Genomic DNA, 60,948 nt, shown 5'->3' with positions numbered 1-60,948 from the left:
TTGTAAAGCTTTAATGATGTTATAAAAGGTGATCTTCTCAACTCTCTCAATCTCCTTTGCACTCTGGTATATTCTCCTTTGCACTCTCTCATATGTTTACTGTTTGTGCTTCTGCTTGTGCTTTCTCCTTCACGCCTTGCTCTCTGCTCTCACGCACGTCTGATACGTTGATGGAGAAGGCAGTGTCTATATTGCCAGCGCTGTGGCTGCCTCTGCCTTGGCCACTGCCAGCCTCGCTTTGCCCCCGTCGGCCTCTTCTCCAGCGGCTCCGGCCCGACAATCACCTCCTCCTTTGCTGCCGGCGTCTTTGCTACTTGCCCCGCTTAAAACCTTCAACAGAGATGCTCTGATGGCTGCTTGTTGAGCTAAAGAGGATAGCGTACGCTTCTTGAAGCTCTTGCTGCAGACGTTGAGATGCTGTGTTGTTGCGCTTGATGTTGCCTTTCCTTGGCTAATGCTGCATGTGTTGTGTTGGCTCTCTCAAAACTATACTAATTAGCAAAGCCTATTAACCTACACTCTGATTCCACTGTAGGAAAACGAGTCTGAGGAAGCCATGCTTAATTAAGAGATAATGACCATTTATTGAAAATTAGCAAGAGTAATTAACTCAACGTATAGAACTTATAATCTCACACAATAAGAATACAATAACAATATATATCATGTGATGGGTACAATATATAGGACTGGAGGTCCATCTACCTCATAGACCAACATTGAATGCACAGTTATCCACTTATAGGAGTGACTTTACACACACAAACACACTTACTCACATATAAAATGTTTCACACCTAGAAAGGTGTTCACACCTAATCGCATAAACACCTAGAAAGGTGTTCACACCTAATCGCATACACATTGGGGAACACACAAAGTGGACATAGGAGATTGACACACACACGTATGAGCTCCGAATACCCAACAACATTGTGGTGCATCAAATATCTAAACTTTTTTCAAGATTCACTTGATGAAAAGTGGTGAGTGTTAGACTTCTTTAGAAATCCAATCATACAAGAATGGTTGTAAATTCCTAAAAATAGGTAGCAACTTGTACATATGCCCCACCTTGATAGTGTATCAAAAATGGATGTGAAAACGAAGTTAATTGTGTGTATGTGAAGCCCGATGTTTGCTATCGGCATGTAAAAGGTGTAAGGAGCATGGCTTCACATCACTATTCCGTACAGGAGATCCATCGCTCGCTGAAGCTTCCCCTCCCCCCTGCTCGCGCTGCCACTTGCACGTTCGCTTCCCTCCCCGCCCTCGCGTCCCCCAGCCTGCCCTGTCCTCTCCGTCTGCTCCATAGTTACCGCGGAACGGCGTTTCGCCTTCCTGGAACGCCGGAACGCCGGTCCGAAGCTCAACGCGTGCCCGGAACGCGAAAACGGGAGCCGGAATGGCGCACTTGCCGGGGAACGTGGCAGAACGGCTGTCGGAACGCCGGAACGTAGGGCGGAACGCCCGTTCCGGGCATTCCGAAAAGTGTGCATTTTCGCGATGTCGGCGCGGCGGCGGTTTTTATCCAGCGTACGGTTTTATTTCGCTGCTGTGCCTGTTTTGTTGGCTGAGCCGGCTGCTTGAGTGCTCTCCCTACCACTCCACCCTTCCTCTTGGCTGTCCCCTTGGTTGCCCCACACTCTCCATTCCACCTACTACCCCACCCTTCCTCTTGGCTGCCCCACACTCTCCCTACCTTGAGCCTTGGCTGCCCCACACTCTCCCTACCTCCTCTTGGGCCTTGGCAAGTTGGCCCCTTCTTTTGCTCGGGTGGCACTCGAGTCTTGAGCAGGTAAGATTTAAAATTTGACGCAATGAACATTGGATTTTGGAGATTCTAGTTTGCTGCGTTTTTTTCTACTTTGTGGACACTTTACTTATGTCTCATGCAAGGGCATTTTGCATGTTTTTTTAATTTTCAGCCATTTATCAATTTCAATGGCACCTCCTCGTGGCATAGCTGCAGAAAACAGATCCCCTTGGTGGAATGAGGTGGATCTTGTGTCCAGATATGATAGTGCAAGAGGAGGAGGGTCATGCAAGTGGAAGTGCCACTTTTGTGGATCCATTAAGACTGGAGGCACGGATCATGTGCGAGCCCATTTGTTGGGGGTTAGAGGCAAAGGCATTTCTGTTTGCCCTACAGTGTCAGGAGCAGATATCATACGATTGCAGGCACTTGCAGATAGACTTGATGCAGCAGGGAGTCGGCCCTTTGTTCTTGATCCTCGAGGTACATCATCATCAACTACACCTGCAGGCGCGGCATCTTCAGCGAGTGCATCTACCCCATTATTTGGGGCTGCTCCACAGCCATCCGCACATGGAACAAATGCTTCCCAGACCCAGGCTTCACGAGGTCCAGTGCAGGCTAGTCTTGTGGCATCATGGCACCCTGGGAGGAGGGCACAAGTAGATGCATCAGTGGCACGGTTTTTTTATGCTGCAGATGTTCCTTTGGTAAAGGCCCACAACCCATACTTTGCAGATATGGTGAAGGAGATTGCTTCTTTCGGACCTGGCTATGCTCCACCCTCATCCGAGGCATTGCGCACTACACTTCTAGCCACAGAGAGGACGGCTATAGAGGATGCCTTGGGACCCATTCAGGATGTATGGCGTAGATGTGGCATCACTATCATGGGTGATGGTTGGAGTGACACTAGGAGCCGCTCCATTCAGGGTATCCTTGCGTACTCCAGAGGATGTAGCTTTTTTATTAAAGCTATTGACAATTCAGAGGCGGGCAAAACTGCAGAGATTGGCAAATATTTGGAGTGAAGCCATTGATTACGTGGGTCCCAATAATGTCATCCAGTTTGTTTCTGATGGAGAGAACTCAAACACGGCAGCAGGGAGGATAATTGAGGATAGGTACCCACATATTTGCTTCACTGCTTGCATGTCACATGGGCTCAACAATCTCCTCAAAGATATTGGTAAGATGCAGTGGGTAGAGCCTTTTATTGAAATGGGTAATCACATTGTTTCATTTATCACTTGCCACCACTACAGAAAGAGCCCCTCTCTCCCCCCTATTGTTTTCTCATCTCCCACGATTGAGATTGGGTCATTTACTTAACCGATTCAATGTATTTTTGGGAACTAACGAAAGGATCTTTTCTTGAAAAAGCATGGCTTAGGTTCAAGACATGAGGCACAAGGGAGGGTAATCTATTCAAGCCATAAGCTTGGAAATAGACCCTGACATATGCCAAGTGCCAAGGAATTCAATCACTAGGAGGGATTGTTACAAATGCGATGTGCGACTTATTTGACTTAGGTTTTTGCATGATTGATTATTTTGTGACGTGTAAGAAGGCTAAAGAAGAATGAGAAAGCATAGCAATGGATCATGTAGTGGGTAACAGGGAGACACATAAGGTGTGCTATTCACATGCTTGATGTGGTGGTTGGGCTGATGATCTTACTGAAGAGAGTAACTGGGCCCTTCTGAAACCCTAGAGATATGCGTACCATATGGAAACAGTGGAGATCTTAAAGCAGGGTGGGCCAGCAAGTTAGCTTATCCCTGGAGACTGCAAGAAGGAGAGCAAAGCAGGTATGAGGTGGCATCCGTGTCAGCAAAGTAACAGGGCACATTAGCAGTTATCTAAGGCTGGGCTCCCGAGGGCAATCCAAATTTTGGTCCATCTGACAAGAACCGTGCTTTAGATTCATTTTTTTCTTCGACATTTTTAAATGGGATGTCCATTTTTTCCCTGCTTTTTTTTTTGTTGGTTTTTTCCCTGCTGTTTTTTTTGGGCGCGGGGGAGGGGGGGGGGGGGGGGGGGGGGGGTTGAGACCAGCAGCTGCGGAGCCTGACCTTAATTTCTTTGTTACGTATTGATTCTCTTTTGTGTCAACATCCTTCATCAATTAGACTCGTATGCAAGGCTACTAGGGCTTTTAATTACCTTGGCTATAAAAATAAAGACGCTGGTCATTATGTGACCGAAGAAGGAAACTGTCAAATTTAAATCTGTGAGAAGAATATTAACTTTCTTGTTTAGATACATGAATGATAGAGACAGTCAACTGCTCTCTTCAACTACACTAGTGATGAACTGTGTGGAAGTTCAGTATACATGCTGTGTGCACCAAGGTTACATTTACAATTCTTAAGAGTATCATACAGACCGGCTCTTTCCTATTTGCAAAGTTTCTTTTTGGCATCTATGTAGACCAGCTAAATCAAGAAGTATCAAAGGAAAGACTCGTCTCAGCAGCAGCAGCAGTAGATCAAAGCTTTGTACAAATATTATTACAGTACACATCTACCATTGGGAGGGAGTGCCTCCCAACCCATATGCTTAATACCTAGCTGAAACCGAAACAGACTGGCTCAGTGGCTCTGATTCAGCAGAATCTGCTGAATCTTCGTCACGTCCGTGTACCTCATCATCATCTTCATCTTCTTCTTCCTCTTCCTCTGTATGGTCTTCAGAGTCGGGAGCAGTTTCCATGACTGTGCCCAACCCATGAAGACGACTAAATTCCGGGGCAACTATGTCAAGCATCACGTTCAAGTCCCTGCGTTCCTTGTCATGCTGGGCAGTGGTTCTTGGAGAGAACAAACCATGACTGTTCTCCAGCAGCCTTCCCTTTTCCTGAGGTGGATGCACTCCTTTTAAACCACATCCCACCAGATGGGCATCATTTGGGCCGCTTTCTGGTCCTCCCACCCTTACCTCACTCTGAGAATATCCACCATCATCACAATGTACAGAAGCAGGAGTACTGTAGGCCCAACTGCCTGCCACCTCAGAGGTTATCAACTCAACAGTGGTCGCTGGAACATTCCTTCCTAAACCTACATCCTGGTTCGCAGCCTCACTGCCTTGCACACCATGTTCACTAGCCGACTCTATAGAAACTCCTTGTTTATCAGGAGGTCTTGCTTGCGCAGATTCATGAATTATGCCACTCATCTTTGTTTCTTGATTCTCCAATTGGGTCTGCACCCTTATTCTAGATTCTCCCAGCTCTCTATCATTTTCATCTTCTAGAAGCAGGGTGTCTCCACCTGGACCCCCAGCCTGTTCATCAGAATCCCTAAATTTGGTGTTTCCACCTCCATCCTTACGACCTTTGATCCAGATATTCTCATCTCTTCCATTACCTAACAGCTGAGTTTCATTCAGATACTTTTCAGATCCCGACTTACTCTGAGTGTCCAGCAATTGAGTGTATCCAGCAAAGACCTTGGTCTGAACACCCTCATTCATCCCATTGCCCAAAAGTTGGGTAGCATTCAGGTGCCGATAGTTACTTTCAATTTCAAGCACCTGTGTATATCCAGCCTCCGCCCCCATAGGCACTGAAGGCTCGCTTCCCTTCTGTTCATCTTCAGGAAACAAAACTGCCTGGGCATCTCTGGAAGTATCAACAAATTCATTAGAATCATCCATTTGAGTGTCACCATCTCCATACTCCTCGATGACAACTTTGTTTGGCTCTGCATGTGCACTAGAGTTACTTGCAGTGGTCTGACTATCCGCATCACCTGCATCTTCTTTTTCCTCATCATTGTTAACTGTATCATTGTCCATTCTCTGTTCATTCTCCTGCATGGCATCATTGTCTTCCCCCCTGGTTTGAGTGTCGACCTCTACCCTGGTCTGGGTAGTCACATTCCCATTACAATGATTACCAGCATGTACATGACATTCATCCTCTCCATCTTCTAGCACTCGCATCATTTCCTTCAGCTGCTCTTGCTGTTTCTGCTGGAGCATAGCAACTTCTTCAGCAGTAGAATGGAATGCACGCAACTGGGTCTCCCTGTCAAACAGTAGTAAAGAAAATTTCCAGTAAACATCCAGTAAAAAATTCTGCTGTAGCTTCTAACTAATACTCAATACCTCAACACAATACGTTCTCGGGCACCCTGTAAGCGTTGCTGCTCCACTGATAGGTCATGAATTGCAGTTTCCATTGCAACTTCCACAGTGGAAAGCCGGGCGAAAGCTTCTTCCTTTGCAGCCTGCAAGGTGGGGCCTCTGTAAGGATAAACCTTGACGACGATGACCAGCATCACTTGATAAGGCAATCAAACCTAGCAATAACAGACAAAAACTCTCCACCCCTTCCCATGGTGGTGGAAGTGGGTTGTCAGGGCTGGCGCTTGTTGTGGGGGGTTACGCTGCCCGCCGACCAGATGGACGGCGGGTAATCTTTCCCATCAAACCCCCCCACCCGCGGCCTGGACAGGGAATGCTAAGCTTCGTAGTGCCAGTACAAGGCAATACTTTGACTAATGTACCATCCATTGATCGCATAGAAACAGAATGCTGAATAAAAAGGTAAGAGAGAGCATGCACACGAGATACACACACACAGCGAGAGAGAGAGAGAGAGAGAGAGAGAGAGAGAGAGAGAGAGAGAGCTAGCCTTCTCATTCTGCATTTCTTTGTTAGCACACTGCAACTCCTGCTCTTTTTCAGTTATTCTCTTCAGATCACAATACAAAATAAGGTCCATGTTCAGAACTCATCACCTCTAACACAACATTCAAAGAAAGTATTCTCCTCTCAAAATCTGAAGCGTTGAGTACCTTTCTAGCTATTGCTAAGGATGCTTCTTCATCCTGAAGCCGCAACTCCAGGCTACGACTGGTTCGCTCTGCTTTCACTAAGCTTTCCCTACTGTCCTCCTGGTTTCCAAGCACAAGGAAACAGCTGCCCCTTTCAATCCCAATTTCATACGAAGATACAGAATCTTATGGATTCACCAATTTAACCATACCAGCTTAGAACGCAAAGCTTCAATGAGAGAACGATTTTCTCTGTCTCCTTCCTGAAGCTTGTTTATCATTTCCAAGTGCTCTCTTAGCTGCTGTGTAGAAGACTCTGACTGGCGTTTCAGCTCCTCTGAGGCTTCAGAGCGAACTCTCTCTAGTGCTGCTTTCAAGTCTGCTTCAGCTTTCCCCCTCTCACTCCTGCGTTGACGGCGTTCGTCTTCCAACTGCTCTTTGAGTTCCACTATGTTCAGCTTCTGACTGCAACAGAACATAGCATCATCCATCACAACTTCAGAATCAACTGCTATGCCCAAAATTGGGGCCCCTAGATCTTGGAAAATCAAATATAATTAATTAGTTCAGAGAAAGAGGAGAGGGGGGGTAGGGTTGCTTGGGTCACAAATTGTTTTCTTATAAACACCTCTTGTTTTTGAAAAATCATATCAAATAATGAGTTTGAGAGGGAGAAGAGATCTAGTATATAGCCCAAGGTTATTAACATTAATCTTCGTTCTATGACGAGATACCGGAGGCATGTGCTCTAGGAACTGGCGGCCTAGATACATGTGGCCTTCCTGCCTTGGGGGGGGGTGGGTGTGGGTGTGGGTGTGGGTGTTATAAACACTCCTTTATGGTTCACAAGGGACTTGTAGCATAGTAGTTTAGTGTCTACTTATGGGACTTCGACCTTTATCCTAAGTATAGACCTTAGATTCATTAAGCAGGCCTTGCCAATCTCAATTTGTCAAATATGTCATAAAGCATAAGACAGCAAAGCTTAAGTGTTGCTAATCCTTAGCACACACCTCTTCATTACTTCATCTGCATCTTTTCGGGACTGGATCGCAGCTGCTAGGCTTCGGTTACAATCTTCAAGTTGGCTTTGCTGTTGGGCACACAAGGAGGTAGAACTATCTAACTCCTTTTCCTTCTTCCCAAGTTCAGTGCGGAGGTCCTCTATCTGGTCCAGGAAAGTGGCTGAAAGGGTCTCCCTTAACTCTTTAATCTCCTGCAAAACATGATGTAAAACCCCCATCAAAGCCATTCAAATACATTTGATTGTGAGCAATGTGCACAGAAAAAGTGCTGAGAACCCACAGCATCATGCCGTGCTGCAGCAGCGCGGGACTCAGCACGCAACTTCTCGATGGTCAATAGATGTGCTTCCAGCTGGTTTCGTAGGTCCTGCTTCTCTTCAAATATAAGTCATTTCTCTCCACAGCAAGTTTCATACACATATTGTTTCCATGCATAACCTCAACTTAGTAAAAACAAATTCCATCAGCCCTTTCAAGTTTTAAAAACAAAATCAAAACTCAAATAGACAAATCACCTCATTCGACCGCTGCAATCGCCTTACATCATCCAATGATACCGGGCCATCTGGTCCTCCAATTCCTAATCCCTTGACACGCTTACTATCGCCTGAGTTGGATTCCCCGACAATTTCACCATCTGCAAAAAAATATAAAAAACTGCACTCTTCCTCAAAGGTCTTTTTGGTGACCATAGTGAGCTTTATGTCAAGATTTGAATTCAAGGGCAACAATTAAGGTTTCCTTGATTAAGTTTTTTATTAAGCGTGGTTGCAATGATGTGAATGGAGGAGGGAGAATTTCTTCGTTGAAGGCTTTGTGACAATCCTAGTAACGCTCAAGCAGGTTTCCTAACTATTATTGTGCAAGGCAATGATAAAACTCTCTAATCAAGATCTTCAAAAAATAATGCTACCTTGCATTAAAGCCTGCAAATGACTCGATTTAGAGCTATTAGAGGCTGCATTCTTTGTCATCGATGCACTCCTACAAAACTTACCATATAGAGACTTCCTCTTCAAAGCACTGGACGCTGATCCATTGGGCTGACGTGCGGACACAGTTGGATCATTTGGTTTAATTTCCTGGTACAAAAATGCAAAAGCATTCTCTGCATGAAAAACACCAAGGACTTATCAGCTTCAGTTGAGCAACTTTGTCAAAAAACGACACTGTCAGCCCAAAGTTTGCTAGCCATTGCACTGTTTCAGTCCAAACCATTATAGCAAAAGAAGGTGCCCCCATAGCTCCTCTCCTCACACACGCAATCATTTGCATCGATCCGTTGCAAGCATTTACTAAAGAAACTAAATTGCTCACCGTGTTCAGGAGAATTCACCAATGAAATGATGTCCCCATCCTTAATCCGTGCCTCCGGGCTGTCTCGTTTCAACTTCTGGCAATTGATAAAGGTCCCATTGGAGCTGCATATAAAGATTTCCGGACTCAGGAGCATCATTGTAGAAAAAAAAAAAGTTTGTAAGGTTCAAAACTGCACTGTCAAACAAACCTATGACAAAGCAGACCTTGAATCCTTGATGTAAACAAGCCAGCGGTCCCCAGACACAAGCTCAGCGCCATGCAGAGGGATAAAGCTTTCTGTCTTGAATCTCTTTCGGAATATTGTGCAATGCTTGGCACTCACATTCAAAGAATCAAACTGGCAAGACGGGTCTTTCACTAAGCGGCCCAAAACATGCTCACTATTGTGCAACAAAATCTGAGAGCCCTGCAATACACAGCCCCCAATACAAGGTTAGTATGATAAATAAATAAATAATCGCTTACAAGAAGAGTTAATAAGAATATGACCATAAAATGAATGCCTTCTACATTGCTCTCCAAAAACACCTCACAACCCTACATACCCCATTAGTACTTACCGAGTTCAAGTCACTTCTTCTCGCCACATGCACTTCATGATAAGATAGATGCTTTGCTGAGGCTACCATGGAATGTGCTTAGATGCACAACTGAACCCCTCCAAAGGCCCAAAATAAGTGTCATGTGCAAGACATGTGCAGGCTGATCCCAAAGCTGACCCTTGAGGGGCAACACATAAAAGACATGATTAGAACCAGATTTTGGAGCATATGTTCCTGGTGTGGGCAGGGAAAGACTGGTGGAGGACAAAGGAGGCTGTCAGCCAGCGCATGAAAGGGAACAAGACCAGTCAGCTGCAGCAAAGTGGCATGATTTTGTCCAGGACCTGGCTGACTGTCCACTAGGAAATTCCAAAGCCTATTTAAGGCATGTTTGCTCATCGTTTTTCATCATTCAGCCATTCCACAGGCTGGGTCATAGATTTAGGATTAGATTAGGTACTTTCTACCTTTTCAAGGAAGCCTATGGCTGCAAGATTTGTACATCCTTTTTGTGCAATAGAATATACTGAATACTCAGTTCTCTCTCTCTCTCTCTTCTCTATCTTCTGTATGCATTTTGCATCAAGCATGTTCCAAGATGGTGTTTAGGGCTGAAAGAAGATTCCGAGAGATTCCGCATGTGACATTGATATTAGATGACAGAGCATCAAGCTCAGCAAGGCTAAACACTGATTCAGTCCCAGATGCAAGTGCATAATCCAAAGAAAGGAACACAAGACATGGAAGCAGTTCCCAGGAAGTCGGTTGGTGGTGTTCCACAAGAGGATGACAGGTTTGGGACTCCGTGAATAGACAATGGGATGATGACAGTCATCCATACATTTTGGCCCCACGTACTTCTCAATCGAATAAGGAGCTCGAATCATTAAGAAATACTGATCTGAGCCCTTGGAAACTAGGAATATCTAAAACGGGTGGCCAACCTCCCAGGAAAGGCGGTGTACATGGACTAGGAGAGTGAGGGTGCGGCTGAAAGCGTTTTCTCAGCTTCGCTCTTCCGACTTCGGGATAAACACCCATCCGAACGTTTTCATTCTGGACAAACTGCCATGAATACAAAAGACTGATATGAGAGAATGTAAGAGCACCTTTAAACAAGCATAGAATTTGGAATCCCGTCATCAAGTTTAGTAGTGTCACCATTTGGCCACCCAATTGGTCCACCCGTGCTTTCTTATCATGTATGTACATTGGACTAGTGTCCATGGTAGTTGTATATGCCGGGGATTGATGCCACTCATGTGATACTGTGGACTTGGCTTTCTATTGGGACTTGTACCTCCGTGTACATGCCCGGAAATGCTTGGTGGATTGGTGTTCCATTGGGTCTGGTACCTCGTGTACTTGCCTAGAGCACGTCTATTTTGGTATAGTCTCATGAATGGGGATTGTCCATACCAATGCTGCATTGCATAGCATCTTTATGTGCTTGCTTGCAATTGAAATTGTATGCTGTTTTCATGCTTGCTTGATCAATGTGTAGTTCCGGGTAAGGGGACGCCTACCTGCGAACTGTGCGTGTGAAACTATCTGTTGACATGGTTATGTGGCATGTGACAGGTGGTAAGTATTGGTCATAAACCTAGCCTTACGAGTTAGCACTAATTTATAAGTGAGTGTGTACAGACTTCATTAAGTTTTGGGCGACCAAAACTCACTTATAAATTATGACCAGCCCAGTGTTCACACACACTGATGTCCCGAGGTGGACATAACCCAATATCCACCGCCCAGACCTTATCCCCTTTGTACAAAGGAAGTAACCAGCCATGTGTTCACTCTAGCTTGCTCCACAAAGCACCTGCCTGCCACCTACACTGGACAACTCACCACGTCACTCCTCCTCCTCTCTCTAGAGATGGGCGCCTCCTTCATGAGGACTGTTGGGTTGCATTTTCTACACTTTCTCCTTCACAACTCCATTTCCAAGCTTGCTAAGGTGTTTCTCAAGCTTCCAAGAGTGTTTTCGGATGCTAATCACTCTCCTACACACTCCCAATGACTGAAATTCAGTAAAACAGCTCTCTTTATTGCTGTAATTTCTGGTCTTTTTGCTGAAAACCCTAATTTCAGCCCTCCTTTCTCAAGTTGAACCATAGGGGAAGCTTTCCCAAGGTTCCCTTCATCCTCTTGAAGACTTGTGTCGCGAAGAAATGCGACAAATCGAAGATCTCTTCACTCCAAGGATTTCCATCGCGAAGACTTCCGCTGTCACCGACTCTACTTGCAATTGGTAAGCTTTAATGCTTAAATATGAAAGCAAGTAGCAGGAGGGAGGAACCGGATTACAAGATCACATACCCTGTGTAGTGTTCTCTTGTCCTACGTGCTCTCTTGCATATTGTTGCTACCATGTGTTGGTGGAACAATAGAGAGCAGATGGTAGGGAACGTGGGCGGTAGTGTGGATTGCAAGTCTACATCAACAACCACTTGTTTGCAATACTGTATTCATAAGCCTTGGTATGGAAATCTGGTCAAAAATGCCCATGACACTATGTACTTGATTCTCCCAAGATCAATATACTTTATTTGAGGGAGAGGTCGGCCGTTCCGGCTCATTGTGTCTCTTGTCAATTCAGCAATTTACTTCTTGTATTTGAGCAAGTGTCCATCAAATCTTAGTGTATTTAAGTGTATTGATTAGCATTGTGTTCAACCAAGTTACATTGGTATCAGAGCATATGGTTCTCTTTCACTTCTATCGTGAGAGACGATCATCGTGAACACCAGCTATCTCTACACTTAGAACATTATGGACAGCCATACAATGAATGTTGGAGATGCTAATACAAGAGGCACGGAAAATGAAATGCATGCCTCCAATGCTTTACAGGATGAGCAAACTCATGTGGTGCACAATAGGGAACACGAATATGTGGGATAGCCGTCCCGTGGCAAAGAGAAGATGCAGGAAGAAGAGTCCATAGTCTTGAGGACTGAACTTACTCGTATGCAGGCTCTTCTCCATGCACAACAAGAAGAATTGAATCTCTACCGCCGCGAGGACCCATTGGTACATGACCGTTTTAAGGCCAAGAAAGCTGAATCTTATATGGATCATGCAATGGCAATGATTGCTCAAGAGCTGCACATGCAACCGAGGGATGCAGCACGTGCATACTTGGCTCGTACCGAGGATGCCTATGCAGAAAAGGCAACCATCCCACCTGTCTTTCAAAGCCGGAGACAAATCTGTGAAGTTTGACACATATCATGGGAAATATGATGTATCAAAGACACTTGCTTTTATTGCCCAGTTTGATATTGCTTTCAGTGATGAGGATTTCACTCAGAAATCCATGATCCTGCATGTAAGCATGTTCATGAAAGGCACTGTTGCCCATTGGTGGCTCACGGAGAAGCTCTCACCGAATCCTATTAGATCATGGGAAGAGTTCAAGGAGAGGTTCTATGCTCAATTCTTGCCTCCCAATGCATTGAATGAGATAACAATGAAGTGGGATTGGATGAAGCAAAATGAGAGGGAATCGGTAAATGCATATGTACAAAAGTTTTGGAAAGTGCTTTTGGAGGTGTCTCCATTTATGCATGTCACCGAGGCGGAAAGGAAGAGAAGGTTTCAATCGGGATTGCAATCCATGTACAAAGCGGGACTACAAATGTATCCTGGTCATACCTTACACCAACTAATCGCAGCCGCCACCGCCACCGAGCAATTGGAACTCAAATTGAGTCGATCCAATAAGGCTAAACCCTCATTTCAAGGCAAAGAGAAGGCTGTTCAAAACCTGCAAAATGATGGACAGCCACCTAAAAAGGACCAAAACCAAGATAAAAATGGTCCAAAGGCTGAAAATAACACTACCAAGAAGCGTCCCTTCAAACTGAGAGACTATGGTCTTACTCCGGAGCAGAAAAAGCAATATATGAGCGAGGGTAAATGCTTTACTTGTGGTAGCACCGAGCATATTGCAAAGACATGCCCAAACAAGAAGCGTGATAATGCAAATGCATCAAAGCCTAATGTGCATATGGTTCCGGATGTGCAGGGCAACAGTTTACATGATAGCAAAGACAGGGTTGTATGTAAAGCTTGGGGACAGCTCAAGGATCAGCCCGCTTTGTTAATGTTTGATGATTGTGCATCTGAAAATTTCATATCCATACAGATGGCAGCTACTTTGGGTATTAAAGTGGAGGACATGGATCCTCAAATTGAAGCAGGCACTACCTTTGTTGGTAGAGAAGTGCAGGTCATGCCTATTTTTGGCAAGTTGCGCATACACATTCAGACTATGTGGATCATGAGGATTTTCTTGTGGCACCTTTGAATGGCTGTGATGTATTACTTGGAAAGCCTTGGCATACACGTATTGATCCGTGCAAGGCTTACAAGACCAACAGGATCACCTTCATGCATAAAGGCCAAGAGCATGTAATTGATGCTGGTGAAGAGGGTGATACCATTCCCCTTGTATCTTATGTACAAATTAAGAAAGTAATGAAAAAGAGTGTTTTTGCGTACTTGATTTTTGTACGAGATCATGTTGAGGAAAATAATGTACATGTAAACACTCTTAGTAATGATAGGCTGAAATTTTTACAAGAGCACAATGATTGTTTTGCTGATGAGTTACCAAATGAGTAGCCACCCGTACAACCGGAAGATCATCGCATTGATCATGTGCCGGGTAACTCACCACCTAATAAGCCACCCTATCGTGTAAGTGCATCCCAAAAAGAGGAGATCATGAAGCAGGTGAATGAGCTTCTTGAGAAGGGTTTGGTTCAGCCAAGCTCTTCCCCATATTGTTCACCCGTCCTCTTGGTTCAAAAGAAGGATGGATCCTTTCGTATATGTGTGGATTATAGAGCTTTGAATAAGCTTACCATCAAGAATCAGTTTCCGATTCCACGCATAGACGACATCCTTGACAAGTTGGATGGATCGGCAATTGATCTCAAGAGTGGGTATCATCAAGTGCGTGTAGTGCCTGAGGATGTACACAAAACTGCTTTCAAGACAGCATTTGGGCTTTATGAGTATCTTGTTATGCCTTTTGGTCTTACAAATGCCCCGGCTACATTCAATAGAATGATGGATTGCATATTTCGTGGGTACAAGAAATTTACAAGTGTCTTCTTTGATAACATCCTAGTCTTCTCGAAGACCAAAGAAAAGCATAGAGCTCATTTGGCCATCGTCTTTGAAGAGCTCCGTAAGCATAAACTCTTCATAAATGCAAAGAAGAGTGAGTTCTTATCAGAGATACATTATATTGGGCATATTGTGTCCAAAGATGGAGTGCGGATGGATCCTGCAGAGATTGATGCAATTCAGAATTGGCCCGAATTGAGTTCGGTGCATGAGATCCGTAGTTTTCTTGGATTATGCTCTTACTACCACAGGTTCATTCGGCACTTTACATGGATTGCTTCTCCTTTGCATGATTTGACAAAGAAGAAGGCCGTGTTCAAATGGACTAATGTAGAGAGGGATGCATTCCTCAAATTGAAAGGTGCAACTACTCATGGTCCAGTGTTGATCATTCCGGATTTGCAAAAGCCTTTTTGTGTGGAATGTGATGCATCTGGAAATTGCATAGGAGCTATCCTTAATCAAGAGAGACATGCCGTGGCTTATGAGAGCCGTAGATTGCATGATGCAGAGCTATCTCTTGGCATTTATGAGAAAGAGCTCTTGGCTGTAATTCATGCACTTACTATATGGAAACATTACCTTCTTGGGACTGATCACTACAGTTTGAGGTATTTTCTTACCCAAACTAAGTTGTCAAAGAAGCATATGAGGATGGCCAATTTCCTCTCTATGTTTCATTTTCAGATCTTGCACACCCCGGGAAAGAAGAATGTAGTGGCCAATGCATTGTCTTTTGGTTGATGGGTCAATGCCTAGATTTAACATAATTGAGGCGAAGATCACCGCTTCAAGCGAAAGCCATATGTAGCAGCTATCTCGGTTGCCTCTCATGGGGACTTGTCTACCATGCGTGATTTGTATCATACGGATACTGATTTAGCCACTATTTGGGCTGATTTGATGGCTGGTCATGCACATGCCTCATATGTGATCAAAGAGGGTTATCTCATGAAAGATAATTGCCTATGTGTGGTGTCTGACATGAGGCAAAAGGTTTTGGATGAGTGCCATGCTCCTCCATATGCTGGTCATAGAGGCATAATGCCTATTACGCACATGATTGAGTGGTATTTCTTTTGGCCAGGTATGCGGAAGGACATAGAGGCACATGTATGTGCATGTATCACCTATCAAAAGGTCAAATTTGATAGGCAAAAGGCACCAGGTTTGCTTCAGCCATTGCCTATTCCCACGCAGCCATGGGAAAGTATTACAATGGATTTCATTATGGACTTGCCACGGACCCAACAGGGTAATGATGCAATTTGGACAATTGTGGTTAGCAAGCAAGCTCATTTCTTGCCGGTCAAAAATTGAGGATCCACCACAAGTGGATGAGCTTGAGAGATCTTGCAGCCAGAGCAGATTGTGTATCACAAGGAACGCAACCTTGCTGCATGCAAAGTTGTCAGGCGTTACCTTGTGAAGTTTAAGAACTATCTTCCCATTGATGCTAAATGGGTAGCTGAAGAGTTCTTCAGAGATTGCCCGCATGTGCTTCAGACATATTTGGATGGTTTTCAATTGCAGACAACTGTTTAGAAGCCGGGAGGGATGTCACAATTTGGCCACCCAATTGGTCCACCCGTGCTTTCTTATCATGTATGTGAATTGGACTGGTGTCCATGGCAGTTGTATATGCCGGGGATTGATGTCACTCATGTGATACTGTGGAATTGACTTTTCGTTGGGACTTGTGCCTCCGTGTACATGCCCGGAAATGCTTGGTGGATTGGTGTTCCATTGGGTCTGGTATCTCGTGTACTTGCCTGGAGCACGTCTATTTTGGTATCGTCTCATGAACGGGGATTGTCCATACCAATGCTACATTGCATAGCATCTTTATGTGCTTGCTTGCAATTGAAATTGCATGCTGTTTTCATGCTTGCTTGATCAATGTGTAGTTCCGGGTAAGGGGACGCCCGGCCGCGAACCGTGCGTGTGAAACTGTTTGCTGACAAGGTTATGTGGCATGTGACAGGTGGTAAGTATTGGTCATAAACCTAGCCTTAGGAGTTAGCACTAATTTATAAGTGAGTGTGTACACACTTCATTAAGTTTTGGGCGACCAAAACTCACTTGTAAATTATGACCAGCCCGGTGTTCACACACGCTGATGCCCCGAGGTGGACATAACCCAATATCCACCGCCCAGACCTTATCCCCTTTGTACAAAGGGAGTAACCAGCCATGTGTCCACTCTAGCTTGCTCCACAAAGCACCTGCCTGCCACCTACACTGGACAACTCACCACCTCACTCCTCCTCTCTCTAGAGATGGGTGCCTCCTTCATGAGGGCTGTTGGGCTGCATTTTCTGCACTTTCTCCTTCCCAACTCCATTTCCAAGCTTGCTAAGGTGTTTCTCAAGCTTCCAAGAGTGTTTCCGGATGCTAATCACTCTCCTACACACTCCCAATGACTGAAATTCAGCAAAACAGCTCTCTTTATTACTGTAATTTCTGGTCTTTTTGCTGAAAACCCTAATTTCAGTCCTCCTTTCTCAAGTTGAACCATAGGGAAAGCTTTCCCAAGGTTCCCTTCATCCTCTTGAAGACTTGTGTCGTGAAGAAATGCGACAAATCGAAGATCACTGCACTCCAAGGACTTCCATCGCGAAGACTTCCGCTGTCATCGACTCTACTTGCAATTGGTAAGCTTTAATGCTTAAATATGGAAGCAAGTAGCAAGAGGGAGGAACCGGATTACAAGATCACATACCCTGTGTAGTGTTCTCTTGTCCTACGTGCTCTCTTGCAGATTGTTGCTACCATGTGTTGGTGGAACAATAGAGAGTAGATGGTAGGGAACATGGGCACTTGAGAGGGTAGTTTGAATTGCAAGTCTACATCAACAACCACTTGTTTGCAATACAATATTCATATGCATTGATATGGAAATCTGGTCATAAATGCCCATGACACTATGTACTTGATTCTCCCAAGATCAATATACTTTATTTGAGGGAGGGGTCGGCCGTTTCGGCTCATTGTGTGTCTCTTGTCAATTCAGCAATTTACTTCTTGTATTTGAGCAAGTGTCCATCAAATCTTAGTGTATTTAAGTGTATTGATTAGCATTGTGTTCAACCAAGTTACAAGTAGAGGGGGATGTCATGTGCAAGACATGTGCAGGCTGATCGCATAGCTGACCCTTGAGGGGCAACAGATAAAAGACAGGATTAGAACCAGATTTTGGAGCACATGTTGCTGGTGTGGGTAGGGAAGGATTGGTGGAGGACAAAGGAGGTTGCCGACCAACGCATGAAAGGGAACAAGACCAATTGGCTGCACCAAAGTGGCATGATTTTGTCCAGGACCCAACCGACACAGCAGTCGGAAATTCCGAAGGCTGGGTCATAGATTTTTTTATTTTTTATTTTTGGAAAAAAGATCCTTCAATTAGTTAAAGAAAAAATAGCCACAAAGGGTTATATACAACCACAAAGGGCTAAATACAAACTCGCCTCATTTAAGGGCGGGAATCAAATGATCATAAGGGGAAGAGACGCTTCTCCTTTGGTTGGCCGCTCTGTAAGGAGAAGGCTATCTCATACAGGGGGAAGGGAGGGAAACAACCACACAGGTGGTCTGTAATGCCAAATGGGATCAACGCCTCTATCTGTGAGGAAAGGGCCAGGCCTCCAAAGTCTCAAGAAAGCTTCCCGCCGCTTCCGCATGCAGTCAGATTCTCCCTATAACTTCCCACACTGACCGCGGAGGGTGTGAATGATATCAAGCCATATGCTCCTGATGGTCTCCGCTAGCGGAGTGTGGGTACCCTCGATGGCCTCGCTGCATCTAGCACGCCAAATGTGCCACACTGCTGCAAATCTCCCATCTCTGGCATGAGCCTGGCCGCTAGTCGCCTATAGATGGGGTTGTGACTGGTACTACTGCAATACGATGGTGAGAGACCTGAAGGCCTAGCCCACCCTCATCCTCCTCATAAGCCCTGACCACTCCAGCCTTTGTGGCCCAAGTGACGGTGCCCCATGTGATGATCCGAGTTGATGCCCTGTCCATAGCAAAGATGCGGAGAATCTGTTGCCAAATCTGCTAAGCCTTCGAGGCAATGTCTCTGAGTCTCTTGGGGGTGGCCGCACCGCGGGCAAGCCGTTGGTCGACCACCAACTGCCAACCAAGTACCGACCGCCAAACTCCTATGTGCCATCAACCAAAGAAAGAGGGTGATCTTTCTTGGCTGAAAGCTGTCCCACAATCTCTTCTAGAAATCTTGAAGAAAATGCTGTGAGAGACCTTGAGACTGCCAATGTGCTGCTGCTGCCAGTGTGCCATCTATCTCGGGCATTTTGGATCCTGCAGCCTAGCCGCGCAGTATATGCAAAGAAGGGGGCATCCAAATTCTCCTCCCGATCCGCTGGATCATGCCAAGTCCACTCTCTCGGGTCCCATTGAAGGCGCGTGAGAGGTCGGCACTCCCATATCCATAGCTGCCACACCTTGGCCGGTGCTGGATCAATATGACATTCCGGTGCTCGAAAACCAATCACCCTCACGCTCTGCAAGGTGCAGCCACTAAAATCCTCCAAGGGAAGCTCAGATCTCTCTAGTCTGCCACATAGTAGTTAGGGGGTTGTTTGAAACGGGTTTCCTAAAAGTTTCAAACACGTTTCAAATGGGTTTCGTAAAATCAGCTCGAAGTTTTCTACCTACAGGTTTTTGCATGAACAAAAGTTCCAATATATACTGTATAAAATATGTAAAAATAACACTAAATGCATAGAATACATGGAAACATCAATTTGAAGCCAATAGTCTTCGAATCACAAATAACAAAAACCATATAATCATCCATCATCAATGTCAAACCATACATGACACTACATAGGTTAAAACTTATAAGTTTGAAGTGTTCATGTCACATCATACATGAATCATGATAAATCAATAGTCATGGCCCAATGCCCATAAACAATACATAATAAATCATGATAAGCCACATGGCTCATCGACAATGGCTCAGGCTCTCGAGTCTCAGCCTAGCTAGTAGCTAGTCCTGCAAGTCCTCAATCTCCTCGTCCTCATCATCGTCAAACTCAGACTCACTATGAGAATCTAAATCGGATGTGGAGGAAGACTCAGCTATAGCACTCGCCTCCGTTGTTGCTGCACTAGTACTAGCACCTGCTGCTGTAGATAAATGTGCACGACTAACACGTGTAGGTGGTGTGATCTCCTCATATAGCAAGGCATAAATGTCATGCTCCTCTCGAGGAATCTCTAGGACTTCTTTCACTTTCTCAATGTCAATTTTATCGACATTGACTTGGTGAGGCTCGATGGGATTGCCTACCTGCTCAATTAGGCGGAGGTTGCAATGACAAAATACCAACCACTCTAATTGAACAGTGGCTATCCTGTGATATGACTCGAATGGCAAGGGATTTATGTCATAATTCATGCAACAAAAGAAGTTGAAGCCCTTGTTATTAGTAATAACTTATAAGTATACTACAAGTGGATTCTTATGCAAGATTCAAGAACCAAGAGTCAAGACTCACCAAGTGAGGGGTATTGATGCCATATTTCTCCCACCATGACTCTGGCTGTAGCTGTGTCTCCCGCATTTTGGTCGTCACTGAACCAAATTTAAAGCTCTCATTTCGGAAAATAAGTAGCTCATCCTCCAGCTGCCTTAGCAGGTCCACATCCCCTCCTGTGTATCTCTGGATGTACTGCTGCCATCCATCCTCAAAGCTCCTCATTTCTCCAAAGAGGATGCAATATGTGAGCAACTGCATGGATTGGTCTATGAAACCAATCCCATCGTGTGTTCCACACGGCTCGGATGTCTTGAACCCTTAAAAAACAGCCATGAAATGTATACAGTATAATGCCATAAACTTGATATTATACAAGATTGAAGAATCAAAGAGACTAAGAGACTAAGAGTGCATGCATAATGCAGCATGGCGGTTCAAAGCTTCACCAATTCTATCCATGAACTCGTACAAGAGTCGCAAAGTGCTGCCCTCCATGTTCATGATGCGAAGAACACTATAAATAGGCTAAATGGCCTTTATGAGAGCTTCAGCCTCTTGCCACCAAGTGTCTCTCATGACAACACGTACAAATGCAACGGCCTTGGGACCATCACGATCATCCCAAGCAATCCACACCCTGGAAACCATTGTGCATAGGAGTCCATGGCGGACTCTCACCAACCTCTCAACCACAATGAATGTGTGTGCAAATCTAGTGGTAGAAGGTTTGAGAAGCTCTTTGTCACTGTGTGCCCAATAGATAGAAGCACCTTCAGCCTCTTTGTCACAAACTTTACCATCATGCGAGAGGTCTCAAAGATGTCTGACACCCAACCTATCTTTGCCACATCCTCGATGAGGAGGTCCAAGCTATGAGCAGCACATGGAGTCCAAAGAATGGCAGGAAACTCCTCCTCAAGCATCCTTCCCATGGAGACAGTTTGAGCCATTATTAGTGATCACCTGCACTATATTCTGTGGCACAATCTCCATGACAGCATCTCGAATGTGTCACCAAATGTACTCACTTGTCACCATTGTGCCTGCCATGGATGCATCTATGGCACGCAAGAACATTGTGCCCTTATATGATGAGACGAGGATGTTATAAACATTCCTCTTTCTGACATCCGACCATCCATCACATAGAAGAGTGCATCCCCATGTTTCCTTGAGAGGCTCTACCTCCTTCTCCACAGCTTCTCTCTCCCTTCTGAGCTCCCGTGTGCGCAAGGCCGCATAAGAGGGCCCCTCCCACTCACATCCTATGCGGCTGATTGCCCTGCCTACATCTGTAGACTGGCTTTGATGCTCCTTCTTTGCAAGGCCTTGGCAATGGGGATGGGAGTCCTTTGTGCCTGTGGTGCAAAGCTACCTTCTGAAACCTTTTGTTTCTTAGATACACTTGTACTACCTGTAGCTGACACATCCACATCTTCCTCCTCATCTTCACTCCTCTTCTTTTCTGTCGGTAACTTCATTTGGCCTAATAATTTGGCTCTCTTCCACTCTTGTAAGGATGCCTTGATAGCATCCGGCACAAGTGGACAAGAGCTAACTCCCTTCCCCGCTAAACCTGTGAAATGGGCCTTCACCCAGTCTATGCTGCCGCCGGACTGCAAACCACAATACTTGCACTGCCATTTGGAAGCACCTCCACCCTTGTAGGAGGCTGATTCGATCACATGGGTCCACATATCATCTCTTGTGCGAGGCATTTTGTTGAAGGAGTGTGATTCGATCACATGGGTCCACATATCATCTCTTGTGCGAGGCATTTTGTGCCTGCAAAGAAACCCCCAATTTTCAAACCACTTCAATTGACAAAAATCAGCCATGTAATAGATTACATAGCTGGCAGCTACTTAAGACCCTTGGGCAGAGTCTAAGGCAAATGTTGGAGGCCTAATGGGGTCTCTCTGAAGCATTTCCATCTTGCCCCAAATTGGCTAAAATTAGCAAGCAGGTTGGATAAAAGACACACCTGGCTGTAGACACGCAACCCGAGGGAGGAAACGTGCAGGTTTGGGGCAGGCCGGGCAACGCTCTTCAATGTTGATGATGAGGGGAAACCGGCGCACGGAAACCAGAGAACTATTTATCGAAAGAGTCGTCTGATGTTGACGTGAGATTTTGGGGGAAAAAAAATGTTATAAAACTTGTGTGAAAACAACGTGTTTCCTACAAGGAAATGTTTTGGAAACGTTTCCACGTTTCTTTCCTTGTAGGAAACGCGTTTCCTAACTACTATGGTATGCCATGTGATCCAATAGAGAAATTGAGCAGACCACTGTCCTCATCTGCTCCATGGACTGCCACGAGGATATCGTGTCTGGTAAACACGCCTAGGGGGGTTGGGTATAGGGGAGTCAGCCACTCCTAAGGGATAGTTGAGTCGATGTCGATGCTGAGCCTATCTCTACCCCGGATCCCTATCAGGCCTCTCTCCTGCACCTCTGGGAATAACTGCCTGTGGGAGATCCAATCTCCAAGAGACCTGGCTGGTCCCATGCTCAAGGCGCCCAAAGAAACATGCGGTCGGGCCCCTAGAATGTGGCCACTGGGTAAATGGATCACGGGGTTCCAGACCAAAGGCTGTCGAACCGCTTCTCTGAGGCTACTGGAGCTATCTGTCTAAAGGCAAGCCTAAGATGATCCCAAGCACGAAGTAAACTGGCTGCAAATCTGCCCTCAAAAGCCAGGCTAAAAGCACGGGCTCGCATCTCTGTGAAGATCCATCTGGTACTCTGCGGCCAAGGGCCCCCAAGACTCGGAGTGCGGGTTGAAATCTGGGCCAATAGGAAATCCTTCCAGGGCTCACCACCGGGAAGGGGGCCTCTAACAATTAGCTTGCCTAGTAGGGCGTGGCTTTGAATAGCCGGGTCGATGAGGCCTAGCCTCCCTCTGCGACATGGCTGAATAATCACTCTCCATGCCACCTTGGCCTTGGCTAGCCTCCCATCACTTCCGGCCCTGCCCGAGAAAAGGCCCAGCACGAAGTGATGTACCATATGGTGGCAAGAATTACCTGGCTCGCCACCATCACCTTGCCTGCTAGGGAGAGCCTCGCCAATGTAACATATGGAAGCTTCGGAGAAGATCGGTAACTTCAATGCTCAGAAATCAGCACACTTTTCACGACGGAATTAACGCACAAAACTGAATGAAGATGTGCTGAAAATAGAGAGAGAGAGAGAGAGAGAGAGAGAGAGAGAGAGAGAGAGAGAGAGAGAGAGAGAGAGAGAGGAGAGGACAGTATTGGGTCCCAAATACCCTCTGTAGGGTCCCCACCACAGATGGTGTATTTGCTTTATTAGAATGATGTAAATCTGAAAAGAAAATACAGAAATCTTGACCTTTCTTGGCTGAGAAATCTCTGCCCTTGACCTGCAATCCTCCACTCCTTTGCTTTAGCAACTTCTTGGCTGTCCTAGCCCTTGTATGCTTGAGCACTTGGTGAATTGTGAGATAAAACAATGGGATTGTGGCTCTCCTATTTATACTACTCCCCAACAGCAGTCGGCCAGTAGATAAACAGGCGGCCAGCTTCAGTCCTTGTCCACGACTTTTAAATCAGCATTAAATGCTGAAAATAACACATAAAAGTCTGCGCCTTTTTCCCTTGTAGGCTGGGCATCCAGCGCCCGAATTCCAAGAGGCTGGGCACTGAATTGGCAAGTACACTGGGGCTGGGCAGCCTGTATGGGCTGCCCCATACCTGCCCTACAGCCATATAAATGCTTCATGTATTGTCGGCTGCCCCTGGCATGCCCTTGGGCTGTCCTACAGCCTCTCCATGGCTGGTGGGTTCAGCCAGGACCTTCCTGGCCCTCATGGGGGTGGTTTCACACCATCCCCATGCCCACACTAAGACTTGGGGTAGCCCTATGGGCTGGCCCCTATTCCTAAAAGCAAACCCTAACTATCAACACAATGATCTGGCATCCGGTACCATACCAGATACACAGATTCATTGTCATCATTCCAGAGGGAGACACAGCGCAGACTGGCACTGTTTCATGTGCAGGACAGTGCACACCTGACCTTGGACTCCTGTGCAGGACAATGCACACCTGACCTCGGACGACTGGGACGGATCCTTGGCTGACTCGTCCGGGACTGGGCTCACATGGGACCAGTTTACCATCCTAGGTCCTACACCTTCTGTACAGATATGTCTACGTGGCATCCAAGTGCGGGATGCACGTGACATCCCCTTCTGCTTAACTTGACGGAAGCTGCATAGCCTCCAAATAGTCCGTCAATAATGCCGGATAGTCTTCGAAAAACTTTGTCAAGCCATACCGCTTCGTGGGTCTCTCGGTCCTGAAACTTCGTGAGGAACTGTCTTAGTCTTCGGCCTGAGCCATGCTTGAAATGGTGCAGAAGGATCTGTTCTGGAACCATAACTTCTGCTTCATCAACAATATCTGGTTCTGCTTCGTCTTTGACTTCTGAAGGGATAAGACCTGTATATGGCTTTAACCAACTGACGTGAAACACATCGTGCATAGTCCAACTCGGAGGTAGCTTTAACTGCATAGACACCTCATTAATCTTCTTCCTGATGGGAAAAGGTCCGAAGCTCCTGAAAGCATAGTTACCGCGGAATGGCGTTCCGCCTTCCTGGAACGCCGGAACGCCGGTCCGAAGCTCAACGCGTGCCCGGAACGCGGAAACGGGAGCCGGAACGGCGCACTTGCGGGGGAACGTGGCAGAACGGCTGTCGGAACGCCGGAACGTAGGGCAGAACGCCCGTTCCGGGCGTTCCGAAAAGTGCGCACTTTCGCGATGTCGGCGGCGGCGGTTTTTATCCAGCGTACGGTTTTATTTCGCTGCTGCGCCTATTTTGTTGGCTGAGCCTGCTCCCTACCACTCCACCCTTCCTCTTGGCTGCCCCACACTCTCCATTCCACCTACTACCCCACCCTTCCTCTTGGCTGCCCCACACTCTCCCTACCTCCTCTTGGCCCCTCCTCTTGGGCCTTGGCAAGTTGGCCCCTTCTTTTGCTCGGGTGGCACTCGAGTCTTGAGCAGGTAAGATTTAAAATTTGACTCAATGAACATTGGATTTTGGAGATTCTAGTTTGCTGCGTTTTTTTCCACTTTGTGGACACTTTACTTATGTCTCATGCAAGGGCATTTTTCATGTTTTTTTAATTTTCAGCCATTTATCAATTTCAATGGCACCTCCTCGTGGCATAGATGCAGAAAACAGATCCCCTTGGTGGAATGAGGTGGATCTTGTGTCCAGATATGATAGTGCAAGAGGAGGAGGGTCACGCAAGTGGAAGTGCCACTTTTGTGGATCCATTAAGACTGGAGGCACGGATCGTGTGCGAGCCCATTTGTTGGGGGTTAGAGGCAAAGGCATTTCTGTTTGCCCTACAGTGTCAGGAGCAGATATCATACGATTGCACGCACTTGCAGATAGACTTGATGCAGCAGGGAGTCGGCCCTCTGTTCTTGATCCTCGAGGTACATCATCATCAGCTACACCTGCAGGCGCGGCATCTTCAGCGAGTGCATCTACCCCATTATATGGGGCTGCTCCACAGCCATCCGCACATGGAACAAATGCTTCCCAGACCCGGCACGGTTTTTTTATGCTGCAGATGTTCCTTTGGTAAAGGCCCGCAACCCATACTTTGCAGATATGGTGAAGGAGATTGCTTCTTTCGGACCTGGCTATGCTCCACCCTCATCCGAGGCATTGCGCACTACACTTCTAGCCACAGAGAGGACGGCCATAGAGGATGCCTTGGGACCCATTCAGGATGTATGGCGTAGATGTGGCGTCACTATCATGGGTGATGGTTGGAGTGACACTAGGAGCCGCTCCATTCAGGGTATCCTTGCGTACTCCAGAGGATGTAGCTTTTTTATTAAAGCTATTGACAATTCAGAGGCGGGCAAAACTGCACAGAGATTGGCAAATATTTGGAGTGAAGCCATTGATTACGTGGGTCCCAATAATGTCATCCAGTTTGTTTCTGATGGAGAGAACTCAAACAGGGCAGCAGGGAGGATCATTGAGGATAGGTACCCACATATTTGCTTCACTCCTTGCATGTCACATGGGCTCAACAATCTCCTCAAAGATATTGGTAAGATGCAGTGGGTGGAGCCTTTTATTGAAATGGGCAATCACATTGTTTCATTTATCACTCGCCACCACTACATTTTGGCTATATTTCGACAGAGATCCCCAAAGGATCTCTTAAAGTATTCAGATACACGCTTTGTATATAATTTCCTTATGTTAAAGCGTCTTTTTGAAGTGAAGAATCATTTGAGGCAGCTTGTAGTTTGTGAGGAGTGGGATGCATGGCGAGAGAGTACCTCAATGGCAGGTATTCGATGATGCAGGTCCACAATTCTTGATGACACTTTTTGGGACACTGTTCAGGTATTGTTGCAGGTTGTGCGGCCAATCATTCTTATGTTGAGGCTTCTTGATGGAGATGAGCCTTGCATTGGCAAGGTGTACGAGGGGATGGACAAGATGATTGAGAGAATCCTATCTCTACAGACTTTGGATGGGGGTAGGAGACAGGAGCTATCTCGTCTTGCGACAGGCAGGTGGACAGAGTATCACTCTGCATTAGAGACTGCTGCATTTGTGGTGGATCCAGAATTTCAAGGCAAAGGACAAGAGACAGATGCAGAGCTTGTGCAGGGTTGGGAGGATATCTTGAGGAAGCTTGTACCCAGTGCAGATGATAGGAGGGTTCGTGAAGACCTTTCCTTCTATCGAAGAAAGAGAGGCCTCTTCGCTTTGCAGGATGCACAAAATGATAGGTTCAAGATATCCACTGCACGGTGGTGGGAGGATTATGGGGCAGATACACCATTGCTGCAAAGATTGGCCATTCGAGTGCTTAGCCAGGGTGCTAGCTCCTCGCCATGTGAGCACTTACGGAGCAGTTTTGGGAACATTGCAAGCAAGAAGAGGAACATGTCCAGAAGGCAAATGACCTTGTATTTGTTAATGCGAACTTGCATTTGCTTAACAAGTTCAGGGCTGAGTGTACTCCAGACCCATTTATTGGATTTTGCCTTGATCTTGATGACAATGATGGTGAGGATCAGCCAGAGGGAGAGGATGATGTGGAGCAGCATGAGGATGAGCAGATTGAGGGACGGATGAGATCCCACTTGCTGATGACTAGTCTTTGACTCACCAGTTACCTTGGCCCTTGAGGCTAGTTTTGTACTTGTCATGCGATGTACTTTCTTTTTCAGTTTCTATATATCCTCATGCGATGTACTTTCTTTTCAATTTCTATTTGGAGTCTGGACTCTTCAAATTTTTAAAGTTTAAGACTTTAAAGTTTAATCTTGGATATTTTAAATGTTTTGTCATTTTATGTCATATGCTGACGTGTCATATGATGTGGCGTTCCCCGACGTTCCCGATCCGCTCCCGTTCCCGTTCCCACTCCTGTTCCAGCATCCGACGTTCTCGGAACGTTCTCGTTCCGTAGTAACTATGCCTGAAAGACAACTTTGGGCATCGCTTGCCCACCTGTTTCAACCTTTGCTTCATAATCCGAAGATAAACCCAATCCCCTTCCAAAAACTTCATATCCCTTCGGTCTTTATTGGCTTGTCGAATTTAGGCCTCTTGTGCTTTAGCCAACCTGTCTTTAATTGACTCTAAAATCTCCTGGTAAGACTCCGTCACTTTGTTCGCTTCAGGTACTGAAGATGAGGTCCTGGTCAACAACGACTGGAAAGGTCTTCCAAACGCTGTCTCATATGGAGTCCTGCCAATAGCTGAAGAAATAGAATCATTCGAACTAAAGGCAAATATGATTCCCACTTACCTTGCTGATCGTGGACATAACACTTTAGCACATCAAAGGCCAACTGGTTGTATATCTCTGTCTGGCCGTCTGTCTGTGGGTGGAATGCACTGGAAAAAATCAACTTAGTACCAAAGTTATCAAACAATGCCCTCCAAAAATGACGGGTAAACTTGGCATCGTGGTCTAACACTATGGTCCTAGGAATCCCGCCAATCACGTACCAATGCCGAATGAACAATTGGGCAACATTCTCGGCGGTCACATTAGCCCTGCAAGGAATAAGCATAACAAATTTTCTAAATCTATCAAAAATAGTTAAGCACTGCGTATCACGCTTACTCGGACTGGGAGGCAGATTCGTGACAAAGTCCATTGAAATATCTTGGAAAGGACCCTGAGGAATTGGCAAGGGCTGTAACAACCCTATCTTCTTTCCACGCGGAGCTTTCATCTTTTGACAAATATCACAGTGTTGTACATATGTAAACACATCTCGCCTCATCTTTGGCCAATAATATTGCCGTTCCAATTTCTCCAGAGTCGAATTCATGCCCCTATGACCACCAGTAATGGCGTCATTGGCATCATGGAGAAGAGCTGCCCTGAACGACTTCATGACACACAGTCGGCTTTTGTAGAAAAGCCAACCATCGCGTATCAGAAAGTGGCATGGTCCTGTGGCATCCAATGCCTGTTCCCACTGTGTACCGAATTTCTCGGAATCCGTGTACGTGTGCTTCATGTCATCTAGTCCTATACCAACAAGATCGAGTCTAGTGGTTTGAATCGTAGTCACTTGTCCCTTCCTGCTCAAAGCATCGGCCACTGGATTGGCCTTTCCTGGAAGGTACTCAATCATACCACCGAATTGTTGGAATATCTGACTCCAGCGGTGTTGTTGATCACTCCACTGTGCACTTGGCATTATCTGAATCCACTGTGCACTTGGCATTATCTAAATCCAGCGTAATGCCTGATGGTCAGTGCGGACCTCAAAGTCACGGCCATACAGAAAATGTTTCCAATGTTTCAAGGGCTGTATAACTGCTAGGAGTTCACGATCATAGACTGAGTAGTTTTTCTCTGCGGGCAATAACTTACGAGACATGTAAGCTACTAGATGACCATTCTGTTGCAATACACCTCCAATTGCGATGTTACTCGCATCGGTGATGATCACCTGAAATGGCTCGTCCCACGAGGCAAGTGCTAAACAAGGTGCTTCTCATAAAGCCACCTTGAGGTTCTTGAATGCCTCCAATGCTCGTGGAGTCATTCGAATCTTTTGCCTTCTTGTCTTCACACCCACAGATCGGTGAGATCCGCCGAGAGATCAGAAAGGATCTGATGTCATAGGCTGTCTAAGGTATTTCCCAATTGACAATCTCGGCCACTTTAGCCAGATCAAGTCGAATGCCTTCGGCACTAATTATGTATCCCAAGTAATGCACCTGGAACAGATAAAATTCCGACTTCTTTTCATTGACGTAGAGCTCGTTGCTTTCCAACAACTTAAGAACTTTCTCCACATCAATGTCATGTTGCTCAACCGTAGTTGGAAAATACCAGTATGTCATCCGGAATATGAACACACACTTTCCAATCAAATCTCGGAAAACACGCATCATCATGCGGTTAAATGTAGCTGGGGCGTTCGTCAAGCCAAATGGCATGACCACAAATTCATAGTGGGCCTATTTCATACGGAAGGTTGTCTTGGGGATGTCCCCCTCCACAATCCTCACCTGGTGATACCCACTCTTTAAATCAAGTTTCGAGAACACCTTTGCTTCATTCAGCCTCTCAAGAATATAATCAATTCAAGGCATCGAGAATCTGCAATTGATAGTCAGCTTGTTGAGTGCACGATAATCGACACACAATCGAGAAGACCCATCTTTCTTCTTGACAAATAAGATCGGGGTTGCAAATGGCGACACGTTGGGGCGGATGAAGCCAGATTGCAACAATTCTTGGAGTTGGCGGTCCAACTCCGATTCCATTGCCTTGGAAAGGCGATATGGAAACTTGCTCGGGGGTTCCGAGCCTGGGAGGAGGTCAATCTTGTGGTCCTCCGATCTGGACGGGGGGGGCTAAGGAGGGAGACTGTCCCGAAGAAAAGTCTTCTGGAACTTTTCATGGAGAGCCGAGTACTTCTCGGAAACACTGGCTACCATATGGGCCGTCTGGATGTAAATCATCACACAATTTGCGCCTTTCCTAACTGCTCCCTTAGCCTGCAAGTGGCTTATGAGCGGAAAGTTCGGAATTCCTGGCTCACACTTAATGGTCACTCGGGCGTTTGAAGCATTCCGATTGATCTGGAACGTGTGCTTGTCCCACTTGACATCAGGAAGAAACTTGTGAAACCACTAAATACCCAAAATTATGTATGCTCCCACAAGAGGAGCAACCATAAAATCACGCACAAATTCTATGCTCTGAATAACTAACTTAGCACCTAGAGCTCCATACTTGACGCTCGTTGTCATGCCTGTGCTAAAACCCTCAACTTGTTTGTCCACCGAAGTCAGGTCGAAACAGGCACGCCTAGCGGCCTGTTCCGTGACCACATACCCCGTGCTGCCGCTGTCAAACAAGACGACTCTCTGGCCACCTATGTAGCCAAAGGACTTGAGCAATTCGTTGCGCTCATACTCCTGGTCATGGGTGCCCTTCTGCTTATCTTCGAGCTCCCGGCTAATAATTGCTCTGACTGAAGCACCGGGGTTTGAAGAACTAGGGGCAGCCACTGGGGTCTGTGTGGGAAGCTGTGGAGGTAGTAGCGGCGGCGGGCTTTGGAGGCTTCTTGGGACACTCTCGAGAAGTATGTTCTTTTGTATGACAAAAGAAACATCTACCCTCCTTGTACTGAGAAAGCTCCTCGGCACTCAACTTGCCACCTGTCTTGCCTACCTCCGCTTTTTGGTCTGGAGTAAGCTTAGACGCATTGTTCGAGTTCTTGGAGCCAGAGGCTCCCAGGCTCTGTCCTCGGGGAAGACCCCGTCTGGTTCTGGCCTTTGCCCCCCGAGGCGGTAGCCTTGGGAGAAGCCGGCTGGGAAGTCTTGGGCTTGCCACCATTATGCTTCATTTCCGCACTCTACGCAAGTGAAAGTGCGTCTTCGAAAGTGGCTGGCCTAAACATACGCACCTCCCATTGGATTTGCGTGTCAAGGCCATACAAAAACTGTCCTTTCTTGTCCGAATCAGCTAAGCCTAATTGCAAACATAAAGTCGAAATTCTATTGGCAACTGAAGGACTGGTTGCGCGTTTTGACGCGCTCCCCTGAACTCGTCTTCGAGTCGCTCAAGGTAGTGGGGCGGTAGAAACTGCTGCTTAAGGTCGCGGACAAACTCGTCCCACACATAAGCTGCCATACCTAATCTGGTGTGGGCATGAGCCCACTGTGTCTACCAAGGAATGGCCTCACCTTCCAAGTACCAAAACTGGCTAAGATCACTCTGTCAGTATCTGTCTTTCTAACTGCAGCAAAGTAAGGTTCAAATTGATGCAACCATGAATAGAGAGTTGTGGGATCAAGTTTACCATTATACTTACTGAAGTTCATTTTCTTGAGAAAATGATTCGAGGGCGCCGCCGGTGTCAATCTGGCGTCCAAAGCTGCTAGGTAACGCTCGTGCTCCACGCCTCGCATGGCTTCGTCTTCACGTTGTCAGATCTCCAATGCACGCATCTGCAACTCAAGCAAAGAGCTCAGCTGCGGCTGTGACCTCGCGAGAGGGTCCCTGTGTCGAGGATCTGGAATCTGGGATACGAAAGGAGAGGGAGGAGGAGATGGAAAACGCGACGCTGGAGAACAGGTACGCTCTTCCACAGCCAAGATCTGCGCCTTCTACTCGTCCAACTTGGTTGTCTGGTCTGCGATTGCTCGCATCATCTGCTGGAACATATCTGTAACACTCAAGCCCAGTGCCCTAGCTAGGCTGCCTGGTGCACTCTGGTCCCATGGTTCTTGGTCTCTCTCGTCGTCGAAGCTCGCCATAGCAGGAAAATGCACTTCCTTTCCAAAGCGCAATCTGACCATCCACTATTTGTGTGGGAGACGTCCGGAGGCTTCCGGAGGCTGAAAACCAACCATCCTTCGAGGGACAGGAGTCACTCCGAAAGGGGTAGTCCACCGGCGTCTGAAAACCAACCTCACGAGCGAGAAAAAATTCTGATTTCTTTGCTGAATCTTTGCACTTGAAGTAGGCTTTGATACCACTGTTTCACACCATCCCCATGCCCACACTAAGACTTGGTAAAAGCAAACCCTAACTATCTACACAATGATCTGGCATCCGGTACCATACCAGATACATAGATTCACTGTCATCATTCCAGAGGGAGACTCACAGCGCGGACTGGCACTATTTCATGTGCAGGACAGTGCACACCTGACCTTGGACTCCTATGCAGGACAATGCACACCTGACCTCGGACGAGTGGGGTGGATCCCTGGCTGACTCGTCCCGGACTGGGCTCACATGGGACCAGTTTACCATCCCAGGTCCTACACCTTTTGTACAGAATGTCTACGTGGCATCCAAGTGTGGGATGCACGTGACAGCCAAGCTCCAATATAGAAGTACTCAAAAGAAGCGGGGCGAGCTGCTACTCGGTAGAGAGATCAATGCCAACCTGGCAACCAAGATATCGAACTGGAGTGCCTCTCGCGATCCACTAGAAATCCTCAATTGGTCGCCAAGTCGGGGCGGGTGCTGAGCCTACCCAAAAACCACACGACGTGTGCCAATTGATCTATGCTCGGGATGCGCATCAGAAAATCTCAATCGCCTCCGCAAATCTCTATAGATTCCCCACATCTCTTGCAAGGAAAGCTGCTGTGTTGTCTGCAGACTCTGAGTCCAGCAGCTCCTCTTGCGTGCGAAGAGGAAGACTCAATTCTTGAAGCCCGGTCTCCTGGGTAGAGAAAAAACAATTACTCATGGCCTCGGCAACGAATAGGAAGAGGTAAGGTGCCAAAGGACAGCCCTGTCTAACCCAGCGGGAGAGGGGGAATCTGTCACCACGGGCTCCCTAAATGAGAACCTGGCTGTGTGAGGCTGAGTAAAGTCCTGAGACTCCATGAATCCACTCCATGGTGGGGAATCCCATCGAGCTCATAGTGCCCTCCAGAAAGCTCCAATCCACCCTATCATAAGCTTTCTCAAAGTCTGGTAGCACCACAATGAGGTCTTGTTGTTGCATGCTGGCCAAAGCTGTCCCCTTCCAGAAGGTAAAGATGTTGTCCAGACTGCTCTAATCCTGAACAAAGCCGATCTGAGTGTCGTGGATCAAGTCTGGGAGAAAAGGCTGACGTCTCCTGCTGATGGCCTTGGCCAAGATCTTATAGGCTATCCCTAGAAGAGTGATGGGTCTCCGCTGCCGAATCTCCAATCTGTCACCACCCTCCTTGGAAATCAAGTGAATCAAGCCCTCTCAGAGCCTCTCTGGCATGGCACCTGTGATCATAATCTCATTGAAGGCAACTCGAAGGCCACCTTCCATGAGGTCCCAATGGCGAAGAAAGAAGGAGACTGGAAGCCCATCCGCCGTTGTCGGGCATTTGCCGCTAGGAAGTGCCGTCAATGCCTCCGCCAACTCCTCAGCAGTAAATGGTGTCAATAAGAATGACCAATGAGAAGGGGGAACCACCTCCCTCGTATGCCGCCAGCAGACCCTCTCGCGTGTGTCCACCTGTGGAGATGCCGGGGCACCAATGAGGAGGGATCGAAAAAAGTCTGTGGCGATGGCTCTCACCTGGGGGGGATCTAAAACAATAGCTCCATCCTGGCTACGCAACCTCTGAATACCGTCTCTCCTCCTGTGGGGGGCGGCTATCTCAAAGAAATCCCCCGTGACTATGTCGCCTGCCTGAGTCAAGAAAAGAGGCCCTGGCATGATATCTGTACCCCACCCAACTCTCCTCTATGGATCTAATCTCCGTGCAAGCGACGGCAAGCTGACTCTCGATCCACTGGCTATCCGGGGACCTCTCCTGAAGCTGTTGTAAAGAGGCAAGACTCCTCCAACTCCTCTCCTGCTCCCGGAAACCCTCTAATCAGCTCTAGGCTGCCTCCTGCAAGAACTTGTTGATCTCCCCTAAGCCCTCATCCAATGTGCACGCAACAGAGCCTGAAAGAAAATCCAATCCCACCCATATCTGCTCTATCCTGATGCATATCTCGAGGTCCTGAATGAGGCTGTCGGGAATCCTCGAGCTCACATGCCTGTCGTGCCTCCAAGGGTCCTCTAAGGATAGAATAACCGGGGCGTGATCAGAAAATCAAAAAATGACGTACCTGCCAAAATACCAATCATATCCCCTCGGCTACAAGCCCACTCATCAACTTAAACCTGTCTAGTCTAGAGAGGTTGGTCCTATCCGATCTCGAGAAGCAAAAGCTCCCGGGGCTACGCCCAAACTCCAGAAGATGCCTAGGGTCCTGTCCCCTGACTGTAAGAATCATCTCCTCCCAGGCTAAGTACTCTACTCCTGAAACTGTGGTCGTGCCACCTCCAAGTCTGTCCTCTGCTGCCTCTATCATGTTAAAGTCACCGCCAAAGCACCAAAAGTCAGCCTGAGGGAGGGCTTGCCGGACTAAGCTCCAAAAGAGGACTCTACCCGTAGCAACGTTCGGAGCATAAACATTGAGGAAGCCAACGCTATCCTCTCCAATTGTAACAGAACCTTTGCCACCAATTCCTTAACAAGTTTGGAGCCCAAAGAGAAACCCTATCACACGAGACATGGTGATTGATGGTGAAGCTTCTACATCACAAAATGTTACAAAACCATTGTTGGCTATCCAAGCCCCAACCCCATTTGTTTTCCTAGAGCAACCCACTACGCAAGTACAAATTGCCTTGCTGGTGTCAACTCCATTGCTCTTCTATAAAGGAGAACCCATAAGCTCCATCCCATCTTATGAGAGCATTTTCTGATTAAAGCTAGAAATTGACATGCCACAACAAGTAACAAAGGGTGCTAGAAATTATTTGGCCCTCCTAGCTCTATTTCACATGATGAAACCCATGCCTGGACACTAGACAGGTGGAAGAAGACATGGGGATAGGGTCCATAAGGTTTGATTAAGAAAAAGCATCATTCTTGGTCAAAAAGCAAGAAAAAGCAAAAAGTCAAACAAGGTTGACCGCGAGCCAAGGACACCATTGGAAAGAGGAGACTAAGACAGACCAAAAAGCAACTCTAAGGCCAAAAAGCCAAAAAAGCAAAAGCTAAAGAGCTTGAGTAATATTTTATTATTAAAGGTCAAAAACACAAAAGCAAAGTCAAAAAGGATAAAAGCAAAAGTTAGAACATGCACCTAATGCGGTCACTTTTGACAACCTTGTGACTCTCTTGCTCAGTGAAGAGCAATCTCGTTCCAACAGGAACAACATGATGTCTCCTGAGTCAGCAATGGATCCTTATGGTGGTAGAGCTTCAAATCTTCTTCTTGTGCATAAAGAAGAGCCTGCATACGAGTAAGTTCAGCCCTTAAGGCTATGGACTCTTCTTCCTGCATTTTCCCTTTGCCACGGGACGGTTGTCCCACATGTTCTTGTTCCCTAATGTGCACCACATGAGTTTGCTCATCCTGTAAAGCATTGGAAGCATGCATTTCATTATCCCTGCCTCTTGTGTTAGCATCTCCAACATTCACAATATGGCTGTCTATAGTGTTCTAAGTGTAGAGATAGCTAGTGTTCACGGTTATCGTCTTTCACAATAGAAGTAAAAGAGAACCGTATGCTTTGATACCAATGTAACTAGATTGAACACAATGCTAATCAATACACTTAACTATACCAAGATTTAATGGACAACATGCTCAATACAAGAAGTAATTTGTTGAATTGACAAGAGACACACAATGAGCCAGAACGGCCGGACCCTCCCTCAAATAAAGTATATTGATGTTGGGAGAATCAAGTACATAGAGTCATGGGCATTTCTAACCAGATTTCTATACCAATGCATATAAATACAATATTGCAAACAATGTGTTGTCGGTGTAGATTTGCAACTCACACTACCCTCTCAAGTACCCATGTTTCCTACCATCTACTCTCTATTGTTCCACCAACACATGGCAGCAACAATCTACAAGAGAGCACGTAGGACAAGAGAACACTACACAGGATATGTGATCATGCAGTCCGGTTCCTCCCTTCTACTACTTGCTTCCATATTTAAGCATCAAAGCTTATCAATTGCAAGTAGAGTCAATGACATCGAAAGTCTTCGCGATGGAAGCATTTGGAGCGTTGAAATCTCCGATTTGTCGCGATCCTTCGCGACAAAAGTCTTCAAGAGGATGAAGGGAGCCCTGGGAAAGCTTTCCCTATGATTCAACTTAAGAAAGGAAGGCTGAAATTAGGGTTTTCAACAAAAAGACCAGAAATTACAACAAAAATAAGAGCTATTTTGCTAAATTTCAATCATTGGGAGTGTGTGGGAGAGTGAACATCACTTGGAAACACTCTTAGAAGATTGGGAAACACACTAGTAAGCTTGGATATGGAGTTGGGAAGGAGAAAGTGCAGAAAATACAGCCAAAGAGGCCTCATGAAGGGGGCGCCTACTTCTAGAGAGAGGGGAAAGAGAGATGGTGAGTTGTCCACTCTAGGTGTCAAGTACAGAGGACAAGTGCCTTGTGGTGCAAGCTAGAACGGACACATGGTTGGTTTCTCCCTTTGTACAAAGGGGATAAGGTCTAGGCGGTGGGCATTGGGTTTTGTCCACCTCGGGACATCAATGTGTACGAACACAGGGCTGGTCATAACTTATAAGTGAGTTTTGGTCGCCCAAAACTTAATGAAGTGTGCACATACTCACTTATAAATTAGTGCTAATCCCTAAGGCTAGGTTTTTGACCAATACTTTCCACCTATCACATGCCACAAAACCATGTCAGCAGACAGTTTCACACGCACGGTTCACGGGTGGGCGTCCCTTTACCCGGAACTACACATTGGTCAGGCAAGCATGAAAACAGCATGCAATTTCAATTGCAAGCAAGCACATAAAGATGCTATGCAATGCAGCATTGGTATGGACAATCCCCGTTCATGAGACTATACCAAAATAGACGTGCTCCGGGCAAGTACACGAGGTACCAGACCCAATGGAACACCAATCCTCCAAGCATTTCCGGGCATGTATACACAGGCACAAGTTTCAACGGAAACCTAAGTCCACAGTATCACATGAGTGGCATCAATCCCCGGCATATACAACTGCCATGGACGCCAGTCCAATGTACATACATAATGAGAAAGCACGGGTGGACCAATTGGGTGGCCAAATGGTGACAGTTAGTAGCTCCATTTCTAGTGCATGGGAACCGTGAGTCAGAATTTCAAGCATGAAAAATATCTGGCAACACAAGTTCATTTTTTGGAGCTATGGACTAGATGTGTTTCAAGTCTATTGCTTGATGTAGCAGAGATATGGATTGGATGAGTTCCAAGTTCATTGTTCGAGGTTTTCTGGATGTGATGTGTTCACAGTCCAATGTTGAGGTGAATGGAGTTCACTGCACACTGGTGTGGAAATTCAGAGCCGAGCAGATTTCTTTGTTGTTCAGGGTGGCATTTTGTTTTGAAAAGCTAGGTTGGTAGGTGCATCTTCCGTTGTGTATTCAGAATCCAACCGGTACTAGGGTGTCCATGGTCGCATCTTCTTCATCAGTTTTCTTCTTCTAACTTATTTGCACACTATGAGCTGCAGAGGGGGTGTTAGAATTTGTGCATCTCACTATTGTGTGGGACCATACCTTTTTATTGGGCATATATGTATTCTCACATTTATGCAAATCGTGGGGGTTATTTGCTGTTGTCGGCCACCTCCATAGGGGCAGTCGGCCAGCTTCACTCTTCCCTATATAAAGGGCTCTTCCTTTCTCACTTGTTAACTCAGTTCATTCATTCACAAGCACATTATCTACTAGCTGGTATTGCCATTGTAAAAGCCTCGTGCTACATAATAAGATGTTCATTGTCTGATGTCTCCCTCTCTCCTATGTTTTGCTTCCGCATTGTGCAATTTTATCAGACCATGGGATTGTCAAGTGATGTTAGGAGGCTTCTGCTAAGTGGGATTCAAGTCTGAATTCGCACACATAGGTGGGTCCACGAATGGCTCAATAGTGTTGACTTCACAAACCCTGAGTCGTGACGCTTATTTTCAAGTACTTTTTTGTAACTTTTTGTAAACCTAATTAATAATCTTGAATTTTTCGAGGTCTTTGCCGAACTGTGATGGAATCTAATTTGTTGCATGCTCTTACTCTTTCACATAAGTGGATAGTTCTTTTCAAAATAGTGAAGAGAGCATACCAAGTTTTACCATGAACCCTTCATGTTATCCGGATAGCCACTAGGAGCACACGATCTTGTCGAAAATTGGCATAACCTAGCACATGGTGCCGACTTAGGTAGTCTTGTGGTGATGGTCATAATCCAAGATGCCTAGTCGAAATTTCTGGATGGCTTATAGGAAACCAATAGAGCTTACTAAAGAAACCACGGAGAAGGATTCAGGTGTGAACATGGTGGTATGCAAGGATTAATTAGATTGACCCTTCAGTTGACCTAAGGTTTAACTTTAGTGTTCAGAGAGGAATTCGGTTACTTCAAGGTTGTAGGGGGGAAAGTTGGCCATTCCACCTATGATCATGCATAATTGGGAGTTTATGTGGGATGAGCTCTAGATTCCCATGTAGGATCTCCTAAGACTTCACGGGTTTCTTGTCTGGGACTCTATACTTTAGCATAGTTAACCTCTGGTAACTATGAGGAGCAATAATAGTATGTGAGTGATAACAAGATAGGATACTTTCTTGGTTGTTTGAGCATTGGCATGTCACTGTAGGGTGACAAGTTTAATGATTCATCACGCACTCTCGCATGATGGCCAAATGATATTGATGCATGAGGCAGCCTCAGAATGTACATGAGAGAGATGAGACAGTCCTAGACTCCATGTTTAGGTACCATGATAAGTGGAATATGGTATCGAGGTGAAAATTCAAGGTGTTGAAAAAACTTTGGCTTTCTAGATTATGCATTTCGGCACAACTGATATGGTCTTGGGTAGGGAATAGTTTTATGGACTGGGTCATTCACCACAAAATAGTTTTCTGAATAATTCCATTACATTTCAGTGTGATGAAAAAAAAATCTAACTTCAAGGCAAACAAGAGGTTCTAAACTCCTCTTATATGTTTGATGGAGCTAGAACATTGATAAAATGAACATCTTGACTTCTTATCTTTCCACACATTTTCATTAAATCATGAGGTCCAAAAATGGAGAACTGATGATAGACAACACACGTGTACTATCCTGATGGTAAACTTATACCTCCTTAATCCTCGAAGCACCACTTCTTGCACTGAGTGCACTTACTTTTGCACCTTCATTCTTCTTTTAAGAGCACTTCCAGTTCCAGACTCAAAACATCTATTACAAAGACCTTGTTCCTTGGCCTTTTGATATCCTCTGATAAGAGAGTTGGATATCTTGGTTTAAACCTTCTTGAGTTTCCCATGTGAAGTTCTCTCATGTTCTTAAAAATGGCTTTTCTTTTAAAGCATCCTCTAGGCTTCGCTAAGCCTTGCGAAGTCTCAAATTTGCCCTTACTCTTGGTATCATCATAGATGTGGGTAGCTTTATAGCTTCTTCCAAGGGTTTGAGAAAGCCCTTCTTCACCTCTAAATTGTAATCCCCTTAGTTTCTGAAAGCCATCTTTGCCTTGAGGATCATTTCTCTATAGCCCCAATGTTTACAAGCCACAAAAAGTCTTGGGACAGCAGAACAACCTTCAGTACAGCAGTACAGCCTTTGGTTCATGCTTTGTAGCTTAACGCTAGCATGATAGGAATCTAGATCTGAGTTTGGAGCATTGTAAGTATTCATCTTTTGTGATAGGTGAATACCTCTCTAGTCTCAGTGTATTTGCAGCATGATGTGATAAGGTTTGATTAGGAATAATTAGCATCCAGCGTTAACTAGAGTAAACTCAAGTAGGCTCTTTTTCTTGTGACAGAAAATAAAAAAGTCGACAAAGGAATTTTTGAAAATTCAGCAGCTTGTCAACTATTTTAAAAAAATAACAAGAATTCAGCAGCTTTTTCTCCTCTAAGAAAAACATATAGCGAAGTTTGCGCAAGCCTGTTTAGAGGTGCCAAAGCCCAAGCCTGCAAAAGGGTTACACACTTTGATGCTTAAGGTTAATAGGAACCAAAGACCATGCCTGCAAATGGGGCTACACGTTACACTACTTGGTGTGCCCCAGGGGCCAGGACATGTCTGGACTCTGCACAATTGAACGGTCATCTGATGGTGATGATCAAGGTCATGTCTGCACTATTGAACTCCTGGTCATCTCATGGTGATGCTCGAGGTCAGGTCTGCACTATTGAACTACTAGTCACTTGATAATGGTGATGGTGATGACATGCCTGCAAATAGGGTTCCATACAAACTACTGCTAATCATGCATGCGTACCTGCGACCGTGATTTCGCCTTGTCAGAGATGGCAGTGAGAACGCCCCAGACATCATGTGTGCCAGAGACAGCTGGGGCTAGAAGCTGTTCAGCGACAGGCCGCCCAACTTCCTCTGAGTTTATAACAATTCGGGGGGAAGAAGATGGCGGGGACTCAACAGCAGCAACAGCATCAGATCTACTGCCCCCACTGCTAGGGTTTCTCGGAGACCTTGACGTCTGCACGCCCTCACTGGTAGCCTGTTGTTGTTCCTCCATTTCTCCCATGTGGGCAGGCGTAAAAGCTCTACTTTGTTTTTACTGTTTGCAAGCGTAAAAGCTCTACTTTGTTTTTACAAATAATTAAATATAATCTAATCTTTCTAAGCTCCACAGAAAGCTTCTGGCGAACTGTCAGTCGGCGGCAACTGCTATTCTCAGCGCCCACCAAGTTGAGTATGTGATCATTGCGTAATAACTAGTGAGCTAATTTGTATATATTCACACATATATATATATATATGAAAATGCTCTGCTGTGTGATATGGTCTGTGTAATGCTCTTTATATACGTCATATGTGTAATCTCATCTATGTAATGCTCTGTATATATGTCATTTGTGTGATACATACACCATATCTAATGAAAATGCTCTTTATATCATGTGTGTATATATGTCATCTGTTTAATACATACACCATATATAATGAAAATGCTCTTTACATGTAATACACACCCTACTATATCTTACTCCAATCCACCCTAGTGCTATCAATAAAACCTAAAAAGTCTTCAATCTCTACACGACAACCACGTGGAACCACAAGCAAGCCATCCTTAAACACCTTTCATGCCTATCTTCCTTCTCCTAGGTCATACTCTTCTTGTGATGACTGTGCAACTTGTCCTCCATCAAACTACTCTTGTCCACCTCTCCTCATGTAGCCAGAGAGATAGAGGGTCAACTCAATGCCAAAGAGAGGGACAGACTATCATCTCAATGCGGCAACAAGAGAGAGAAAGCGATCCCAGCACCAAAGAGAGAAGGTGATCTCAACACCACACACACATAGATCCCCTCCCCCATTTGCCACTAGCAACAAGCAATGAAGAGAGAGAAGGTGATCTCAACACCACACACACACAGATCCCCTCCCCCATTTGCCACTAGCAACAAGCAATGAAGAGAGAAGGCAACAAGAGAGAGAGAAAGCGATCTCAACCAAAGAGAGAAGGCAACAAGAGAGAGAGAGAGAGAGAAAGCAATCTAAGCACCAAAGAGAGAAGGCGATCTCAACACCACACACACATAGATCCCCTCCCCCATTTGCCACTAGCAACAAGCAATGAAGAGATCACTCCATAGGCTTTTTTGTGTCCACTCCATAGTGCCCAAGATATGTCCCCACCCAAAACCCAGAAACGAGAATAAGCCCACGGGGTATGCATAGAACCTTAGGAAATAAGTGGCTTTTGCATGGCCACCTTCTAAATAGAACTAGTCGTTGTTGTCAGTTCCAGTTAAGAGAAGAAGGAGCTTTGCATGCATAGGGGAATCGAGAGTAGTCGCGAGTAATCGACGAAGATAGTCGAGGAGAGAGAGAGAGGGGAGATAGCATAGATAGCAGAGAGAGCCGAAAGTAATCGAGAGGCGAAGATAGTCGAGGAGAGAGAGAGAGGGGGGGGAGATAGCATAGATAGCAAAGAGAGCCGAAAGTAATCGAGAGGCGAGAGTAACTGATGAGACAGCTGAGGAGAGAGAGAGAGAGGGGAGATAGCAGAGATAGCAGAGAGTTTGAAGAAGCTCTGTGGAAGCTTGTGAATACAGTGTTTTTGTTTGGGAAGAAGACGCGGGAATTAAGTGAGGAAGCTTAGGTTAGTTTAGAGCAGAGGGTGCAAAGGATATAGAGGATCTTGTAGGAGGTTGATATGCCCTAGGATCTTTGGGGGTGTAGCTCTGTTAGAACTTGGACCAATCCACTGCTTTGCTCAACTATCCCTTTCTGTGTTCAAGGTGGAGACTTGAAGAAGGTGGCTGCGGACTTCTTTGGTGTTTGTACCTCTGAAGATGAAGACACAAGCTTGAAGAATTGTTGCTAGGATTCTTGTGGAGGATCCTTTTGTTTCTTGGTGCTTTCTCTCTTTTGTTTGAACCACCCCATGCCTCAGGGTTTGAACCACCCCATGCCTCAGGGTTGTTGAGATTGGCTTATTTTCATCTACATGCAAAAGGCTTAAGTATGAGCTTGAATCCTATGAGTTGGATTGATGAGTTTTTTATGCTTAAGAGTTATACTTGTGCTGTTTGGTTGGAATTTGTTGAGAGGAAATGATTGTGAGTGAAAATCTATGTTAGTACCTAGTCAAAACTAGGTTAGATAGCCTTAATTCTGAGTCAGCAAGGTCTGACAATGTCAGATAAGGTCAGCTGAGTATTGGGAGCAGTGAGCTGAGGGCGTGGAAGGGTAGATATGATCTTTTTGGGTTGAAGGGAAGTGGTTTAGGGTCTGGTCTGACTGTCAAAGGTCAGTCAGCAGAGCAGCAGTCAGTTAGAGTGTGGAAGTGTTAGAGGACACTGGAATCGTGAGATTTGATTCAGAACTAAGTCAGCCGAGGTAGGTAGGTCAAATTGTCAGCAAGAGGTCAGCAGGGGAGTGCTGACAAGTTCTATGAAGTTCGTAGGTAAGTACTTGAAGAAAGTTGAGGTTGGAGGATTTTTTGGGAGCCTGGAGGATAAATATCTAACTGGGGTTAGCAAACAGGAATTGTTCGGACAAGCTATAGAGGCAGACTCCCCCGACACATCATTGTTTTGGTGCCCCCACTAAGGAGGGCTTTGAAAGCATCCTTCATATTACTTACAGGCTTGAAGAAATTCTCAGCAATTGAGATGGCTGACATATCCAGTGTTTCATGGTCATGCTTGTGAAGATCCAGAAGAATTCTTGGTAGGGATAGAACTTACAGCCTTCACCTTTGGAAAGGAGAGGGATGATGATAAGCTAAATTTTCTATGTTGCTGAAAGGTGATGTTAAAAGATGGTTGCAGGCATGGAGAGCCCAACCAACCCAAGGGCAGACATACGAGGATATTAAGGAGGCTTTGGTGCAGCATTACAAGCAGAGTGAATCCCCCGATGCTTTATGGCATGAGATTCAAACCTTAAAGCATAATCTATCTGATGTTTTTGATAGGTTTGTAGATCACTTTGAAGATTTGTGGTGAAGATGGGACAACTCCCTATGAATAGAGCACCCACCAGTTCTTCTAAAGAAGGACATGTTTATTCAGTCTCTTCATGCAGAGAAGGTGGAACTAAAGAGGCCAGGGATTTTTGAAGAAGCTTTGAGGATTGACAAGGAAAAAGAGTGGAAGTTGCAGAGGATGGCTGAGAAGCAAAGGGAGATCCAAGGTGAAGGAAGACCAGTTATGCTCGGGGAGAGAAGTGCAGAAGAAGGGAGAATTCCAGTAATCATAGACTAGCTTAAGCAAGGAATCAACCATTTGACTCAGCAGATGGAGAACCTGAATTTGAATCTTATGCAAGGAGACAGGAATGCTCCTAAGAGTAGGAGACAGGGATGGTCCAAGAGGCAGGGGAGGAGAAGGACCTAATATTAATGTACAGTGCTTCAACTGCATGGAGAGAGGCCATATGTCCCCTCACTGCCCTTATCCCAGGAGAATGGGAGGTGACATCTACCCTTTGCCACCCAGGAGAGAAGACAGACAGGATGCTAGGATGGGAAGTGGCATCTACCCTTTGCCACCCAGGATGCGAGGAGGGAGGAGGAGATGCCAAATCAGCAAGTACCACAGGCTCAACAACAGATAGGGAATGGTCCTAGACAGGGAGAGGTGAACCTGATTGGGGTGAAGAGGTGGATATCTTAGCTAATAAGAGGACTAGAGGGAGACAGAGGTTAAGGATGAACCAGGACCTTCTAGAAGGAAGAAGGGGAAACAGGTGGAAGATCATCCCAAGGAAGGTAAGAAAAAGACTAGATCTAGGAGATATATTGGTATGCAGGACTTCCCCTTAGGTGCTCATGAGGAGGCTTATGATCTGATGAGAGATCTAAAATAGAAAGGACCTAATTTGACCTGGCCCCAGCTCTTATAGCTATGTCCCAGACTTAGGAGAATGTGGAGTAAATTGGTCAGCACCCAGAAGCTCTAGGAAAGAGAAGAAGGGAGGAAGTCAGATTAATGTGGTGAAAGTGAAAGAGGATAAAGACTACTTGCCAATCATGGATGCTTGGGTGAATAACCACAGAGTCCCAAAAGTGTATATAGATGGTGGTGCACAGACATGTGTGATGGCACAGTAGACAATGGAAGCCTTGCCATTGAAAGTAGGTGCACCCTCTGAATTCAGAGTGAGAATGGCTAATAGTGCAAAGGTTAGATGTCTAGGGATAGTGAAGATGATACAGGTGAATGTACTAGGACAAGAGGCTGAATTGGATGTACATGTGATGCCAGCCAAGTCAAAGAGAGCAGGACAAGACTGGTGGAGAGAGGACCTTTGATTTTTGGGGCTAGACCAAGCAGATTATATATGATATGGCTAAGGGAAGGGAGTTGATTCAGGACAGTAATACATTAGAGGAAGAGGATGAGGAAACAAGCTCTGCAAAAGACTCAAAAACAGAGGAAATTAGCTTAGGAAATGATGGGGAAGAGGTCCAATTGTTAGAGCTAGATTCAGACCTTTTGATGAGCTTGTCTGTGCAACTATGTGCAGAGGTAGGGCCAGAGGAGCCTTGTGTTTGTCTATAGGGAGACATGCCCATGGAGCTAGAAAGCCAAGTGATGTTGTCAAATTGCTCATCAGGGAGTGGTAATCATGAGTTATGTGAGAAAGTTGGAGAGGAGATGCAGCTTGAGGCTATGTACATGGATTCCTACACATGTTATGAGGATGTTGATACAGGTGTCCTAGCTGATCAAGACACAGATGAGGAGTTAAACATACTGTTGGATGATGCAGTGTCAAAAGAGTCTCACAAGATTACGGGCCATCTTTCACAGGATTATGAGCCATCAGTCTCCATAGGTTGATGTTGTTTGTATGCATTTGGACAGGATTATGTGTGACAAAAGTATGGTAGAATAGGTGTGTTATGATCCATGTTATTAGATGAATGATAGTCATGCTCATTTATTATTTGACGGGGACGCCCAAGTATTTTTACTAGTCAGTAATGCATGGATTTCCATGTGTGGGTGGACTCCTACGTGTATTTGGTGACATTTTGGTATTTGATTTATATATTTTTTATGGTGATGCTTATTTCTCATAAACGCGTTAGGATTTATTGATGCGATGCTAATTGATTGTTACTAACGTGGTTTATGTTTATGAGTTTAGGTGATGAGGTGTGCAAGGGTACCAATTTAGGTGTTGCACAGTGCAAGGGTACCGATTTAGGTATCACATACGGATGGTGGATTGAACCGTGGTGTGTGGATAGATCTTATTATTATATTCACAATTTTTTGTGGTCGTATGATGGCGTTTGATATTATTTTGACATCATTGTGATGTGTGTGTGCGCGCACGCGTCAATTTATTGTATAGTGTGCGTGCGAGCACTAGTTGATTTATTTTGTAATGTGCATATGTGCACAAGTTAGATTATTGTATTTGAAAATTGTGCAAATCTTAGAAGGCTTGAGGACAATGGCTAATTTAATGGCAAAGTCAAAATATGGATGTGTACTCTATTTTTGGCTCAAGGCCTACTTTTGGAGCAAGAAGAAGCCACTCACGTTGGGGGGGGGAGATTGCACCTAGCCTTGTGGATGTTTTTCTTTCTCTTGCCTTATGTTTTGTTATGTGCTTTAATTTTCAATTTAATTCAAGTAGTTGTTTTAATATTTGATATAATTTATGAGTTCTTGATTTAATTTTTAATTTAATTCAAGTAGTTGTTTTAATATTTGATATAATTTATGATTTCTTGATTTATTTCTTCAAGAAGATTAAATGGGTCCCGTGACAGTGGTATCAAAGCTTTGGTGTACTTTAATTTTCTTTAATTTTCTTGAAGGTGGTCAAAAACTTGTGGACAAAGAGGTAAAAGAGACAAAAACAGAAAAAAGAGAGGTGATTTTGGAAATGGGTGAATATCCGCACCGTCCTACTATTCAGGAACAGCTTGATTCTCTCCATATTCTTTTGAATCAAGAACGAGAGCATCAGGACAACTATCAAAGAAAGATTGAACGACGTCTATCTAGAATGAACAAATATATCAAGAAGAAAGTTAAAACTGTGGAAGTATCTAACATGCATAGCCCGACCAATGACATCGTATCCAAGCTGTCTATTGTTAAGTGTTTCAAGTGTAAGATGATGGGACATTATGCTAAATCTTGCCCGACTAAAAAGAAGAACCAAATTGCACCAAAGGACACGCTTGACACCAAAGAGGTTAACGCACTCGATTAACCAAAGGTGGAGGTATGACATGTTAAAAATTATTTATTGTATACAATTTCTTGTTGGCTTTTGTATCTATCTTCTGAATATTCTTTCTTTCTAGACCTAGTTAGAAAATTTTAGAAAACTTTAGCTCCTGAAAATAATTTTAGACACCCCGACCTAACTAGAAAGATCGAGACAAGATTAGCAAAAGTTATCTTCAAGATCTATACGAGTACAAGATTCTTTCTAGAGACCAAGAATTGCTCTAAGTCAAAGATATATTCAACTACAAGATTTAAACCCCTTAAGAACAAGATTTATTCAAGAATTATAATTATGATTTAACTAAAGACTAATCTCTCAATTTTTATCCATTCAAGTATTCTAATCCAAGCCAAGATTCATTACTAGTATATCAAGTTCGTGCTATCAACTAGGGTGCAAGATGTCCATCTTTCTTCAAGTTCTAACTTCAAGTTTAAGATCAATCTTAAGATCAAGATCCCCTTTAGATTTCAATGTTTACAAGTAAGATTCATAAATTCAAGAATTATAAACCTATTCGAAGATTATAATTTTTGAATTTAGTTAGACAATTACAAAATTAAGATCAAGAACAAATCTCCACAATTCATCAAGTTATTCACAGTAATGTAAGTGATTATTTTTCAATCTTAAGTTGATAAGAATTTCCATTTCGACCTAATTCACAGTAATGTAAGTGATTATTTTTCAATTTTAAGTTGATAAGAATTTCTATTTCAACCTAATTCATTTTTGGAATAAGACTTGTAGTCTAAATTTGAGGATAGAGAAAAGTTGTGTCAGTTTCAGAGGGAATTAGCTACTCCGTCTCAAACTTTTGTTCTTAAGGTAGTGTTGTATGGAATTAATCTATGGTATGGGACATTAGATTGGTTTCACATGGCCACACCAAACGCATCTATGTCTTCTATCTTTCACCAGTCGAGCCGGTGTTTGTATGTGGAAGGTACCTCTGTGGAATGGGACACTTAGATCCGTTTCACATGCATTCACTTGTTTGGTTTTATTTTCAGAAATTGTTTGATGTGATGATCTTGTCCTACACTTGTGCTGTCAAGCCATCCACTCATTGATTACGTGACTGAGGACAGTTGCTTCCCAACAGGGGGGACCGTTATGATCCATGTTATTTGATAGATGATAGTCATGCTCATTTATTATTTGACGAGGACGCCCGAGTATTTTTACTAGTCAGTAATGGATGGATTTCCATGTGTGGATGGACTCCTACGTGTATTTGGTGACATTTTGGTATTTGATTTATATATTTTTTATGGTGATGCCTATTTCTCATGAACGTGTTAGGATTTATTGATGCCATGTCAATTGATTGTTACTGACGTGGTTTATGTTTATGAGTTTAGGTGATGAGGTGTGCAAGGGTACTGACTTAGGTGTTGCACAGTGCGAGGGTACCGATTCAGGTGTCGCACAGATGGTGGCTTGAGCCGTGGCGTGTGGACAGATCTCATTATTATATTCACAATATTTTGTGGCCGTATGATGGCGTTTGATATTATTTTGACATCATTGTGATGTGTGTGTGTGCACGCGTCAATTTATTGTACAGTGTGCGTACGACACTAGTTGATTTATTTTGTAATGTGCACATGTGCACAAGTTAGATTATTGTATTTGAAAATTGTGCAAATCTTAGAAGGCTTGAGGACAAAGGCTAATTTAATGGCAAATTCCAAATATGGATGTGTACTCTATTTTTGGCTCAAGGCCTACTTTTGGAATATATCACAAATACCCACGCGAGAAGAAGCCACTCACGTTGGGGGAGGAGATTGCACCCAGCCTTGTGTTGATGGCGATGTTTTTCTTTCTCTTGCCTTATGTTTTGTTATGTGCTTTAATTTTCAATTTAATTCAAGTAGTTGTTTTAATAAGATTTATTTCTTCAACAAGATTAAATGGGTCCTGTGACAAGGTGTAGAGTGTTGATGATGTGAGTGATGCTGAGCTTGATGCAATCTTGGATGATGCTCTGATGGATTTTGCATGTGTTGATATGGATGCCAAGTAGGTCTATGCTTCTTCTGTGTGCCAGAAAGGTGATTGCTCATGAGTGATGAGATAGAGCAAGAAATATGTGGGGTCACATATGCACGGAAATGCGCCAGAGGTTGATGAAGAATTGATGGATATTTTGGATGATGCACTGGAGGGGTTTGTGAGCCTAGTCTTTACACTATGTGCTTGCAAAGTGCTAAGTATGCAGTGGTGGAGGGTACACCTGAAGAGCTTGTGGAGAATGATGTACAAGATAAACTTAATTTTGGCTTCTTAGATGATGTGCCATATCAATGATTATGGGTGGTATCTTGGACATGCAGAGTAGAAGGTGATGAAAGCTATATTGAGGTAGACAATGGCCATGAACATGCTGTTTGATCCAGTAGGGATGGAGTATGTGGATGAGATGCATGGATTGCACCCTCTTTTTGTGTTTGATCCGGGTGGAGGGTCATACGGAAGCAGGCGATGGTACGAATAAGCCAATAGGACCTGGTGCTAGCTACAATGTTTGAACAAGGTTTTTGTCAGAATAAGTGGTTGAGCATGAATGCTCTAACCAAGGGGAGTTGGGAAAACTATGATAGGTTTTTTTGTGTCTAGTCCATAGTGCCCAAGATATATCCCTGCCCAAAACCCAGAAAAGAGAATAAGCCCACCGGGTATGGGTAGAACCTTAGGAAATAAGTGGCTTTTGCATGGCCACCTTCTAAATAGAACTAGCTATTGTCATTTCCAGTTAAGAGAATAAGGAGCTTTTGCATGCGTAGGGGGATCGAGAGAAGTCGAGAGTAATCGATGATGAAGACAATCGAGGAGAGAGAGAGCGGAGATAGCAGAGAGAGCCAAGAGTTTGAAGAAGCTCTATGGAAGCTTATGAATACAGTGTTTTTGTTTGGGAAGAAGACACAGGAATTAAGTGAGGAAGCTTGGGTTAGTTCAGAGTGGAAGGTGCAAAGGAGATAGAGGATCTTGTAGGAGGTTGAGGTGCCCTAGGAGGATCTTTGGGAGTGCAGCTCTGTTAGAACTTGTACCAGTCCAGTGCTTTTCTCAACTATCCCTTTCTGTGTTTGAGGTGGAGACCTGCAAAAGGTGGTGCAGACTTCTTTCATGTTTGTACGTGTGAAGATGAAGACACATCCTTGAAGAACTGTTGCTGGGAATCTTGTGGAGGATCCCTTTGTTTCTTGGTGCTTTCTCTCTTTTGTGTGAACCCCATGTCTCAGGATTGTTGAGATTGGCTCATTTTCATCTACATGCAAAAGGCTTGAGTATGAATTTGAATCCTATGAGTTGGATTGATGAGTTTCTTATGCTTAAGAGTTATACTTGTGCTTTTTTGTTGGAATTTGTTGAGAGGAAATGATTGTGAGTGAAAATCTTTGTTAGTACAGAGTCAAAACTAGGTCAGATAACTTTAATTCTAAGTCAGCAGGGTCTGACAATTTCAGATAAGGTCAGCCAAGTATCAGGAGCAATCAGCTGAGGGTGTAGAAGGGTAGATATGATCTTTTTGGGTTGAAGGGAAGTGGTTTACGGTCTGGTCTGACTGTCAAAGGTTAATCATCAACAGCAGTCAATTGTGAGTTTGTTGTGTTGAATCTTGGTGGGATGATCTGAGGTTTAGGGTCTGATCTGACTGTCAAAGGTTAATCATCAACAGTAGTCAATTGTGAGTTTGTTGTGTTGAATCTTGGTGGGATGATCTGAGGTATTTTAGGGTGGCGTGGAAGTGTCAGAGGACACTGGAATGGTGAGATCTGATTTAGAACTGAGTCAGCCAAGGTAGGTAGGTCAACCACGATAGGTAGGTCAGACTTGAGTCAGCAGGAGGTCAGTCGGGGAGTGTTGATATGTTTTGTGAAGTTATGAGGTAAGTACTTGAAGGTAGTTTCGGCCGGAGGATTTTTTGGGAGCCTGAGGACAAATATCTGACTAGGGTCAGCACAACAACAGGAATCTGATTCAAGTTACAGTCAGGACTGATTGTCTAAATGTCTGTTGAGAGCTTTTTTGGTCAACTGGGTGTCAGAGAAGGTCAGCTCAGGAGTTAGGAGTGAAGATCATAGTTGTTTATGGGAGGTTAGGTCTAACCTGGGAGGAAAGCTGGAGGAGTCATATGAATTAGTTTGAGGGGTTTTATGGTGTCTAACTGTGTAAGGTGAAGGACATAGGATATCAGCTGAGTAGATTGGTGCTTTGGAATTGTGTTTTGCTGGTGTTGTGGTGCTAGTTGATAATTTTCCCCCCCAATGGTGGTGCGTTCGAACGAGCTATAGAGGCAGACTCCCCCAACATATCACTGTCTTTGCCTCTCTTGGGGAGTTTTGCTTTCCTGTAGAAGTAAAGCTCTAATGGATGCAAAGAAGTCATCCTAGTTGATCTTTTCTTTGACTTCCAGGGATTTGAGACCATAGATATTGCAAGTAAAGAGGCTTTTCTACCGAGTGTATCTACAATGACATTACCCTTTCTTTGTTGGAATTATTAAAGTCTCAATGGTGTAAAAGGTGTTTTCTAAGTTGTTTGCTATGAACACCCTCTAGGTGTGAATGCCCTTGATTAAGGGTTACGTCAAAAAAGGCCTTGGTGCCTAATAAAAGCATTGTACATGATGGGAGTATAATCTAATGTAATCATTCTTGTTTAGTGCGACTCTCTCTCCTTTGTGTGTTATCATCTCTCTTTCTTACTCCTCTTTCTCCATCCATCTCCATGGGTTGAGCTTCCATCTCCTTCCACTTCACCCTCTTCTGGGCACCATGCTTTTCTACATGGTATAAGAGCCCAAGTAACCTAGCCTTTCTTTCCTCCACACAATCTCTATCTTGTACCCATCATGTATGTCGATTTTGAGCCCAGGTGATGCTTGCGTTTCTTCCCACGTGAACTGCATTTTCTGCTGCAAGGCCTTGGAGAAATCCTTCGCCATCCGCACTACTTCGGCCATGGAAACTAGCTTGGTGTTCTTCACCAAAATATTCAAAGGTTCGTTCAGTCCCCGAATGAACCTGGCCATCAGTTGTTCTTCATTCAGTGGTGGCCGAGTATTTGAGGAGGAGAGCGAACGCTCGATGATATACTTCAATAGTTCTGCTCCCCTGGGTTAACTCTAAGAATTCGTTCATCTTTGTTTCCAAAAAGCTGGGAGGACGGAATCTCTTCCTTAGGTGAATTTTGAGATCATTCCATACCTGGGTATTCCAATCTAGACGGTTTGTCTCGCAGTGGTTTCTCCATGCTACTCTGGTTGTTTCTACTATCTTCAGCCTTGCAAGAGCCATTTTGCTCTTCTCATTGTACCCGGTGACATCAAAGTACTCGTCCATTGCCTCGCCCAAGTTTTCCCCTTCACCCTTGAAAGGTCCAGGCTGCAAAATATGAAGAGTTTTACGAACATCCAAGTCGAGCTCTTCCTCATCGAGTTGGGGGTTATCATTTCTACCACGATGACCTCGATGATCCAAGTTCCTATCAATACGAAACATCTTGTTAAGTCCCTTTATTTATGATTTAAATCTGATTTTTGATTCATCTGATTCTAGGGTTCTTTGGATAGGTCGATTCCCCACAGAATCGTGGGATAAAGATACTCGCATTATCAGATAACAATTCATTAAGAACATATCATTCATATCTTTAACATAATAATGGTCTATTAGAACGAAATTTCCATCTGAACAGTACTCCATGGGGGATTTCAATTTTATAGATTTTTAATTTGCCATCCCTTAACGTGATCCACTGGGTCAAGAGTTAACAGTACCAATTTGTCAGCACAATCCACTAATCTCATAGTGATTTGCTGAAGTCATTATAAATCGTCATTCCAGTTATGAACATTAGCACAGGGACTCGTCCCATTCATCCTCATTGTGGTTTTTTCTCAGTTTATCGCTTTTCAACCAAAAATTCAGGAATCATCATTTTTCAATCAGAATCCAATTCAACTCATCAGTTCTCAATCAAAATTTTAAAATCATATCAACCACGTTCGAATTCATCATCTGGATAGCATTTTAGCTTATAATTTCAAGATCTTAGATTTACTCGTATATACTGCCAGTAAAGAGATGCAGTTATACCCTCGGTATATACGGGTAGTCATGGTCCTTGGAACTATAAGGTAAATACCATCATGTCTAGGCCTCAAGCAAGTTAGGGATTCTATACAATTGCAGTACTTCCATCTGAAGACCCAATTATCAAATTAGGAATTTCATTCTGAATATCAATTTGTATGAGTTTCATCACACAATTAGGAATTTCATTCTGAATATCAATTTGTATGAGTTTCATCACACAATTCCAACCTTTTACTGCTACTTCATAAATTTATGACATTCTTGGCTTCTCGGTTGATCTACTTTAGCCAAATCGCTCTGATACCAGCTGTGAGATCCCTGTCCCTACCACGCAATGAATTTAGGGGTGCTAGCAGTGGAAGTAGCACTTCTTGCATGGGGCAAGGTCCCACACTCGTCGTCTCGCCCACGGATATCCGGACAAGAAACTAATCCATCGGTTCTTCCAAAACCAAACCCGGAAAAACTTCCCTTACCCGGCAAGCATGGGCGATTCCTCCAGGATAACTTTTCTCTAACGTAGTCAAAAGCCTTAACTAACTGAACTGATCTTAAGTGTGTTGATGCCACACACAAGTTTGAGAAGCGATGTTCACAAGGCTGAAGGTTGGCGACTTATTCAAGCTGCCCATGTGAAGGAAAACACACAAGAACACCATCCGTGCCACCACTTAGCGCTAGCTCTGCCCACGTATACTGCCAGCGTGTCTATGCTCTAGCGATCACCGTTTTTTCTCGAACATGCTTTTTTTTCCAAGTTACACGTCATCACCCCCAACGATCCAAGTCATCAAGATGAGTTGAACAAAGCTTCTATAACATCTTGCATATGTTAGCAAGGTATTAAGTGATCATATCAATGTTTTTTTGAGGAAAAATATCATGGGAATGCTCATCCTTTCCCTCGAGTTCTCTATCCTGGTGGCCACCACCATCATGCAAAAAAGAACTTCAATCATTTGTATTGCAAGCACCATCACGAAGCATCTGCTCATTTCAAGTACTCATCCCACACGGAATCTTAGAAACAACGCCAAAAAAGGATCTTCATCAGCATCGAGGGGAAAAGCTTCCTTGGTTTTTATGTTTGAGTCTAGGGTTCTCTACCCAGGTTATCCCCCACAATCTAAAAATTTGGATTTTTTTATAATGCATTGATGCTATAAAAGGCAAAGATGTTTTTCTTATCCCAATTACAAGAGTCAGGAGGGGTGACTAAGCAATAACTTTCAGCTTTGATTATAAGGTTATTGAGGGAATAGTTATGGCACGGGAGGTATGTATGGCTTGGTCTCCTCTCTGCAATGATGTGATGGAGTTGGAGGTTGGTTCCTTCTTTTGCATTCGTGTCTCACCACCTTCGCTCCGCCGGGGGGGGGGGGGGGGGGCAGGGGGCGGGGGGGATTCCATCAGAGTCTCAATGGTGTGAAAGGTGTTTTCTAAGTTGTTTGGTGTAAACACCCTCTAGGTGTGAATGCCCCTTATTAAGGGTTAGGGCAAAAGATAATGCCTTGGTGCCTATGAAAGCATTGTACTTGGTGGGAGTATTATCTAAAACAATCATTCGTGTTTGGTGTGAATTCCCCTTATTAAGGGTTAGGTCAAAAAGATAAGGCCTTGGTGTGAATTCCCCTTATTAAGGGTTAGGTCAAAAGATAAGGCCTTGGTGCCTATAAAATCATTGTACATGGTGGGAGTATTATCTAATACAATCATTCTTGTTTGGTGCAACTTTCTCTCTCCTTTGTGTGTTATCATCTCTCTCTCTCTCTCTCTTACTCCTCTCTGTCCATCCATATCCATGACTTAGATAATGTCTCCATAATTTCAATGCATACACTACTGTAAGTAATTCCAAATCATGGACAATATAAAATTCCTTCCATGTGGTTTGAGATTTTTGGATTCATATGCCACATCGTGTCCTTCATGCATATCCATAAACTCCCTTTATAGGAAGCTTACCATTTTGTTGATGAAGTGTGTTCCTTTATCACTCAATGAGTTTGCGTAGACACCTAAATCTAGCAATTATGTTTTCGTACAAGATTTGGATGCAAATCTTGCATCATTCTTCCTAGTCACACAAGCTTCTATCCACTTGGTACAATAGTCTATGGTTACTATGATGTGAGCATATATGGTTCATCCCGTAGATGAATGGGTCCCACAAAATTGATGCCCCATTTCTCAAAAGGTTGTAAAAGGCCTTATGGGGTATAGAGGCATTTGTCATGTGTGAGGGTGGTAGACATTCATCTCTCACAGCCTCTTACAATCCCTTCATCTCGTAGATGAATGGGTCTCACAAAATTGATTTCCCATTTCTCAAAAGGTTGTAAAAGACCCTATGGGGGGTATAGAGGTATTTGTCGTGTGATGGTGGCGGAATTTTGGTCTTAACACAAATAGCATAGGCACAAGCATGCTAGTAGGGCCTTCTTATGGTGATATTTGCAAGGCAAAATGTCCTCCAACCACACTAGAGATAGCTTATTCTAGAATCTCAACATGTTCGAATTTTTGTGGGCATTGTCTCGTGAAGCCTCTAACTCATCTCACTATGTCCTTATTTAGGAGTCTTTCATGGAGCAACCCATTGGTTAGATAATGATTTTGATAATGAGCTATCTCTTTTGCCCATTCAAAAGAAAACAACACATAGTTAGAATAGTGTGGAGAGCACCAAGCATATCATCATCTACTCCTAGTGCTTCTCCATTTAGGATGCACAATACATGTGAGCGCTTCCACGATGTTTGAGTTAAGAGCTTACTCAGAGTTGTCGAATCATGTGTCATTGGGCTCTGCCGCCTTAGAGCCACAATTGCAATCTCCTGATGTCCATGTGTGGGTGGACTCCGTGTATTTGGTGACATTTTGGTATTTGATTTATATATTTTTTATGGCGCTAGCTCGTCCATCGCGTCCTCACTCTATTGTCACACCGGATTGCTCCTTGCTAGGGAGGAAGAAGAATCTAATGCAAGAGGGAAACCTACAAACAAACCTATCAAGCATGCATCCATGCTGAGATTGCACGAGCATTGATGGAAGAGAAGAATATGCCGCATTGCTATTGGGCTGAGGTTGTTTCTACAGCAGTATACATCATGAACAGGACTCCAACTGCAGCCATACATGATGTAACTCCAGAGGAGAGGTTTACTGGCAAAAAACCAGATTTGTCTCTTTGGATGCATTGCATATGTGCATGTGCCAGATGAGCTGAGAACTAAGCTGGATCCAACAAGCAAGCAAGATTCAATAGCATACATGCAAGCAATAATAGAGAAGAAGGGGAACCCACAAGTATTCTATTGAAAGGGAACAATTGTGTATTGCTTAATGTCAAAAATGACTTATATACAAGTGACTAGTTTTCACACTAGGCTGGTGAAACTTAAAAATGATTTGACCTCTATTACTAATCTTAAGTAAGTATGTACACATGAAGTCCTTAGACCTTTCCTATTTGACTTCAGCTCATGACTTTATTTGTTCCAGTATTTCCTTACAAAAGGTAAGTGCCTATTTGAGTGAGAAAGATGGCAAAGTGTCTTATGGTAGGTCGGGCAAGTGAGAAACCATGTTACCCTACGAAGTGGTTAACACACATGCACTATGAGAAGCCAAACTTTAAAGTCACAAAGCTTAAGTAGGATTCAAAAGACATCCAATGATCCTTCCCGTAGCACAAGGGTTGTTAACAAGGTAGACAAGGGCTTAATGGTCTATAAAGAAAACAAACATGTTCACCAAAAGATAATGGTGATACTTATTTATTGCATAGATCATGGAAATTACTTCCCTCTTAATTGTGGTGTGATGTATCATTAATTGGTGGCTAGCAAAGCTATCAGGAAAATCCATGTTATGCTCTCCATGTTGGGCTAGAACACAACTAATTGTAAAAGGAAGAAGCGTTAATGTGCACTAGAAAGATAAAATCCTATTTCAAAGCTCACAAAATTGGTGCACTTGCTAAGGCTTTTTTGGGAGTCTCATAAGCTTTTTGGCATTCCTCAATCCACTTGAAAGCAATGAGCAGCTCGTAAAGGGGTCTACCTATCTCACCATATAAGATGATGAATCTTGCCAGTATAATAGTCAATATGTCCCATGAAACATTGGACACCCTTAAAGTTTGTTGATGATGGTATCTCAAGAATGAGTCTCACCTTGTTATTATCAATGGATACTCTGTGTTCTGAGACAATGTGTCCCAGAAGAATCACTCCATGTCAAACCTAAAATTAGCACATATTTACGGAAGGTTCTAAACCCTAAACCTTCCATAAGCACCAAAGATGTGCTTCCCATTTAAAATTGACACAAAGGGCATCCATCAAGGAATTTTTAAATATACTCCTTGTATGATGTGCACTTCAAGGCATTCCTAAATATTCTCCTTGTATGATGTGCACTTAAAGGAATTCTTCTTGTATGATGTGCACTTTGAGGAATTTCCAAATATTCTCCTTGTATTATGTGCACTTCAAGGATTTTCCAAGTATTCTCCTTGAATTATGTGCACTTCAAGGAATTTCTAAATATACTCCTTGTATGATGTGCACATCAATCTCTAAAAAGTTTCACGGGCATTGAATAGGCTAAAAGGCATACCATGTGTGCCCCATTTTGTTTATAAATTCCATCTTATTCGAGTTTATTGACTAGAAATCCATCTAGGATGACGTAGGCTTCCTCACCCCCACTACTCGCTCAAGCACATATTTCATGAATGGCGATAGTGCTCCTTTTTATAATGGCCTCATTAATTGATTCTTGAGATTAATGTAAACTCTTAATCTTGATACTTTTAATGGAAACTATGACAATGGGGATACCCATTCTCTATATGTTCTATCTTATAAATGAACCTGGCATTGACTAGCCTGTTGATTTCCATGCGGGAGTACTTGGGATTCATTGAATAGGTCCTATGCCTTGAAGGCTTGGCTCCTTTCATGATAGGAATTATGTGCTTGACTACTTCATGAGGCACACGTTTCATGTTAGTGTTCTTAAAAGCAAATCAATGTTGGAACTCTGTGAGTAGATCGATGAGATCTTTTTATTCATCTAGAGCCAAGTCCCTATGGCTTTGGGTCTTTGCCAAGCCCAGTAAGATTAATCTCCTTGACTTCACTCGGACATCATCAGATGTTCCAAGTTCACCATCAAGGGTTCTTTTAGCTTTCTCAAAGTGCATGAAGTGGTCTCCCACAACATACGTTTTGAAATGCTATAGGACTTCTTGTCTAAGAAATATGCTTAGCCTTGCTTTCAGATCTTCATCCAAGGCTTTATTTCTTGCTCTTCTCATGGAGTAAGAGAGCTTCTCAATTTGTGCACAGTGCTCAAGGTCTCTTCTTCCCTTTTAATGGTGGCCACTAGCTTGACAAGGACATGGGTAATCGACCTTTCTTTGCCATTGGTGGTGGCAGAAGTCTACATGGGAATCAATAACTTTGATGTATTGAAGAGATACAAGTCATCATTTCTAGTATGCCTCTATCCCTATGCTATCACTTTTTATCCCTATGCTGCAATCTCCTTGCCATCCAAAGTGACATACTGCCCTTATAGGAAGAATATCCATGGTTGTGAGGATATGCATCCAATTCTCATAGTGTTTTAGTTTTTAAAAAGGAGTAAACTCCAAGCTTTGGCATTCTTCTCCAATGTCTTGTGACATATAAGGCACAATGTTCACTTCCGCAGTAAGTGAATGAGTCTTAAGCAAAAAGGGTCTCCACTCATGGGATGTGACGTCCAATGTCTTGTTCATGTCTTGTGACATCCAATGTCTTCTTCGTGTCTTGTGACATTGTGACATGCAATGCACATGTTCACTTCTGTGGTGATTAAGTCTTAGGCAAAAGGGTATCCAATGTCTTCTTCATCCAAAGTCTTGCGACATCCAATGTCTTCTTCATGTTTTGTGAAATCCAATGTCTTCTTCATGTCTTGTGACATCCAATGTCTTGTGACATTGTGACATGTAATGCACATGTTCACTTCCATGGTGATTGTCTTAGGCAAAATCATCTCCACTCATGTTCATTTTCGAGGTGACTGCCATGGTGACTAAATCTTAGGCAAAAGGGTCTCCACTCATTGGATGAGTCTTCCATGTTCGTACATTTACTTTCAAAGTCTAGTCCCTTTTTTGGATGTAAATGTGATATGTGTCCTAGTCTTGGTGGACTAATCTGGCTTCTCTCATGTAGGGTCTACCTAATATGCAGCCACCATGGTGGACTAATCTAGCTTCTCTTATAGGGTCTACCTAATATACAAGCATAAGAGTTTAGTTACTATGTGAAGTCCATCACCACAAAGCCTATGATGGCGTACAAATGTGCGTTGGCCCTTCTAAGAGTGAACTCTCAAATTATCTCCCAAAACCTTGGAGAGACAATGGTATCGGAGCTCATGTCCAATGGATCCGAGTATGGTTCTCCTCTTGGAGAGGTTCTTCTAACATTTGTGGAAATGATGGGTTCCTTCCCATGCCTTCTCTTAAGCAATGTGAAGTTGGTTTCTAGATTAGGGGGCCTATTTTCCCACAACTACTTTCTATTGTGGCAAAGCGAAGGCTTGCATTCTAATTTATAGTGGCATGCTTTGACCAACTCTTGAGCTGCTTCTAACCTCCTCTCTTCCTTTATGGGGTTAGGGTATTTTGCTAGCTTTTTTGGCAGGTTTGTTGGGTCCATCACAACAACTTCTGGCTCATAAGCTACTGGGCTATAGAATCGTCTCCTTCTCTTGGAGGATGGTAAAGGTAGTGTCCTCGCTTAAGCTGTCTCAAACTATCACATGGTCTTCCCCTTTTTATATCTTCTTAGCTCTACATCTTTAGGTTTTGTGTTGACTCTTACTTTCTCTAAAATCTCACCAGTTGTGGCAAGACTCGTGCTTGCCCTTAAGTCCTTTGCTATCAAGATTTTGAGTCCTTTATGATATCTCGAGAGGTCCTCTTGAGAGAGCTGCATGAGTAGCAGCTCTTGATTCCTTTGTGGTCAAAAGTTTGTGTCCTTTATGATCTCGAGAGGAGGAAACCTCTCTAAAGCTGCAGGACTAGTGGCTCTTCTCCAACCAGCTCTATGTTCATGTAACTGCATTGAGACGGACTCTCTCTAAACATACACATCCCTCACGCTTAGTGTCACGTAGGCTGTAACGCGTGTGTGACCGACGGCAGACTGGATGGCCATGTCCGAGGTTCAGTGGGAGAGGACGCCCATGCGGAGTCATGGGCGGCCAGGCTAGTGTGGACGGCAGGCCACACACTATATAGCCTAGGGGATGAGGGGCAATCCTCATTCTTCCTCTATGGCTGGGTGGTGAGCCAAAGGCCGTCCCCTCCTGTGGTAGCGCCCGTAGCGGCGTTACGAGTATCTAACACTGGTATCAGAGCGTCGGTTTGATTGGGTCGTCAGGGTCCGCGCGTGACCGGGGGACCGGAGCCCACTCAATGGTTTTCAACCATTCATCTTCTCATCCTTATCTCCACAATGGAGTGTGTGGAGGGAGGCGACCAGAATTGAAGGGAAGAATTCTCTCTCTCTCTCTCTCTCGGTAGCACACACCAAAGTGAATCTGCAGAGCAGGTAAGCAATTTTCGTTTTTCTTTTGCCATTCAAGCTTGTCTACAGAAAACGATTTCGTTTTGGTGGAGGAGAGATTGGAGAGTAAATAGCATTGCGCCTGTCCACTGTGTGGGGGGGGCGAAGACCAGTCCCACGACCTCTTAACGGCTGTGTAGAGAGAGGTCGCCTGCTGGAGCATTGTGTCGTTGAGTGCGTCGTTTGAGGGGGGGCGAAGACCAGCCCCACGATTGTTTGCCTGTCGTTTGAGTGCGTCATTTGAGGGCGGGCGGCCAAGACATACCCGGCCAACCAGGCCAGCCCGGCCAGCCAGGCGGCGGCCTGCACGGCCAGCCAAGCCAGGGTAGCCAACGTG

General features: G+C 44.5%; 1 protein-coding gene across 2 annotated transcripts; it reads right to left on the bottom strand.

Annotated features, from left to right (window-relative positions):
* Nucleotides 1-3,957: 3,957 nt before the first annotated feature.
* LOC147634638 (uncharacterized) lies at nucleotides 3,958-40,966 on the bottom strand. 2 transcript variants are annotated; one of them, XM_086803771.1, is made up of 12 exons: nucleotides 40,410-40,966; nucleotides 9,090-9,292; nucleotides 8,884-8,987; nucleotides 8,564-8,674; nucleotides 8,082-8,203; nucleotides 7,847-7,933; nucleotides 7,555-7,757; nucleotides 6,754-7,006; nucleotides 6,563-6,661; nucleotides 6,400-6,459; nucleotides 5,871-5,992; nucleotides 3,958-5,790 (listed from the first exon to the last, which is right to left on the bottom strand). In XM_086803771.1, the coding sequence occupies exons 1-12, from the start codon at nucleotides 40,674-40,676 to the stop codon at nucleotides 4,320-4,322; spliced, it is 3,102 nt and encodes a 1,033-aa protein (XP_086659897.1). In that variant the 5' UTR covers nucleotides 40,677-40,966; the 3' UTR covers nucleotides 3,958-4,319. The 2 variants fall into 2 exon arrangements, with proteins under 2 accessions (XP_086659897.1, XP_086659898.1); XM_086803772.1 differs by lacking the exon at nucleotides 7,847-7,933 and having other exon boundaries at nucleotides 40,410-40,950.
* Nucleotides 40,967-60,948: the final 19,982 nt, after the last annotated feature.

This window comes from Cibotium barometz, chromosome 10 (assembly GCF_041138505.1).
Source record: "Cibotium barometz isolate CiBa-2024 chromosome 10, ASM4113850v1, whole genome shotgun sequence".
NCBI lineage: Eukaryota > Viridiplantae > Streptophyta > Polypodiopsida > Cyatheales > Cibotiaceae > Cibotium > Cibotium barometz.
The sequence above is the reverse complement of the archived record's forward strand: the minus strand, read 5'-3'. Positions and strand labels throughout refer to the sequence as shown.

What these genes read in the sequence shown, in the direction of transcription:
- LOC147634638 (XM_086803771.1), bottom strand. Translation starts at nt 40,676, where the DNA reads ATGGGAGAAATGGAGGAACAACAACAGGCTACCAGTGAGGGCGTGCAG. An exon ending in GATTGCAGCGGTCGAATGAG is followed by an intron (nt 7,934 to 8,081) that starts GTGATTTGTCTA and finishes GAAGAGAAGCAG; the next exon opens with GACCTACGAAACCAGCTGGA. An exon ending in AAGAAATGCAGAATGAGAAG is followed by an intron (nt 5,993 to 6,399) that starts GCTAGCTCTCTC and finishes CCCACCTTGCAG; the next exon opens with GCTGCAAAGGAAGAAGCTTT.